This window comes from Nicotiana sylvestris, chromosome 5 (assembly GCF_000393655.2).
Source record: "Nicotiana sylvestris chromosome 5, ASM39365v2, whole genome shotgun sequence".
Lineage (NCBI taxonomy): Eukaryota > Viridiplantae > Streptophyta > Magnoliopsida > Solanales > Solanaceae > Nicotiana > Nicotiana sylvestris.
In genome coordinates this window covers 90859450-90926090 of record NC_091061.1, presented here as the reverse complement: position 1 = coordinate 90926090, position 66641 = coordinate 90859450, and the positions used below count along the sequence as shown (strand labels likewise).

The 66641-nt window shown below is 39.5% G+C and overlaps 3 protein-coding genes across 3 annotated transcripts; all 3 read left to right on the top strand.

Moving 5' to 3' along the window:
- The first annotated feature begins 32864 nt into the window (after positions 1–32864).
- LOC138868964 (uncharacterized) lies at positions 32865–33629 on the top strand. The gene has a single exon (XM_070146545.1). The coding sequence runs from the start codon at positions 32865–32867 to the stop codon at positions 33627–33629; it is 765 nt and encodes a 254-aa protein (XP_070002646.1).
- A 122-nt stretch (positions 33630–33751) lies between these two features.
- Positions 33752–35381, top strand: LOC138868963 (uncharacterized). Its single transcript, XM_070146544.1, has 2 exons — positions 33752–34414; positions 34986–35381. Exons 1-2 carry the CDS (start codon positions 33752–33754, stop codon positions 35379–35381), a joined length of 1059 nt encoding a protein of 352 aa, XP_070002645.1.
- A 15636-nt stretch (positions 35382–51017) lies between these two features.
- Positions 51018–58706, top strand: LOC104227675 (protein mago nashi homolog). The gene is made up of 3 exons (XM_009779974.2): positions 51018–51444; positions 51542–51718; positions 58469–58706. The coding sequence occupies exons 1-3, from the start codon at positions 51226–51228 to the stop codon at positions 58526–58528; spliced, it is 456 nt and encodes a 151-aa protein (XP_009778276.1). The 5' UTR covers positions 51018–51225; the 3' UTR covers positions 58529–58706.
- The last annotated feature ends 7935 nt before the right edge of the window (positions 58707–66641 follow it).

Genomic DNA, 66641 nt, shown 5'->3' with positions numbered 1-66641 from the left:
CGGAAATCACGCTGGTGGAAGCTCACTAGTGAAAACGCTAATAAGAGCAGGGTGTTATTGGCCAAAGATGGAAGAAGAGGTGGAAACCTTCGTAAAAAGGTGTGATAAATATCAACGATACATTCGATTATCGCAGCGTGACCGTTTATAAAGTGGGAAATGGCTATCGTAGATCCTCTGCCATAAGCACCATGAAAGGTACGGTTTTTATTAATTTTAACTGATTATTTTTTTAAGTGGGTGGAGGCAGGTGTCTTCAAGCAGGTACAAGAAAAGGAAGTTATCAATTTCATTTGGAGGAATATAATATGTAGATTTGGGGTTCCAAGAAAAATTGTATGTAATAACGAGCCACAATTCCTGGGAGCAAAGGTCACTGACTTTTTCAAAGGATGAAAAATTAAATGAATTACTTCAACATCGTATTATTCCGTAGCTAATGGACAAGCAGAGTCGACAAATAAAATTATTGTCAACAATATAAAGAAACATTTGGAAGAATCAAAAGGTAGGTGGTCTGAAGTGCTATTTGGGATATTATGGGCCTACAGGACAACAGTAAAAATAAGCACGGGAAAAACTCTATTTTCATTTGTTTATGGTACTGAGGCACCAATTTCGGTGTAAATAGGAGAACCAAGACTAAGATTTGAACATACAAATGAAGTATCCAATGAGGAAGAACTTCGTGCAAAGTTGGATTTGACAGAAGAATGAAGGGAATCTACTTTGATAAGGATGGTAACGCAAAAGAAAATAATTGAGTGATATTACAATAGAAGCGCAAATCTTCGATATTTCAAGATTAGGGACTTTGTCCTTAAGAAGGTATTTCATTAAACACAAATGGTAAATTCAGGAAAATTAAGTTCGAATTGGGAAAGACCATATCGAGTTCGAGGAAATGCTGGAAAAGAAGCATATGAGTTGGAGACCATGAACGGAAAAGTGCTATCTTCCTATTGGAATATGGTACATTTGAAGAAATACTTCTTTTAAGCAGTATATACGGCAAGCTATCTCAAAATTCATTACTTATTTGTTCATTTAAATTTTACTAATAATTTTGAATGATAGGCAAAAAGCTAGCCCGAACCAGATGATGACATTAGACCTAAAAGACACGCGGAATATTTAATTATTCTCGATCTAAGATACAACAATTTTGATTGGGAAGGATTAAGTAGCATCATCCAAAAAAATTACCCTTGAGTCCCGTGTGTATTTCCTTTTTCAGAGAAAGGACCATAGAGTGAAGTTGATCTAGTATTCAAGTTTTCATACTTTCAATCTCAAAAACTGGGGAGACTATGAATTTGGAAGAATTTAAGCCCAAAAGCATAACTCAATGGCTAGAGACAAAAGAGTCCTCTTTTATAATTAAGACCGTATTTATTTAGTCGTGGCATATTAGAGAATTCATTCTACTTAAGATACTATAGAAAAAGCTTGAAATGAAAGATCAAAAAGCGTACATAAAATACGCTGAAAGTTAATATTGATGTTCATAAAAGTTTCCAAGAAATAAATCAAAAATATCCAAGAAATCCAAAACACATTGTCAAAAAAGAAAACTAAGGGGCATCTTGAGAAGGAGTGGAAGGATCAACTTGGGGACTTGAAGATGAAGGGTGGGGATCAACATGATTAGCCTCTGAACTGTCTTTGCTTAAATTACCCTTGGAACTTTAGAGAAACTTTAACGTTGCTGAGTAGTCTCAATTGCATCCTTAGCCCCTTGCAATCTCAACTTCAAGATAAAATACTTTTTGGATAGCCTCAGTCAAGTTTCAAGACGATTGTCTAGAAAGGCCCAACTCACATAGTTTATCCTCGAGAGCCTCGTAATTTTTCTCCAATTGTTCAACTTCAGCCCTCAATTCTTCTTTTTCACCCTCGGTGGCTTCATAAGAAACCTTCAAAGGTTCAAGAGTAGCTTCAAGGGACTTAATTTTGTTGGAAGAGGTGTAGAGATCTTCTTAGGATTGAGTCAATGTTTGGACCAAATCACCCGCGTACACCTATTTTTAATTCAGAAGTTCTTTCAAACTCTGAATCTCTTCAGTAGCCCTTGAATGTTTCTCAGCAAAAGTGGCCTTCATCCTAACTTTATCCTTCTCTACCTAATTGGTAGAAGTTTTTATTACAATTAACTCAATAGTAGTGATCCTAAGTTATTGCTCCAAAGCCTCCTTCTCACCAGCCAAAACATCCTTCTCTAGATGGAAGCTCTCAAATTTGCTCTTTCCAGTTATCAACTTCCGTGCTCAACTCTGTAACCTGCTTCTCAGTCCAAGCCACTCTCTTCATCAGCTCTGTGCCTGTTAAGTTAATCTACAAAAACATAAGGGAGAGATGTTATAAACTTAAAGAAAGAAGAAATCGAAGAGGTAAGAGAAAAAAACATACCTTAAGAGTGTTTACCCTAAAAATTGAGTAACAATCAAACTTATAACGCAATTTTAAGGATATGTGATTTCACCTAATATTAATTGATTAACTCAAAGATAAGTTGACGAGAATGTAAGACAAACCAATGTTTGGACAGTGCCCTCGAGCTTAATAAAGTAAGAACCATTAAAGAACAACAAGTTGATAAACCATAGAAAGAGAGAAATATTATATTGCCTTGATCTGTATGAATGTGAGATGGTTACAAAATAATTAGGGTCTTCTTTATATAGCAAAGGAGTCCTAGTTATGGTACAATTCTAATTACGGAAGTAAATTCCATGATTGGTATAAATAACCGTTCTTGATTTGATCTGTTCCGAGATTTCCGCCGTGATCTCCACCTAGTAACAGATATCTTGCCTTTCCGTTATTGCACTTCACTCGAAGTCGATCATACTTAGTCTCGATTACTGCTAGCCTCGGTTTAGACGGACACCTTGATTCTTGAACTCGATACCTCGTCTTCGTGCTATGGCCTAATCTATTATGAGGCTGACCCTCGATATGATCCCTTGGTCTCGATTAAATAGCAAAATCGAGAAAGCCCGATTTTGACCGTATATAGATAATCCCCTTATTTCTTGGAGTGTAATGAGAAAAAACAAACTAAGTCTTCGATTTTGTACCTCGACCAACTATGACGTCACCCTCATGACGTAAGTGACGGAGGCGACTGAAGCGTCGCATCTGCACAGTTCTCAAGATCATTAATTAGTGCCAGTTGATGGTCGGCCACTAGTTCCTTTGAACTGTCATTTCAAATATTATAAATAGATCATCTTCCTCAAACTTTACTTCCAAAATTTCTTCTAATCTTCAGAGCACTTCTTCTTCCTTCAAGTTTTTCAAATTTTCAAATCCCGTTTGCCAACCTTCTCTTCAAGAACCAAGTTTTACCTTCTTCTTTCTCTGAACTCATATAAAAATGGCGAAAACATCGAAAACCGTTCCTTAGAAGGAAAAAGCCTCTTCTTCGTGGCCGGCAAGCGATAAAATGCCGGTGGAGCTACACATCAAAGAGTGTGTTCTTGGGTCTACAATCTTACTTCCGAGTTTAAAGTTGAGAAACCCTCGTCGGTACTTAGCCATGTCAAGATACATATGCTCGATAACCGAGGGCGATCTTGAGCAGGTGAAAAACGATTACCATTGGGAAAACAAGGAGGTGGTGATTCCAACCCCTAAAGAGGACATCACCACTTACGTAGAAGGGTTCTTAAGTGTTTATACTTACCCTTTTATGCTGGGTCCCATCGATCCGGTTATCCTCAACTTCTGTCGCCAGTACCGAATAACACTAGGCCAGATTCATCCTTCTTTCTGGCGTATCATCATCTTGCTTTGATTCTTTGTGAGTAAGGTTGAATGGATGCCTTTTACCCTCGACCATCTCATCAGATTGTACAGTCTCTGTATTTATAGAGGCGAGTTAATAAGGCTTCAGCGTTGGGCAACAAAAGTGTTGTTCTCAAGCATTGACGAGGACAAGGACAGAGGATGGATGGATCAGTTTGTTCGAGAAGACTTCCGACATAATCCCGGCCGAGAAGATGCCATTCCCCAAAGAGTGGAACATAAAGCGTAAGCACAAATTCCACCCTTGACCTCCATTTACTGTTTTGTTTCTTTTGTTTTTTCTAATTGATGTTCCTTCAATGCAGTGGTTCCTTGGGTGTTTTGTGCAATTCCAAACCTTGAAAGTTGGGTTCGAAAATTGGCCTCGACTTCTTCGTATGCCAAGCGCTCGTGGCGTGATTTGGCAAAGGGTCTGTGGGAGGCCAAAAATCATGGTAAGTTTCTTTACTCATGTCCGATGCTCTTCTGTGAAATGTATCTTTTTTATCTTTACTCGATTTCTTTCAATACATGTCTCGGAGATAATGCTGTCATGAGGCCGGCCCTACCTAGGGAAGAGGAGGCCCCGAAGCCGGCTAAGGATAAGAAGAGAAAAATGGTCTCGCCTTTCGATACTCCAAAGACAAAGAAGAGCAAGGCTTGCAAGTCGAAGAAAGATACTGCCCTTTCGGAAAATGTAGTTCAGCAGCTGTGAGATGAAGAAGAGGAGAATAAAGATGCTGACTATGAGTTGGTGGCTCGAAAGAGGAGCGCAGAGGTCCCTAAGGCCGCTGAGCTGGTGACAATCAAAGATGTTCAGCTTCGGGCCGAAGGGATTTCGGAGGGTGGTCCGAGCAAAGTCCCCGAGTCATCGGAGGCCGAAGATATCCCCCGCCGTAATGGGCGATCAGTGGATGTACCTGAAGGGTCCAGTTCTGAGGCCCTTCGAAATAAAGAGAATGTTATGCCCCGCAGTATTACATCGATGTTATGCTCTACGGTAATATATTGCGATGATGCTACCCTCCGCATTAATACATTACAGTGATGCTACGCTTCGCAGTATTAAGTTACGACGATATTGCACCCTGAAGTATTGTAGGTTAAATTTGTCGTAAGGTAATTGACATCAGTCCAAGTAAATATTATTTGGAGATTATAAGGATTATGCTATTTCACAAGCGATTAGTAGATTCATGAAGATTTAAGGGGGAGTAAGTTAAAGAAAATGAATTTTTGTCCAAGTTTGGCATATTGGGATAAAATACGACCCGAGCTAAAATACCCGATATTTATGGACTAGTGACATGCAAGGTACTACGTGCCCATGTTAGTAAGGTGTATAAGGAATGTGAAAAGTGAGTAATTTAAATAAGTGGGAATAATTCTTAATTATACGGGTAATTGGTTAATTACCGAGTAGCGGAACATTACCTAGTTAATTAATCAAATAAGTGGATAAGATTAAATCCCTCCCCCCCAACAAAACGTGGCAGAAGGACACTATTTGAGAAAGTGAATCATATTGATTTATGAGTAGGTGGTTGCCAAAGATTTAATTGAAATATTAAAAAAAAACAAGACTTAGTAAATGTCTTGTTTCCATGTAATGTCTTGATTTATGAGTAGGTGGCTGCCAAAGATTTAATTGAAATATTAAAAAAAAACAAGACTTAGTAAATGTCTTGTTTCCATGTTCATTTGGAAGAGATCAGAATGTCCCTTAAATTCAAAATAGAAATCATATATCAAGTCTCCATTTCCATTTGGAAAGGAGTAACGTAGCCATTCCACGAAAAGCAAGAAAATTTTCTTTCTTGGTTCAAATACTGTAACGTCAAGACCATAGGCAATCGTTCAAACACTGTAACGCCAAGAACAGAAATCAATGAGAAGAAGCTTAATTCTGTCCAAATTTTGCAGTTCTAAAAGAGTACAGTGTAATCTTCGCCAAGAATATTATAAGGAGTTTTCCCTACTCTAGGTATGTTAAGGCTATCCCTTCTTTCTTTTGGCATGATCCATACGATACGAACGAAACGTGCAAGTGCACAAATTTCATAAATGACTCTATTCATAGAAGTATTAGAGATATCTATGTTCTTGAATTTCCATGTGTCATAATATTTTATCATATGTTCATGGGTCTCAGAAAAATACGAAAATTGAAACAAGTTTACTTTATGATATTACTTAGAGGCAAAATGGTCTTATAACATTTCGAAGGATTTTATTAACGTATTTTTCATGCATTGCATTCATGTACATTGACACGTGATCAGATGACGTTATATACGCGTATATATGTATGTATGTATATGTATATGGGATATGGGATATGGGAAAGGTTATGGCATTATATACGCATCACCACTTGATCAGCTGGTATAGGTTGATGATTTTGCCCACAGTGGCCGAGATGATCTGATGAGATGCCCTCAGAGGCTGATGATGTTATGAAACATGTACCTATGCACGACATGATATTCATACGCATATGCATGATACTATAATTATTTCATGCTTTACAAAGTTATTCAGACTTACAGGTTGAGTCATGTACTCCATATTTCTTCCATGTCTGTTATGTACTTATTTATGTACCTTACATACTTGGTACATTTTTGTACTGACATCCCTTTTGTCTTGGGACGCTGCGTTTCATGCCCACAGATCCTGATAGACAGGTCGAGATCCCTCCAAGTAGGCTATAAGCTCAGCGGAAGATATTGGTGCGCTCCATTTGCTTCGGAATTGCTTGTTTGGTTGGTATGATTTAGACGTGTATTGTTTGGTATAGCGGGACTCTGTCCCAACCTTTATGACATTTATGTACTCTTAGAGGCTTGTAGACATATGTCATGTACGTGAAAGATTGTACGGCCTTGTCGGCCTATGTTTTGAGTTTATAAATGATCATGTTGGCCTATTAGGCCCGTATGTCACGTGTATATGATAATGTAATAAGAAATATATGTTATGTTGGTACTCGGTTGAGTAAGGTACCGAGCGCCCATCGTGGCCCATCGGTTTGAATGGTGACAAAAGTGGTATCAGAGCAATTCTGTCCTAGGGAGTCTATAAGCCGTGTCTAGTAGAGTCTTGTTTATGGGTGTGTCGTACACCACACTTATAAGCAGGAGGCTACAGGGCATTTAGGATTATCGCTCTTTCTTCTTATTCTAGATTGTGTGGTAGAGCTCAGCTGTAAGAATTCAAATTCCTAAACTCTATCTTATTCGTAATACGACGATACCCACATCCAGAAAGACGATTGGAAAGAGAGAAAGCTGTGGAAGAGCTGAGTCAGAGGAATTCGATTTCTGTATGATGCCTACGATAAGTAAATGTGAGGCCTTTAGCAGGTCATAGGTATACTGAAGGGTGTAAGCTTCCTGATAAGAAGCCTTAAGGCAAGAATGCCTATCCACCTTTATGGTGAAAGACAATGAGAGATTAAGAAGATAAATACAAGTTTTAACAAGCAAAAGAAGCAAGATGAAAAAGGGTACGAGGCGCCCAATTAATGAAGATTAACAACGTTTATAATTGAGGTAGAGGAACATAAGCTTTTTGAGCTATATTCAATAGTAACAGAGGTATATACAATTGGTCACACCTATTCCAGATATGCCCTATAGGGGCTTAACAGAAGTAAAAGATATGATGGATGAATTGTTTGCGTCAATTGATATTTCCGAAAGATATTGCAAATGTACTAATAGATCTCTCTATGAGACACCCAGATGGTGCACTCTAAAATAGTACAACTAGATATGAGTACTACTAAGATAGGAACTAGAAGCCTTGAAGGGATAAATATTACCTTAGTATGGCTCCCGCCCTCAGTAAAGAAAGAATGCTAGGTAACTAGAAGAGCCAAGGGATGGAGCAAGGGGAGCTAAAAGTATAAGAATGTTTAGTTCGAATTTTCAGAGTAAAGCAGTAGACATAGATAATTAGCGGGAGATAAGAAGAGAGTTAATGAAGCATTATGAGTAAGATGTGATACATGGATGTCAACGGTAGGTCAAAACAATTATGACAATATTATAGAGTTTACAGGCAGATGAAAGAAAAGACAAAAGATGACAGGCCTTGAGACAATAAAAGAATATAGGCCATAAAGTCATATCCTCATTTTGAGAAATAAGTTCGTAACTCTAACGTGATTAACAGAAGGAAAAATTAGACACCAGATTAATAAAAATTAATATGGACTGGTGAACAAGATAAACTATATATGAGTTAGGGATTGAGTGATTTGATAATAGTCAGCATCATGAGAATTTCAGATCGCGTTCCGGCAATAATAGGATGGACAACAGAAGAAGGTTCATGAGAAATTCAGAAAATGGTCATTCAGGAAGACACTTCCCTAAAGTAAGCAATGTTAGCAAAGTTAAGCTTAAGGGACTGTATGTACCAGTTACATTAAGTGTCACCCTCGCGAGTAAGGGAATTTGTCATCCTTGGTACAGAAGGATTGCCGCAAGGCGAGTAAGGATCATTGGTGTTGTGAAACGATGCCAAATATGAAGAGGTAAAACATCTATAGGTAGATCCTCGTGGCTTCATCTCTTAGCACACCCCAAAAGGGGGAATATGGAGTGATGTGACATTAATTCAGAATTAAGAGGTTCTAGTAACTATGGAATGGTAAAGGAAGAATGCGATAAGTGAAATAGGAATGAGATGACACTTATCCAAATCTTACGGATACGCTACGATTCAAGAATATTGTGCAAGCACGATGTCAAGGAGAGGAAGTAAAGGTTCCTACCCGAGCTGTTATTAAATAAGGAGCCAGTAGGAGACATAAGTTAAGACAAAGGAAATAACCCAAGAAAGATTACGAAGAATATTGATATGAGAATGGGTCAATGAGTAGTTAGTAATTGGTCAGGAAGATCCCAATTATAGCTAAACAGGAGGTTACAGATGAGTCATCAGATCGTGTAAGATAAGTATAGTAGAACCTAACATGGAGAATTCAGCCTCGAAAAATATCATTATAATACTTGAGAAATATTCAAACAAGAGTCGGGGCAGTTAAAGGTACCGTATGAGTATTACGGGGATAAAAGAAAGTATCACTGGGAAGGTAGTCAAAATATCAGTTCAGAAGCAACCATACATGCACAAGGGTATGGAAGTAAGCAACTACGGATGATTATAGTCAAGTAAGGACATCAAAAAGGTCCGTAATAAGCTCACAACTTTACGAAAGTCAATGTTCTTCCTAAGTACTACAACGAAAGACTAGCTGAGGAGATAAGAAAGAAGGTTTCAACCTAAGCACAATGACCTAAAGAGGAAATAGTCATGTAACAATAATTTCACAACAACATTGTAAGCATTCCAAAGGAAAGTGGCACCTACCGTGGCTAGTGAACGGAAAGTAAAAATTAAAAGTAATATTCGAGATCATAGGAGTTGTATGAAAACTCTGGAAAGTGTGGGCACTAAGATAAGCTAAGTATAGACGTAACAAGGGGTCAGAAAGACTAGGAAAAGTAATAAATTACGTTGAAAGAAAGCTAAGATGGAACAAAATAATTATTCGATCAATGATCCAGAGTTAGTACGTTATGGATACACTCAAGATTTTGGAGCATTATCCAGGCAGCATATTTGTTAACAATTATACAACCATAGAAGACTCCGATATAAGTTAAAAGAAAGAATTGAGTCCAGGACATAGACAAAGGATTGAATTGTTAGAAGATTGTATCATGGATATTCCATAACGCCCATGAAAAGCTAAGGTAATAACTGATACCATGAGCCACAGATCGGAAGATAACTTAAGCCTACGTAAAGGCTGATTAGAAGGAAGAGAAAACTAAAGAGTTACATCAACTAAGTAAATCAAGAGTTTGATTATTGAACCCAAAAAATTATGGACATAGTGATTGAGAGCATAGCAGAATCACTCTTAATATTGAGGTGCAAAAGAGATAGCACAACAACCATAATCTATAATGGCTCTACAAGGAAGCCAGTTAGAAGAAGTACCAGCCTCATAAGAAGTCAGTACGAAGCTTCCACCAGATTGTGTATATACCAGAGGTGCGAGTATTATAATAGAGCTTCAGGTTATGGACGTGAATTACACCTAGGTAGATAGGAGGTTATGAAAGAGAAAAAAGATATGATGCGAGATTTTAAGTAATCAAGGTAAAAATGAACAACGTACGAGATACTCAAATACAGAAGGTTGTGAATAGTCCATACTTCGGATAGAAGGCTAGAAGCGCGGGGATCCAATAACCGGGAATGATAGCAGCATCGTCGACGGCATGTCTTCCAGCCTATAGTTTCTAAGTACTGAGAGATCTAGTTAAGAGAGTAGAGAAAGTTGGAGACAATGTGATGTCTTGCTTGACGTTCCAGAATAACATAAGGAAATCTATAGTGCAAGCAAGTTAAAGGAAAGTTGCGAGTAGTATAAATGGATATATATAGGTCGCAAGTTAAAGTAAGGTAGAGCGACAAAGTTTTAATGAAACATGAGTAAGGATGAGGAAAGGCAAGTGAAAAGGTGATGAGAATGGATAAGTCCTCAGGATTAAGTCCATAGAAACAAGAGAGATAATGGTTTCTCTAAGTTATTGAAAGTTCAGTATAGCCTGAATAAACTCAGAGGAGTCTAAGATTAATAGCATTTAGAAGGAATAAAATGCTGACATAGTAATAAAATGAGGGTATAATTGTGACAGATAAAGGATGACATTTGGGCCTTCGTTTGAATAATGATTTGAGAAAAAAAAAGAGAAGGAGAAAAGATTTCGCTGGCGGCACGAAATTAAGATACCCCCATAAGGTGAATCACATTGAGACACTATGAAATATGATTAAGGGAATCACTTCGAATATTCCTTGATGTGACATAAGCCCTAGGGGCAAAAGTATTACGTAAGGAGTTTCGAGTTATCAGTGGTATATCGTAGATCAATATTAAGGTGAATCAACAATGGATGGATAAAAGTCACAAAGTATGAGATGAGGTTAGGTTATCATTCTAAAGATGAGCAGTAATGAGGGAGCGTTAAAGGACTTAAATTTATACATATCAAATAAGCAACGAGAGCAAGCTGGGATTTGGTAGCAGACCTCCGCAACGATAAATTAAAATAAGAGTTATGGTAGTAAATTCATACGGATGGCTAAACGGACCTACGCGATGAGATAAATATTCGTGAATTCAACAAAGTACCGAGCGAAGAACTTCAATATACTCATAGATGACCAAAGGGACATCTTATCAAGCTCTAATTATGAAGCCTAGAGATTGGGCACATTTACAAGGTCAAAATTGTACATGCTGCATAATGAAAGGTAGCAACAGTTACGAGATTAGAAGGATTCCGACTACAAGTTGTGGTGTGAGAAGGAGGCCTAAAGGGGAAATACCCTAGACTTTGGACTCATTCACAGAATAGTCGCCTAAATGGAAAGGGAAGTTCTAAAGTATTCGGAAGATATAAGTTATAAAAATGATAAGTGCACCAGTCAATATTCGAGGACGAATGTTCCAAAGGGGAAATAATGTTATGCCCCGTCGTATTACGTCGATGTTATGCTCTATAGTAATATATTATGATGATGTTACCCTCTACAGTAATACATTACAGTGATGTTACACTTCACAGTATTAATCTACGACGATGTTGCACCCTGAAGTATTGTACGTTAAATTTGTCGTAAGGACATTGACATCAGCCCAAGTAAAAGATTATTTGGAGATTATAAGGATTATGCTATTTCACAAGTGATTAGTAGATTCATGACGGTGAAAGAGGGAAGCAAGTCAAAGAAAATGAATTTTTATCCAAGTTTGGCATATTGGGATAAAATACGACCCGAACTAAAATACCCGGTATTTATGGACTAGTAACATGCAAGGTACTACGTGCCCATGCTAGTAAGGTGTATAAGGAATATGAAAAGTGAGTAATATTTTAAGTAAGTGATAATAATTCTTAATTATACGGGTAATTGGTTAATTATCAGGTAGCGGGACATTACCTAATTAATTAATAAAATAAGTGGATAAGATTAAATCCCTCCCCCCTAACAAAACGTGGCAGAAGGCCACTATTTGAGAAAGTGAATCATATTGATTTATGAGTAGGTGGCTGCCAAAGATTTAATTGAAATATTAAAAAAAAGCAAGACTTAGTAAATGTCTTGTTTCTATGTTCATTTGGAAGAGATCAGAATGTCCCTTAAATTCAAAATAGAAATCATATATCAAGTCTCCATTTTCATTTGGAAAAGAGTAATCTAGCCATTCCACAAGAAGTAAGAAAATTTTCTTTCTTGGTTCAAATACTGTAACGTCAAAAGCATAGGCAATCATTCAAATACTGTAACGCCAAGAACAGAAATCAACGAGCAGAAGGTTAATTCGGTCCAAATTTTGTGGCTCTAAAAGAGTACGGTGTAATCTTTGCCAAGAATATTATACAGAGTTTTTCCTACTCTAGGTATGTTAAGGCTATCCCTTCTTTCTTTTGGCATGATCCATACGATACGAACGAAACGTGCAAGTGCACAAATTCTATAAATGACTCTATTCATAGAAGTATTAAAGATATCTATGTTCTTGAATTTCTATGTGTCATAGTATTTTATCATCTATTCATGGGTCTCAGAAAAATACAAAAATTGAAACGAGTTTACTTTATGATATTACTTAGAGGCAAAATGGCCTTATGACATTTTGAAGGATTTTATTAACGTACTTTTCATGCATTGCGTTCATGTACATTGACCTATGACCAAATGACATTATATACGTGTATATATGTATATATATATATATATATATATATATATATATATGGGATATGGGAAAGGTTATGGCGTTATATATGCATCACCACCTGATCAGCTGGTATACGTTAATGATTTTGCCCACAGTGGCCGAGATGATATGATGGGATGCCCTTAGAGGCTGATGATGTTATAAAACATGTACCCATGCACGACATGACATTCATACGCATATGCATGATACTATAATTATTCATGATTTACAAAGTTATTCAGACTTACAAGTTGAATCATGTACTCCATATTTCTTCCATGTTTGTTATGTACATATTTATATACCTTACATACTTGGTACATTTTTCATACTGACATCCTTTTTGCCTGGGGATGCTGTGTTTCATGTCTGTAGGTCCCGATAGACAGGTTGAGAGCCCTCTTTGTAGTCTATCAGCTCAGCGGAAGATGCTGGTGCGCTCCATTTGCTTCGGAATTGCTTGTTTGGTTAGTATGATTTAGACGTGTATTGTTTGGTATGGCGGGACTCTGTCTCGACCTTTTTGACATTTATGTACTCTTAGAGGCTTGTAGACATATGTCGTGTACATTAAAGATTGTACAGCCTTGTCGGCCTATGTTTTAAGTTTATAAATGATCATGTTGGCCTATTAGGCCCGTATGTCACGTGTATATGATAATGTAATAAGAAAGATATGTTACGTTGGCACTCGGTTGAGTAAGGTACCGGGCGCCCATCGCGGCCCATCGGTTTGGGTCATGACAGAAAACGTCCTAAGTAATCCACTTGGGGCAATAAATGTTGACGATTCACCATCTCTCCCTTCATTTTCTGAGGGACAAATTCATGACACCCATGCTATGGAGACCCCCGATGTGGGAACGACCCATGAAGGGGAAGACCTTTTCCGTGGTTGTTTCACGGGGATCGAAGATACTTCCGATCTAGGTGATGCATCAAGTATCTTCGATGACGCCCATTGACTTCTGAGTCAGGTAAGCCTTAGCTCCCTTTATTAATATTATTTCTCTATTTATTTCTTCTTGTCTAATTTCCTTTCTTTCTCCATAGGCTTGGACGCTTTACCGGGAAACGTTCTCTAAATCCCGGGCAGAGCTGGACCGGTGTAAGGCCAATCTCAAAACGCTTACAGAGGAGAGGGATGCCCTAAAACTCCTCATTGAGAAAATGGAAGAGGAGGGCAAGAGCCTTAGAGTTGAATTGGCAACAACTCATAGAGGGCAAACCAACTTGATCGAGCAGGTAATGTGATTTTTTGGAAGCTCGTTTTATTAATCTGAAGACGACGACTAACACTTCAATCTTGTAGGTCCAGTAGAAGGCCGAAAAGATTGATCAACTTATCAAGGAGGCCAAGATGAAGGAGGCAGAGACCTTGGGGTGGAAACAAAACATGGACCACCGCCTTGCCTCAGAGAAAGACACTACTCGGGCCCAGCTATCTTCGGCTGAATGTCAACTCCAAAACATGAAAGAGGAGAGTTTGGCTCGAGCCAAGAAAATCAAGGAGCTCGAGGCTCGGTTAGCTACTGAGCTTGTGAGGGTCGCATCTGAAGCAGAAAGAATAAAGGCCAATGTAGAGGAGGTCATGGCCGTCTATCGAGCTGATGCTGAAGCTGCTCATGCTCGAGCAAAGGAAATTTCTGATTTTGCTCAGGTTCAATCATTCTGCATTGCCGAGCATGCCATGTCCCAGTCTCGGAGAGAGACTCTCGAAGAAATTCATGCTTGTGGTTTTGACCTTACTATCGATATCGAGAACGTGAAAGTGCTCAAGGCCGAAGCCAAATCTTTGCTCTCTGATGATGATGATTCTGGGAGCGCAAGTGGATTAGAGAGCGGAGAAGATGAAGATGAAGCTCCCGGGAAAGATTAGGTACTTAGGATTTTTTCTTCTTTTTCGGATTTTTCGTGTAAGACCCTGAGTAGTCTTTGTAAATACTTTTGTATATATGAAAGATCGTTTTTCTTTCCGATTTGTCTCTGATTTCTGTTTCGTGAAAACTCTGTTTTGCTTTTGCCTTATGATAATTCTGATATACTTTAGGTCTTGTGAGAAATTTGACTCACTTAGTTGCTTTGTGAAAATTTTGTTGAAATCGGATTGATATAGTCTCTCTAATCGAGTGAGTACTTGCTCGAACTCGAAGTAGAAAAAACCCTTAGGTTTTGATTAAACGAGGGTGGGTCCTCGAGCTTAACAATGTAATGGCCCTTAGGCTCTTGAATCGCACCGATATGGACTCAAAAGAGTGGATTTTTCCTTTTTTGGCTTAAAAGTTTAATCATAGGAAAATTTGTTGCCTTAGCATGAGATAGATCTGTACCCATTACGATTCAGTGTTGTCGAAAAACTTTGTTATGCCTTAGCATAAGTTTGTTCAATTTGGTACCTCTTAAGTTTTTTGAGGGTTGATGTTATCGAAACCCTATGTAAATTTGCCGAGGCTAACCTTTTTTTTACCGGTTTTATGAAAATATTTGAAAGCCTATTTGATTACTAAATTCGGACGTCTCTGAACTGTGTTAGTTTTGTTGTAGCCTTTAACTTGATATTTGCCCATTGGGGTTGTTTCTCGACTATACTTCAAACTTGTTTGAAGTATCAGTCCCCAAGTGAGGTGGCCATGGCCTATAACATTGAGGATTACCTTTTTAAGGTCTTAAGATTTCGAAGTTTAATAATTCGAGCATGCCGATTTTCGGATGGTAGTCCCCGAGTACGAGGTTAATTGCTCGAGCTTTAGTTGTGATTTGCTCTTGAGCCGGTTTCTGTAATATATCGTAAGTACGAAATTGTAAAGTAGAAATCTCTCTAAGGCATGGAATATATGATAAGGAAAAAGTACTTCTTTCAATAGATTATTCATGCGTACATGTTTTGTCATTAGGACTCGGGCAATCTACATGGGCACGGTTCATTTGACCGTTTGGCCCTTTAAAAATTCTCCTATCGATGACACGAAGCATCTTCTTTGAAAACATAACATCCGAGGGTGATGCCCCCCAGTATTCGAGGTTGATTGTAAAGAAGCCTCGGATACTGTTGAATTGTCCCCAGGTAGCACAGATAATTATTGCCTCGTTAAAAATCTCGCCAGAAAAACCCATTTGGGACAAAAATCGATCTAAAGGAAAAAGAGTGCAACGCGTGCTTTAAAACCTGAGGTCCTTGTGTTGAAGAATTTCCTGATGCCTTTGATCGAACACCTGTAATAAGTTAGTATCGAATATAAATGAAAAATGGAGAGATTCATACCTTAGCAATAATATCATTTGAGGAGTGATATGTTCTAATTATTTGGTAGTTGTTCGCCGTTCATCGTGCAAAGCTTATAAGATCCCTTTCCAATGACACCGAGGACCTGATATAGTCCTTCCCAATTTGGATCGAGTTTCCCCTCTGTTGGATCTCGAGTGTTGAGGGTGACTTTTCTCATAACTAAGTCCCCTATTTTGAAGTGTCGAAGATTAGTTCTTCAATTATAGTATCTCTAGATTCGATGTTTCTGGCCATTTGAACAAGGGCGACTTCCCATTTTTCGTCTAGTAATTTGAGGCTTGTGTTCATAGCCTCATGATTTGATTCTTTCATTGTGTATTGAAACATGATGCTTGGTTCCCCGACTTTGACCGGGATCAGAGCTTCGGCACCATATACTAAGGAGAATGACGTTGCCCCATACTAGATTTTATCATTGTCCGATATGCCCAAAGGACTTCGGCAAAATTTCTCTCCATTACCCCTTAGCAACGTTCAACCTTTTCTTTAGGTTTTGAATGATGGCCTTATTTGTTGATTCGGCCTGTCCGTTCCTACTAAGATGATAATATATCGATAGTATCCTTTTTATTTTGTGATCTTCGAGGAACTTTGTTATTTTGCTGCCGATAAATTATTTTCCATTGTCGCATACTATTTCGGCGGGTATCCCGAATCGGCATACGATGTGATCCCAGATGAAGCCTATAACTTCTTTCTCTCTAACTTTCTCGAAAGTTTGTTCTTCAACCCATTTAGAGAAATAGTCAATCATAAATAAAATGAACTTAACTTTACCTGGGGCCAATGGCAGATGACTGATGATATCAATTTCCCATTTCATAAACGGCCATGGGGATAAGACTAAATGAAGCTGCTCCCCGGGCTGATGAATCATCGGTGCATGTCTTTGGCTTTTGTTGCATTTTCGAATGAACTCCTTAGTATCATTTTCCATATTGTCCCAATAATACCCTGCTCTGATGACTTTGTGAACCAGTGATTCGACACCAAAATGGTTCCCACAAGTGCCCTCGTGAATTTCTCGTAGGACGTAGTCAGTGTCTCTCGGACCCAAGCATATTGCCAATGGCCCATCGAACATCCTTCTATACAATGTTCCATTTTTGGCCAATGTGAATCGTGCGGGTTTTGTTCGTAGAGTCCTCGATTCCTTAGGGTCCGACGGAAGTTTCCATTTTTTAGATAATCGATATATTTGTTCCTCCAATCCCAAGTTAGGCTGGTAGAGTTTATTTTGGTGTGGCCTTCTTCGACTACCGACTTTGAAAGTTGTACGACAGTCCCCGAGCTAATTTTGTCATCTTCGACTAATGACCCCAAGTTTGCAAGGGCATCACCTCACCATTATGTTCTCGAGGTACATGTTGTAGGGTCCATTCTTTGAACCGATGTAAGGTTACCTGCAATTTGTCCAAGTACCTCTGCATTCGATCTTCTCGAACCTCGAAGGTTTTGTTGACCTGGTTAACCACGAGCTGGGTATCACACTTTGCCTCAATGATCTCTACTCCCAAACTTTTAGCCAGCTCGAGACCTCCAATCATGGCCTCATACTCGGCCTCACTGTTAGTCAACTTAGGGGTTTTAATAGATTGTCTAATCGTGTTGCATGTGGGTGGCTTCAAAATGATGCTTATCTCGGACCCCTTCACATTCGAAGCCCCATTTGTGAAAAGGGTCCACACCCCTAAGAATGTACTTGATTTTAGCAATAGTTCCTTTTCGACCTCGGGCACGAGGGATGGTGTAAAGTCGGCCATGAAGTCTGCTAAGATTTGATACTTGATAGTCATTCGGGGTTGATACTCGATATCGTACCCACTGATTTAGATGGCCTATTTGGCCAGTCGGCCCGAAAGCTTGGGCTTGTGCAAAATGTTGCGAAGGTGATAAGTGGTTACAACACAAATTAGGTGACATTGCAAATACGAGTTTAATTTCCTAGAGACGTTTATTAGAGCAAGCGCTAATTTTTCTAAATGTGGGTATCGGGTCTCTACTTCACCTAAAGTTCGGCTAATGTTGTAAACAAAAAATTACGTACCTTGCTCTTCTCGAACTAGGACACCACTTATCACAAACTCCAAGACTGCCAAAATATAAGTAGAGTTGCTTGTCCTCTTTCGGAATATGAAGCAACAACGAGCTCGAAAGATATAGCTTTAATTCTTTCAATGCTTGTTGGCATTCCGGGGTCCAAATGAAATTGTTTTTCTTTTTAAGCAGTGAGAATAACCTATGACTTCGATCCGAAGACCTCGAGATGAATTGGCCTAAAGAAGTTATCTGTCCTGTTAGCCTTTGTACGGCTTTAACGCTTTCCACAACTGTGATGTCTTCGATTGCCTTGATTTTATCGGGGTTGATCTCAATTTCCCAATTTGATACCATAAAACCGAGGAACTTTCCTAAACCGACCCCGAATGCGCATTTCTCGGGGTTGAGCTTCATATTGTATTTTCTCAATATGTCGAAGGTTTCCTGTAAATGTGTCAAATGGTCCTCTGCGCACAGGGAATTAACTAGTATGTCATCAATATAAACCTCCATTGATTTACCTGTTTGTTCTTTGAACATTCGTTTTACTAGGCGTTGATAAGTAGCACCAGCATTTTTTAGCCCAAACAACATTACATTATACCATTAAGTACCGTACTTAGTGATAAATTAAGTCTTTTCCTGATCCTCCGGGTTTATTTGTATTTAGTTGTACCCAGAGTAGGCATCGAGAAAGCTGAGGATCTCGTGGACGGCCATGGAATCGATCATGCAATCGATATTCGGCAGGGGAAAACAATCCTTAGGGCAGGCTTTGTTTAAGTCTTTGTAGTCCACACACATTCTAAGTTTATTTCCTTTCTTGGGGACTACAACTACGTTTGCTAACCACTCAAGATATTTTACTTCCCGAATGGATCCTATCTTGAGAAGTTTGGTTACCTTGTCCTTGATGAATGTATGCTTTACCTCGAACTATGGCCCTCTCTTTTTCTTCATCGGTCTAAACTTCGAGTCCAAACTCAATCGATGAGTGGTGATCTCCAATGAGATCCTTGTCATGTCAAGGTGGGACTAAAAAAAACAATCCATATTTTTAATAAGGAATTTAATGAGTTTTTCCCTGAGCTCGGGAGTTAACCCCATGCCCAGGTATACCTTTCGATCGGGCAGATGCTCGATCAGTATGACTTGTTCCAACTCTTCAACCGTTGACTTCGTGGCATAGAAATCATCGGGGATTATGAAGGTTCGAGGTATCATGCAATCATCATCCTCGATAATTTCCTGTTGTTCCGATCTGGTCGAAGCCGGCGACTGTGGTTGTTATTTGACCTTCTGTTTTTCCTTCTACTCTGGTCCCTTTGTTGATGTTAGAGTCGATACTGGTATCACCGCATTGATTACAAACATCTCTTTAGCCTCTGGTTGTTCGCCGTACACCATTTTGACTCCTTCTAGTGTTGGGAATTTCAAGACTTGATGAAGTGTTGAAGGTACCGCCCTCATATGATAGATCAAAGGTCTCCCGACCATAGCGTTGTATCTCATATCACCTTCGGTTATATGGAACTTTGTTTCCTGGATAGTTCTAGCCACGTTCACTAGAAACATGATTTCTCCTTTGGTGGTTTCACTTGCCATGTTGAAACCGTTGAGCACTCGAGCTGTAGGCACGATTTGATCTTGAAGGCTTAGCTGCTCCACGACCCTCGATCGAATAAGATTTGCCAAGCTACCTAGATCAACCAACACACGTTTAACCTGAATTTTATTCGTAAGGATAGATATTACCAGTGCATCATTGTGAGGTTGTTCGTTCCCTTCTACATCCTCATCGTTGAAAGATAAGGTATCTTCTAGTAAGTAGTCCCGGGTACGCTTCTCCCTTGTGATTGTGACTTTGGTGTGTTTAAATGTCAGACCTTGAGGGATATCGACCCCATCGATGATCATATGAATCACGTGTTGTGGCTCCTCCTATTCATTTTTCCTGTTTGCATCCCTATCTCTGAAGTGATTTTTTGCTCGGTCACTCGAGAACTCTCGAAGATGAACTTCATTGAATAAGCAAGCTACCTCCTCCCTTAATTGTCTGCAGTCTTCGGTTCTGTGACCGTGGTTCCATGGTACTTGCACATTTGATTTTGATTCCTTTGAGATGGATTGGTCTGTAGGGGTCTAGGCCACCTAGTATCCTTGATTCGTCCAATGGCTGATACAATACCTGAAGCATCAACGCTGAAGTTGTATTCTGATAACCGTGGTGCTTCCTTAGGATCGACGTGTTTATCGAAGACACTCTTACTCATGAGCACTCGAGAATTTTGACCTCAATTATTCCTACGATTATTTCGAACGGGATTACGTCCCAGCCCGTTATTTCTACGATCTGCGCTATATGGTTGGTACCGATCTTTGTTCGATTGATGCTCTTTATCGATGTCTCTTTGAATCCTGCCTTCGGATCTATTTAGGTAAACGGAACTGGACGGAGCTCCCAACTGATCATCCTCAACTCCGATCTTTGATTGGTATCGATTACACATCGGCCCAGGTCACCGCTGGATATTCAATCAAATTCTGCTTTAGTTGGTGTGATGCTATCGAACTTCGCTCATTCAAACCCTGAGTAAAGGATTTGACGGCTCAATCATCGGTAATCGGGGGTAGGCCCATACGCTCCATCTGAAACCAAGATACAAATTCCCTTAGCATTTCATTATACTTTTGTCTCACTTTGAAGAGGTCTAACTTCCTAGTCGCAACCTTTATTGCTCCGGTATGTGCCTTTATGAACGAATCAGCAAGCATGGCGAAAGAATCGATGGAATTGGGCGGCAAATTATGGTAACATATCATTGCCCCTTCGATAAAGTTTCTCCAAATTTTTTCAACAAGAACAGATTCGATTTCATCATCTTCTAAGTCATTTCCCTTTATTGTGCATGTATAAGAAGTGACATGCTCATTAGGATCAGTGGTTCCATTGTACTTGGGAATTTCTGGCATGCAGAATTTATTCGGAATGGGCTTCGGAGCCGCACTTGGTAGGAAAGGCTTCTGTACGAAAATTTTCAAATCCAAACCCTTCAGAATTGGGGGTGCCCCCGGTATTTGATCAACCCGGGAGTTGTACGTTTCTACCTTTTTATCATTAGCCTCGATCTTCTTTTCTTCCGATTCGATCAGTTTAGTGAGCTCCTTGAGCATCTTCATGATGGCGGGATCAGTTCCCGATCCATTATTGTTCAATTTCTCTTGTACGGGTTCGACCCTATGAGCAACTTCTTATGATGTATCGAGTTCGATTTTGCTAGGGGCTCGATTCTAATTTTGGATTTGTGCTATTGCGGCCTGTTGAGTTTGTAGCATGTCGAATATCATTCAAAGGCTAATTCCGCCCTCTTCACCATTTTGTGCGTTCGGCTGCCCAGGCGTCTCTATGGATGCTGTTTTTAGGGTCGGCGCCTAAATCTCCACGAATAACGACATGAGAATTTACATCAACCAGATCTACGACATGTGGTTCTTTAAGATTGATTGGAGTCACTCCATTTCCCGGGGCGACTACATGTTCGTTTTTGCCATGAAGACCAAGGCCGGTATCAGTGTGAGTAGGTATTGCTTGAGAGTTTGACATGTTGGTTCCTGAAACTAAAAACACTTACGAGAACAAGTGTAAAAGCAGTGTGTATTATAAAGGTTAATATTAAGCAATTACTATTATCCTTAGCCCCATGGTGGGCGCCACACTGTTTACCCTAAAAATTGAGTAACAATCAAACTTATAACGCAGTTTTAAGGATATATGATTTCACCCAATATTAATTGATTAACTTAAAGATAAGTGATGGGAATTGACAAGAATGTAAAACAAACCAATGCTTGAACAGTGCCCTCGAGCTGATGAATCCTCGAGCTTACTAAAGTAAGAACAATTAAAGAACAACAAGTTGATAAACCAGAGAAAGAGAGAAATATTATATTGCCTTGATCTATATGAATGTGAAATGGTTACAAAATGATTAGGGCCCTCTTTATATAGCAGAGGAGTCCTAGTTATGGTAAAATTCTAATTACGGAAGTAAATCCCATGATTGGTACAAATAACCGTTCTTGATTTGATCTGTTTCGAGATTTTCGTTGTGATCTCCGAGCGATTACAGATATCTCGCCTTTCCACTATTGCACTTCATTCGAAGTCGGTCATACTTAGTCTCGATTATTGTTGGCCTCGATTTCGACGGACACCTCGATTCTTGAACTCGACACATCTTCTTCGTGCTATGGCATGATCCATTACGAGGCTGACCCTCGATATGATCCCTTAGTCTCGATTAAATAGCAAAATTTGATAAGCCCGATTTTAAATGTATACAAAGAGCAGAATGAATAACATCATTTATCAGAGTGATAGAGGATTGAGATTCAAGTTTTTTCCTCTTATGAGGGCCAATTAAAGGTTTCAACCAAACCACAACTCGGTTGGATTTCTTTAGTAAGTTCATACCCTCAGGGACTTCAATCATAATCTGATTCATCACTCTTCCAATGGAAGGACCAACTTTATCATGAGGGATACCAAAAGGAGCAACGAGACTCACAAAAAGGGTCGTTAGAGGTGGCTTTTCATAAACGAAGACAAACTCTTCTTATTCACCCTCAAATCCTTGAGCAAAAAGTCTCTCAAAAGGATTTGAAGGGGGATTTAAGGTAGGATTAGTATCTTCATCCTTTGAAATTTCCAAAGGGACATCTTCAGGCTCGTCAACCAAGTAGAAAGGCACGAAGTTTGAAGGTTGACTTTGAGGAGCGTTGGATTCATCATCCAAGATGACATGCCTCCTGGATCGAGGCTTCTTCTCTACGGGTGTTTTCATCTTCTTTCTCTTTATCAGAGGTACGTGATTATTTATTTTTCCTCTTCAAAGATGACACATTCAAAATCTGCTCTTGAGCATTATTGACATCGAGTCTAATTGCAGGAGCGGAAGTAGGACGGACTCCGCAGATTGCAACTTGAAAAGTACAAAGGATGTCAACATAAGAAGGAAAAAGTGAAAAAAATCACGGTAAAGTAAAGTAACATACTGTAGGTTTTAACTTTCCACCCAAATTTTTGGGATAGAAATTTCCATGATCTCTGCTCCATAGGAGTGGTAGATAACATTCTTTCTACCCAATCATGAAATTCAGAAGTTCACCGAAAACTTTCATGATTACTGAAAATAAGAAAATATGAGCTAGAAAGTTAGTATTTTAAAGGGAAAATAGCATAGTGAAGAAGCAACGGGAAATACTCACGTGCAAAGTTTCACTTCTCAGAGAAAGACATATTCTCTCTCCCACTAAGGCATGAGTGGGGACATCCACGAACCGAGCATACCAACCTCATCACGATCATCTTCATGACTGACCAAGAATCTTTTGCTTCTTGCTGCGAGTATAAAACACAACAAAATGATGCGAAAAAGCTTTGGGAAATACAAATAAAGGAGATGAAAAGAGAAAGGGGCAGAAACTAAACCCGATAAGTAACGAAGGCAAGCCACTGCCCTCCATATTATCTGTCCTATTTTCCCGAGAAAAACGTTGAAATAACAACAGAACTCTATAAGCACTAGGTCAATAAGAGGCTTGAATCCTAAAGTGAAAGGATATGTGTAGCGAATGAATAACCCTCACTGTAAGTGGTTATTCGATCATCGGTACTAGGGGTTGTGATTTGGAAGTCCATTCTCGGTCTACTAGAGGGAGTGGACCAGAGTTGATAAGAGAAGGATAGTGATTAGCAAGGTTAAGTGATGCTATGGAAGAAGCTTCTTTATTCCATGCTTCACAGTCACATTTGAAAGAAAATTCTTGAGGAACGATCTCTGAAACTAATGATTCAGGTAAAGGTTTGTTTTGATCCCTGGCTTTGGAAGAAGATCTAGGGGTAGATACGGATTTAGCTTTCGAGGAAGAAACTTTGGAGGAAGAAGATGATTTAGAAGGATTTTTTGAGAAGAGGTTGTGCTCCGTCTCGATATGGAACCTAGGCTATGAAGCCTACCACCTCTATTCCTACTTCTGAACGGAGTTGCAGAAGGAGGAAGTTCATCCACTATAATAGCACGCCGAGGATTAGACGATGAAGAAGGGTTTGAAGATAGTGAAGCCATTGTTCAGTACAACAGAAACGCGAAGAGGAATGTTGCAGAGAAAGCTTAGAAAGAAATGAAAGAGAGTAGGAGAAATTCTAGAAGATGCATGATGCAGTATTTATAAGGAAAAAAACGTCATCATGAACCGTCATGTCGAACTAACACATCCACAGAAACCCTAAAAAGTCGTTGCAAACTATAGAGCCAATCACGACAAGACACGTGCCTTGAGCATTAAAGGGAAGAGACATATATCTCTTCGTTTATGAAGTAAATCATAGTGATATCAGAAAGAGGTGGCAAAACATTCCCGCCATATATAAACTTACCACTTTAAACCCCCAATTTTCAAATCAAATTTGTGTGTCTAAATTTAATACTGAAGTGATTAAAGTTTAAGGGGTCATTTGGTAAGAGGTATAAGAACAGTATTGAATATGATGTATTAGTAATGTTGATATTAGTAATGTTGAGATTAGTTATGTTGAGATAGTTATGCTAAGATTATCTCTTAACCACTATTTTTTTTGGTGTATTAAAAAATATAATTGTTTATAGTAATACCTTCCACATTCTTTAACATTGTATACCATTTTTATTGCAACAGTTTTATTGCCCTCCACACTTTTTATTCTCTCTAAAGTCAACTTTGTTTTACAGGGGAGCAAATAGTGAGTTCTTTTACACTATTCCATATGTTATTGTTATTGATATGGTTATTATTATTGTTTTTGTTGTTGTTGTTGTTGTTGTGAGCACGTGATTTTTTTCCTATATGAATTACTCCCACAAACTCAAAATAAAATAATTTTTTCCATTGTTTGCAATTTCGTGAATTTTCGTAGAATTTTTGTTATTGTTTGCATCTGTCTGCGCGTGTTAAATTTTGTTTGAATTATAACAAATACAAAAATATGTTGCATTTACATTTAGGATTTAATCTTACATTTTTTAGATTAATTAATAATTTAGTTGTGTTACAAAAATAGACAAATCACGAAAATGACTCATTTTGCATTTTTAACCTTTTTAACTTTAAATTTGGTAATTAATTAGTTGTTTGTAAATATTATTTGGAGCAATTAATCTAATTAGTTTTGATAATTTGTATTAGGATTTAATTTTTAATTTTGGAAAAAGAAAAGATTTAAAAGAAATTGGGAAAAGAAGAGAAATTGAATGAAAAGCCTGGTTTTGGGCCATTTTGGTTTAAAATTCCTCAGGCCCAAACATTCTTGCCCTGAAACTCGTTCAAATTGAGCCCAAACCCGCCCTTAACCCGGTCCTTCCCCCCAACAGTCCAAATGACACCGTTTTAATTATGTTGATCTGGACTGTTGAACTCAGTTGATCATATGATCTAGAACTGACTCGATTTTGGTATTTAAATGTCGGAAAACCTCCCCCCTAGCTCACTCGTCTCTCACGAAACTCACCTCTCAGAGACTCACCATGAACCCTAACAATGCCACCATTCCCCACTGCCTCGAGCCCGGCGGCGCCACCTCCAATCACTCCCCAATTAACACCTCATGACCACCAAGACCCCCTCATGCCAAATCCCCACTCTGTTTGCCTCGAATCTTGCCCGAACTTCTCGAATACTAGAACAAAAGATGAACCCTAAATACCAAATTTCCAACTCAGGTTCTCATTGAAGATTTTAGGTCCATTTTGTCTTTATTTGTGTGTTTTTGATAAAGAACACACGATTAATCTCGGATTGGGCTGAAAGTTGAAGATTTCGAAGCATCAGTCCATATTTCTTATTTGTCCGAGATTCTTAGGTATTTTTCTTTACCTCTTGGTATTTTGTGTTCTTGTCTCATCTTCTTCTACTGTTTCTTTTATTTTGTAATTTTTCATTTCTTCATTTTTCACCATCTGTATCCGCATGTTAGATTTAGGTTGTGTTTGATTACTATTTGGGTTCTGTTTCCAAGTCTGGATAGGTTGATTTTTCGTTCTTGTTTTGGGCCCATTTTTATTTCGAGTCTTTAAGGTTCTGACTTTGAACACTTGGGTGTTTTGGGTTTTTCTTTATATTGATTTGGTTCCTGGAAATCAAAGATCCCAATAGAGAGTTGAATTGGGTTTTCCACATACCCATCAACATTTCGAATCGGGTCAATTTGACCCATATTTCTGCCTGGCCCAGGGGTAATTTTCAGGGGTTTGAGGGTTAATTCGGGAAATTTGGCCTAAGGAATCTTTGGTTACTGCTGTGAGAAGCTTCTAGGAAGCTGGGGGTGGGGACTAATGTGGAAAACTATTTTTTAAACTAAGGTCTCCTAAGCTAAAATGAAAATATCAAAAGGATTATGGTGAAAAACTAGTGCATTTTGGTAGCCCTAGTACCTTGCCTATAAAGGCACCATTTCTTCTGGCTCAAGTCAAGGAGGAAGTGATGAAAATTATCCAAAAAACTGAAATGGCTACCTTTCTTTAAGAAATTCTGAAATAACCTTGAATTCCTTGCATTTTCTGGAAAACTACTGAAAATTCTGCTCGGATTTTGGTTCTTCTGGTCCTAATAGTCTGGTTCAAATCACTGAAAATTCACAGTTTTGTATTCTGGTTTAAAATGGATTAAATTCCGAGTTTTTAGAGTCTGGTTTGGATTTTGTTGTGGTTTCTATTGTCCTATGGCTGAGTTTAAAGCTGGTTTCTACTGCTTTTCTTCTTTTGAATCCTTACTTCTTTGTTCCTTTTATTTCCAAGTATTATTCATCTCCTTGACGTGTGAAATAGAGAAGCACACGTTTGTTTGCTTGAAGTTTGAAATATAGAGAGCATCGGTTTTATTAAATGTCTATTTTTACATTTCTGAAAAACCCTTCAAATTTCATAATTAGTTTTGGTTCTCATTGTACTTTGCTCATTTTTGTTTCAGTTTTAAATTCATTTGCAATGTTAGACAAGTCGCGTGCTCTAGTTATTAGTGGTTTGCATGAATCTGAGTTAAGAGTTTTGTATAAAAGGACTTCAATGGCTATTACAGCAGAATATTTGATTAGATTATTTGGGTTTTAGATGTTTTGCTTATTCTCTGTTGAAATCAACATTGTTTAGTATAGATTTCCTTTCGAAGTTGTCAAAAATGCCAAGCACTAGTTGAATAATGTTCAGAATTGCATGTTACGTCTTATAATCATGTTAGGTTTTAGGTTAATGTTTAACTTCATATTTGTTAAGTTGAATAATTTCATTGGATCTCTTTTGTCAATTGCATGTTCTGAACATAGGGCTGAGTTAACTCGAATCTGGGTAAGCATGATGGCTGAATAATTGTTTGGTTTGGGAGTCCTTTAAACTTCAGAATTGTAAGTTTGGTCACTTTGAGCTTAAACGACCAAATTCAGAAGCTGTCTTAATTGCATTTTCCTATAGCTTTTGATCGATTTGCTTTTAATTGAGTTAGCACAATTGTTGGTTCTGAAAACTTGGGCCTGAAGTTGGCCCCAAATAACAGACGTCTGGTCTCTGATTCAATGTTACATGTTGTGTATTTGAACGCCTCTCCCTCATTAAGAACTGGGCTCACTTGGGCCCAAGCTTGAAGGTAATTGGAATGGATTCGATTCACGGCAATTCGCCGATACAATTTGGTTTTGAGTTGATTGGCCTTTTTAATTTGATGCTCGCTAGTTAATTAGTATGATCAAGATTTTAATTAAATAATTAGAAGTTCCACAAGCCTCCTTTAATTAATTAATTGGACTTTTAAAAGTAGATTGGAGGTGCACTATATTAGGCAAGACATAGTCTATGGCCCTCAGAAATTTAATTTGAATTTCCTTTTAAAATTAGAATCGAGGTGTGCCGTGGTAAATAAAATCCCAAAATGCACGACCCTCGCTTAATTACTATTTTAATCCTTAGAAATCGAGGCGCGTCATTTAGCGAAATTTTCATGGCCCTCGCAAATTTAAAAATGCGTAGTTGCCTTAGGCGTGCTATTTAATAATTTACCTTCCCAAACTCGGGTGCGCATTTATGTGACCCAAATCTAAATCTCAACAATGTTAGATAAAATGTGTTGTGGATTGCGGGTGAATTTATGTGACGTGGTTCAAGACGTATTTTAAATGACGTTGCAATCTTCCTTAATTAAATAAAAGCGGTTGTAAAGTTGAAATTGAACCATATGCTAAAACATGTATTAAAATAAGAGAATAGGCCAATTATAACAGTTGAGCGACCGTGCTAGAACCAAGGAACCCGGGAATGCCTAACACCTTCTCCCGGGTTAACAGAATTCCTTACCCGGATTTCTGTGTTCGCGGACTGTAAAATAGAGTCAATCTTTCCTCGATTCGGGATTTGAAACCGGTGACTTGGGACACCATAAATTATCCCAAGTGGCGACTCTGAATTTTTTTAAATAAAATAATCCCGATTTGATTGTCACTTAAATTGGAAAAACTCCCTTATACCCTTCCGGGTGTAGGAAAAAGGAGGTGTGACAGCTCTGGCGACTCTGCTGGGGACCGAACCCAGAATCTCTGGTTCAGGGTTTAGAAATCAAGCTTAGATGAATTGTTATATTTGGCTTTATCTGTTATCTGATTTTAATATACGTTTGGGCCTAATGTGCTAAATGTTGCTTTTACCGCTTTGATATTATCTGAATTGTATATAAACTGTTACGAAACCCTTCTCTTCTCATATTCATGGATGTGCACGCTGGCGTGACTCCCTATTCTGTTAATGTCATACCTTGAAATAAGAAAGAGGCTCGGACAAGTTACTAAGCCGGATGGCCTTTTGGTTCCCGGTATGTAGCCCCCTCCTCGGCTCGAGTTGTCCGCTCGGGTACACAAGTCTAGAATAAATACCCAGGTTTTGAACCTTGAATAATTCAGCCTCATGCCGGATCCCTAGTAGGAACGTTTGTTTGCATCATGTGCATTTGACTTTGGAAACTCAACACAGGGGTTGGGTCTGTCTAGGACAGGTGTACCCGAAATGAAAAGACTATCCTAATACATCTTACTTGCTACTTGTGCATTCATTTGCTTTGGATTTGCATGTTGACTGACTTATTGGGGAAAGTTGAGAGAATGAAAGTCAATGTGAGGGCTGAGAGAGATAGCTGTCTGTTTTTGAAAAACCAATGTCCAAAATATACCGAAACTCTGCAGAAATTTCAAAAAAAAAGGGTTTTTTTTTAAAATAGTTGGTTTTTGTTTTGTCAAAATTGTCCGAACTATGCCAGTTTGATTTTTACCAGATGTGAGATACGTAGGCAACTCCCATCGGGTCCAACTTCCCTTTTGCAAAAATAGCCCAAAAAGAACAAAAAATTTATTTTATTTTAAATAAGCAGGGTGATGCCATTTTTGTCTAAAATAGCCGAATGTCCCCAAAAGGATGCTGGAAGGCTGTTTTAGCAAGAACAACCACCTTTGGTCTCTTTTTCGAATTTTTGGCCGGTAAGCAAGTACAACCTTAAAATCTTCTCCCCGGAAATGCTGAAATTTGCAAAGCCGAGTTTTATTTTTGAAATGACAATTTGAAAAAATATTAACTTTTCTTGAGTCAAATGAGTCATGATTTTGCTTAATCACCCTAATAAATGTACAGAATGAGTACGAGTCAAAATTTTCCAATAACAGTCATGAACAAGATCCCTTTGGAGCTGTGTATGTGGTGGGAAGATCTGGGTAAATCAGGGCAAGATAAGGTCAATCTATACTTAGGAGGTCTCACCGGGTTGTTGAAGATCAGGCCTAGAGGAGACATCATAAAGGCGTTGGTTACATTCTGGGACCCGGCCCACAACGTGTTTCATTTCTCAGATTTTGAATTCACCCCAACTTTGAAAGAAATAACCGGATATATTGGGAGCACTGAGGTTCCTATGAGACACAAATATCTGATTGCTCCAAGAGTCGTCGATATGCACAGGTTCCTAGATTCCTTAAAGATAAGTAGGGGGTCCACAACCCAGATTTGACAGCTGGTTTTTCCACTCCGCAGTTTGTATACCAGCGATACAGACATATAGGAGGGTTTAATAATCCAGAAAGCAAAATTTGTAGCAAAGGGAATCGCCTCAAATGGGAAAAACACAGGTGCTTTGCTTTTATGGTGGTATTCTTGGGTCTTCTGGTGTTTCCTAGGAAAGATGGAAATATCGATATACGGATAGCTGGGGTCGTCAGCACTTTGCTTACTCTGGCCAAAAGCACCCTCGCACCCATGATAGTGTCCGAAATCTTCCGCGCTCTCACAGCCTGCAAAGCCGGAGGAGACGTTTTTGAAGGGTGCAACTTGTTGCTATAGATGTGGATGATTGAACATCTATGTCATCGTCCTCAATACATGATCTATGGGTCAATAGAGAAAAACTGCATAGAGGAATTTTATACAAGGGTCGACAGGTTTATCCTGTCAGAAGGGGTCGCAGAATGGATATCACATCTCTGTTCCATCACTACAGACCAAATAGAATGGACGTTCGGGTGGCTTCCTATAGATGAAATCGTATACATGCCAGCTACCAGACCTCACTTCCTCCAGATGGGTCTCAGAAGTATCCAGCCTTATGCCCCATACCGGGTTTTGAGACAGTTGGGGAGATGTCAAATAGTTCCAAAAGATGAAGACCTTAGTGCTCAGGTAGTCGAGATTGGTCCTGATGGTCAGTTTTATGAAGCAGCAGTCCGCCAGATTTGGAGCGAGTGTTAGTACCTGACGGCAAATACTTGTGTGCGCGATCTATTAAAAGGTGAAGTTTCACCAGGGTACCTTGCTTGGTATAAAAGGGAAATTGAGTTTGGAAGGCCGACCAAAAGACCTCATCTTCAAGAATTTGTCGAGGCGTCACAAGCGCAATGGGATTAGTTGGCCAAATAAAATGAATATAGGGATACCATAAGCAAGCTGGAGAAGCAAGTCAAGGACCTTCAATTCGAGAATGGTTTGCAAGCCGCCACAGATGAGGGTGAGAAGAAAAAGCTAGCCAAGGAACATGAAGCCCTTCAAGCCCAGATTCGGGAAATGAAAATAGCAACTGGAAATCCCGCCAGAAGTGCAAAAGATGAAAAGCTTATAAACAACCTTAGGTAGAAGGTAAGTGAGTATGGTTTATACTAGAACAAGGTGGAGGGTGAATTAACAAGGGCTCGAACAAAATTGACTAAGAATGCGGAAGAACGAGAGCGCTTGGTTAAATAGTTAAAAGAAAAATATGACAATGAGGTTGTGGGGTTGAAGAAAAGGGTCACCATCTTTGAGAACAAAATGATCAAGCAAGCAAAAGACTTTAAGGCAGAAAGAGAACACTGTTATGCAGCGATGGCACAGTTAGAAAGAGATCTGCAACAACTTCAAGAACAGAATCATATAGCTGAACAAACTTTGGAAGCTAGGGCCCAACAGATCGGGCGTTTGTTGCAAGAAAAGGGCGTCATAAGAGAAAGGGTCAGAAGGATTGCCGACTACATCACAATGAAATGCAGTAAGTGTGATGACATGACTAGATCCATGTTATTCGCCACTGTGATGACCTTTGTCCGCCAGATAATGGAAGATATCTACCATCTCCAAGGAGATTTGGCGCGTAGGCCTGTGGCGAGACCGAATGATGTCCCGCGGGCTCCAGGAGCAGTTGAGGCATTGATGTACTCATGATTTTCATTGGAGTCTGTTAGTCTGTATTTTCATCTTGGAGTCTGTTAGTCTATTATCGAGTCTGTATTTTCATCTTTCCATTGGAGTCTGTTAGTTTCTTCTTCGAGTCTGGAAGTTTTTGAGTCGTGGTAATCAAAACGTTCATTTTATGAAAAAAATTTGAAAATCCCAAAATATTTTTATTATTTATTTTCACACTTATCCCCCAGAACTACGCAAAGATCTGATTGATGCGGGGTCATATACGTAGGCAATCTCCATAGAATTCGATCATAACTAAGAAGAAAAAGAGAGAGAAAAGAAAAAAAAAAGGAAAGAGAGAGGAAAAACAAGAGAAAGAAAATAAGAAACTGTGAGAAGGAAACAATGGCAAAACAAGAAAGAGAAATGAGAGAATAAAGAACAACGAGAAATCAAGCAAAGAAAGGCAAGAGTGGAAAAAGAAAAGTTGCCAAATGGAAATTAAGGAAAGCCGGGATGACGCAAGCAGCCGATCAAATGCATAATAGAAAGGGTTAACTATTTAGGTGCATTACATCCCTCAAATGTGCGGTTGCCTATCTGTTAAACCCTTATCGCTAACAAGTTTGTTGTTGTCATCAAGTACAGGCAGGTGATTAGTTTGTTTGACATTCTGGCAACTCACCCATATAACACCCGGTCCAAAAACAAGTCGATCATGGCTAACCAAGAACTTGATGCAAGTGTTATCGATCCTTCGAGGGAGGGGGAAGAGTCAGATGTCAATTTGAAAGAAGAGATGTATAAGTTGAAACAATAGATGGCCGAGATATATCAAGCATGGGTAAAAGGCACCCACCACCACTTTATCCCGTCAACCCTGCCTTCGTCCCTCCATTGGCTCAGTCTTAGGAACCTCCTGCTACCGTTTCATCCCCGAGCTTTCCCATTTACCACCACTACGAGAGCACCACCTCCCAAACACCCCAAGCTCCACCATCCAAACCAGTTCCATACCCTCCTCCACCAGCCACTCCTGTCTTCGTGGCACCCCCACCCGCTACACTCTACAGATTCTTCAGCGAGCCCTTATTCCAAGCCCATGATAACCAATATTACCCCCCGGAGCCCACTTTCAAAGCTCCAGAACCCTATTCCTACACTCCTCCTTTTGATCTCCCTGTGGAAACTAAGAAACCATCTAAAAATCCCCAAACAGGAGGAGATGTTCAGGAAAGTTAAAAGCCTGGAACAGTTATTCAGAGACATGCAGGGGTTGGGAGGTCAGGTAAGCGTGGCTTACAAAGATCTATGTCTATTTCCAGATGTTCAATTGTTGGCAGGGTTTAAGATGCCCAAGTTTGATTTGTATGATGGGCATGGTAATCCAGTGGCGCACTTGAGAGGTTTTTATAGTAAAATGAGGGGAGCTGGCAGGAAAGACGAGTTACTAATGGCATATTTCAGTGAGAGTCTAAGTGGTTCGGCGCTGGAGTGGTACACTCGGCAGGATCACGGAAGATGGTATGCATGGGATGATCTAGCCCAAGCATTCGCTTGTCACTTCCAGTACAATCTCGAGATAATTCTGGATCGTCTATCCTTGACAAAGATTGACAAAAAGCACAATGAGAATTTCAGGAAGTATGATTTTCGGTGGAGAGAACAAGCAGCAAGGGTTGACCCTCCAATGAAAGAAAGTGAATTGGTGGATTATTTTCTGCAGGCCTTAGAACCTGCTTATTACGGTCATCTAGTATCAACTATAGGCAAGTTCTTCAATGAAGTAGTAAAGATGGGCGGTATGGTAGAAGAAGGGCTCAAGTTAAACAAAATCATGAGCTATTCGGCTATTAAGGCAACCACCCAGGTCATTCAAAGTGGAACCGGGGGAGTAATTGGAAAGAAGAAGAAAGAGGGTGTAGCAACGATTGATTCAGGAGCTTGGTTCGGACCCAAGGGCTCACCTCACCACTATAATCAGCTTTGACCCCACCATCAAACCTACCGCCACACCCCGTATAATCCACCCCAACACTACTACCCACCACCAGACCCTCATTTTTCTGTCCACCATACCCAAACATACAGCCAACCCCCTGCCCACACATAATGGCATGCGTCGGCCTCACAAATATCTACCCAGCTCCACAAAATGCCTACCCACCCCCACGAGCCTACCAAAACCCTACTAGACCAGCTTTCTGGCCCAATCAAGCATTTAAGAATGAGAGGTTGCAGAAGAAGAAAACCTTCACTCCATTGGGAGAGTCCTATACTAGTTTGTTCCACAGGCTGAGACAATTGGATATGCTGAGGCTGATCGAGTCAAAATTGCCAAATCCTCTCTCGAGAAATCTTGATTATTCTGTAAGTTGTGAATATTGTTCTAGTGCTCCGGGGAACGATACGGAGAAATGCTGGCAATTGAAAAATGCTATCCAAGAGCTCATTGATACAAATCGGATCAAAGTCCAAGCTCTGGAGGCGGCCAACATCAACGAGAACCCGTTGCCAGCCTATCAGGAGACAAATATGATTGAGATAGTGCATAAGGGAGGGGAGCCCAAGAAACCTTCACAGACCGTCATGATGATTCGGTCCAGCGAGGTCAAGCCGGTTGAAAAATCAACAAGTGAGAGATCAGTGATCAAATTGAGCTGGACGAACAGTGAACCATCCGCGGTAGTCAAGAAGGGGTGGTTCTCAAGTGATGTTGTAGCGAAACAGGAAAGGGCAAAAGTGGTTGTGCCAGGAGTGGCGAACAAGCATGTCGTAATTGTGGAGGGTGCCCGCACATATCTGGTCATTATCAAGCATGTAACCTAGTTACCAATAGTCAACAACAAGGCTATCCCGTGGAATTATGAATGGGTGACAGTGATTTACAAAGGAAAAGAATTTAAAGAAGAAGTCTACGAGACCCATGGATTGACTCGGTCGGGGAGATGTTTTTCCCCTGAGGAGTTAAGAAAAGCTAAAACCTCCGAAGATAACCCAGTGCTAGTGAAGAAAGTTGTGACCGAAGAAGAGGCAGAAGAGTTTTTGAGAAAGATGAAGGTGCAAGACTATTCCATTGTGGAGCAGTTGAGGAAGACACCTACTCAGATTTCACTGTTGTCATTGTTAATCCATTCAGACGAGCATTAATGGGCCTTGATGAAAATCCTGAACAAGGCCCACGTTCCTGACAAAATCTCATTAAACCATTTGGAAAAGATAGCCAACAAGATATTTGAGGTAAACAAAGTCATTTTTTGCTGATGATGAGTTGCCCGTGGAGGGTACTGAGCACAATAGAGCCCTCTATCTTACAGTGAAATGCAAAGATTCCATGGTTACCCAGGTATTAGTCGACAATGCTTGCAGTGCAAATATTTGCCCTCTCTCCACTCTGAACAAGTTGAAAGTGGATGATGAAAGGATTTACAAGAACAATATCTGCGTGCAGGGATTTGACGGTGGAGGGAAAGATTCAGTCGGTGATATAGTCCTTGAGCTGACAATAGGACCAGTTGAATTCACCATGGAATTCCAGGTGCTGGATGTGGCTGTCTCTTACAATCTGCTGTTAGGTCGACCCTGGATTCATGTTGCCAAAGCAGTCCCGTCTACTCTGCATCAAATGGTCAAGTTTGAATGGGATAGACAGGAAATTATTGTGCAGGGCGAAGATAATTTGTGTGTTCCCAGTGATGCCATTGTTCTGTTCATTGAGGTTGAAGACGACAAGGCACCTTAGGTCTATCAGGTTTTTGACATAGTATCAATCGAGAAAATTCCATAAGGGAAATGCGTTCCAATGCCAAGGGTAACCGTCGCATCAATCATGGTGGCTTTTGAAATGTTGAAAAATGGTTTTGTACCTGGTAAGGGTTTGGGTGCATCTCTGCAAGGTATAGTACAGCCGGTGTCTCTCCCCAAAAACTTGGATACATTTGGTTTGGGATTAAAGCCCACAGCCGCAGACGTGAAAAGAGCCAGAAAATTGAAACAGAGGGCATGGGTCCTCCCAAAGCCGGTCCCACGTCTCTCCAGATCGTTTGTCAAACCTGGCACCAAGAAGCGCCTATTAACAACAGTTCCCAGTTCTGTGGTTGGTCTTAATAAAGAGTTGATTGAAAGGTTCGAAAGGTTGTTCGACGATGTAAACATGGTGGAAGTTGGAGAAGGTTCCAGTAAGGAGGATCTTCAATTTGTCGGGCCTAGTGCAAAGATCAACAATTGGGAAGCTACTCCACTCCCTACCCGGAAGGAGTTTTGGTAGTTTGCTTTGATTATCTTTCAGTTTATCTGGATTATTCCAGGGTTGTAATTCAGATTCTATGTTTCGTCTGTTTGGGTGTATAAACCTTGTTATCTTTTGATTTCAATGAAATGCAATTTCCCTTTTTTTCATCATTCCTGATAGTTTTATTTTTGTTTTTCTTTTCTTCCTTGTACAGTTCTTTCATGCTGGTTTCAATGACATGACATGCATGAGGAATATTCGCCCCAGTCTTAAAAGCCAATCTAATTCTGAAATGATAATTCAAGAAATAGAGTGTAATGATGAATCAGAATACGATGAGGATGAGGCCTTTGAAGAGATTAATAAAGAATTAAGCCATTTTGAAGAAAAACCCAAGCCCAACCTGAGTGATACCGAAGCAATCAATTTAGGGTACCCAGATAACATCAGAAAAACTAAGATAAGTGTCCATCTTGAACCACAACTCAGGAAAGAGATGATTAAAGCATTGTTTGAGTACAGAGATATTTTTGCATGGTCATATGACGACATGCGGGGTCTAAGCACTAACTTGGTGGTTCACAAATTGCCCACTGACCAGGTATTTCCTCCTGTCAAATAGAAGTTAAGGAAGTTTAAAACCGACATGAGTGTGAAGATCAAAGAAGAGGTCACAAAGCAATTCGATGCAAAAGTCATTCGAGTCACGCGGTATCCCACTTGGTTAGCCAATGTTGTGCTTGTGCCAAAGAAGGATGGTAAGACTAGAGTGTGTATTGATTACCGTGATCTCAACAAGGCAAGTCCAAAAGACAACTTCCCACTGCCAAACATCCACATTCTGATTGATAATTGTGCCAAACATGAGATTGGGTCTTTTGTGAATTGCTATGCGGGCTATCATCAGATCCTAATGGATGAGGAGGATGCAGAAAAATTGGCATTCATCACGCCATGGGGAACATACTACTACCGAGTCATGCCTTTTGGTTTGAAAAATGTTGGGGGAACTTACATGAGGGCAATGACGACCATATTCCATGACATGATACACAAGTAGATCAAGGTTTATGTGGATGATGTAATCATAAAGTCTAGAAAGCAGTCTGACCATGTCAGAGATTTGAGAAAGTTCTTCCAAAGGCTTCGCAGGTACAATCTTAAGCTCAATCCTGCCAAGTGCGCATTTGGGGTACCGTCTGGAAAACTGTTGGGATTCATAGTCAGTCGTCGAGGTATTGAATTGGACCCGTCAAATATCAAAGATATCCAAGAATTGCCACCCCCAAGGAACAAGACTGAGGTGATGAGTTTATTAGGGAGGTTGAACTACATCAACAGGTTTATTGCTCAGCTTACGACAACTTGTGAGCCTATCTTCAAACTGCTGATGAAGGATGTTGCGGTCAAGTGAACAAATGAGTGTCAAGAAGCATTTGATAAGATAAATGGGTACTTGTCAAACCCACATGTGTTGGTGCCACCAGAACCGGGGAGACCTTTGATTTTGTATTTGGCGGTCCTAGACAATTCATTTGGTTGTGTGTTGGGTCAGCATGACATCACCGGCAGGAAGGAGCATGCCATCTATTATCTCAGCAAGAAGTTCACATCTTATGAGGTTAAGTACACTCACCTGGAAAGGACATGTTGCGCCCTAACTTGGGTAGCACAGAAGTTGAAGCATTATTTGTCATCTTACACTACTTGCCTCATCTCTCATTTAGATCCGCTAAAGTATATCTTTCAGAAGCCTATGCCTACAGGGAGGCTCGCAAAGTGGCAGATCTTGCTAACAGAATTTGACATCGTCTATGTGACTCAGACTGCGATGAAAGCCCAGGCATTGGCCGACCATTTGGCCGAGAATCTAGTGGATGAAGAATATGAGCCTTTGAAGACTTACTTCCCTAATGAAGAGGTAATGCACATTGATGAGTTGGAACAAGTTGAAGAGCCAGTTTGGAAACTTTTCTTTGATGGAGCTGCTAACATGAAAGGCATTGGGATATGAGCTGTACTTATTTCTGAAACAAGGCATCACTACCCTGTTACGGCTCAGCTTCGTTTCTATTGTACTAACAGCATGGCTGAGTACGAGGCATGCATTTTGGGTTTGAGGTTAGCTGCCAACATGGAAGTCTTGGTCTTGGGAGACTCGGACCTTCTGGTGCACCAAATTCAGGGAGAATGGGAAACACGGGATTTGAAACTCATACCATATCGACAATGTTTGCATGATCTTTGTCAGCGGTTTCGATTAGTAAAGTTCAGGAATATTCCAAGGATCCATAATGAGGTTGCCAATGCTTTGGCTACTCTGGCGTCAGTGTTACATCACCCAGATAAGGCTTATGTTGACCCTTTGCATATTCAGGTCCATGATCAGCATGCTTACTGTAACATGGTGGAAGAAGAACTTGATGGTGAGCCGTGGTTCCACGACATCAGGGAATATATCAGAATGAGAGTATATCCGGTACAAGCCACAGGTGATCAAAAGAGAACAATTTGTCGTTTGGCAAGTGGATTTTTCTTCAATGGAGGAGTTTTGTACAAAAGAACTCTAGGTCTTGGATTGTTAAGATGCATAGATGCTAGACATGCCACAACTATCATGACCGAAATACATTTTGGAGTCTGTGGACCGCACATGAGTGGGTACGTTCTGGCAAAGAAGATTCTCCGAGCAGGTTATTATTGGCTCACCATGGAGCGAGATTGTATTAGTTTTGTGCGTAAATGTCAGCAATGCCAAGTACACGGAGATTTGATTCATTCTCCGCCATTTGAATTGCACACAATGTCTGCACCATGGCCTTTTGTTGCTTGGGGCATGGATGTCATTGGATCGATTGAGCCAGTAGCATCCAATGGGCACAGGTTTATTCTAGTAGCCATTGATTATTTTACCAAGTGGGTTGAAGCTAAAACTTTCAAGTCTGTGACCAAGAAAGTGGTGGTCGATTTTGTGTACTCAAATATCATTTGCCGATTCAGGATCCCGAAGGTAATCATCACAGATAATGGTGCTAATCTCAACAGTCATTTGATGAAAGAGGTATGTCAACAGTTTAAGATTACGCATCGCAATTCCACCCCATATTGCCCCAAGGCGAATGGAGCAGTCGAGGTAGCCAACAAGAACATAAAGAAGATACTCTGGAAAATGGTGGAAGGTTCCAAGCAATGGCATGAAAAGTTGCCTTTTGCGTTGTTGGGTTATCGCATTACTGTTCGCACTTCAGTAGGCGCAACTCCTTATTTGTTGGTATATGGCGTTGAGGCAGTGATACCCGCGGAAGTTGAAATCCTTCCCTTCGAATTGTCACTGAGGCCGAAATTGATAATGTTGAGTGGGTCAAAACCCGCCTAGAGCAATTGAGCTTGATCGATGAGAAAAGATTGGCAACAGTATGTCATGGCCAGTTGTATCAATAGAGAATGGCAAGAGCATATAACAAGAAGCTGCGCCCATGGAAGTTTGAAGTGGGTCAGCAAGTATTGAAACGTATCCTTCCACATCAGGCTGAAGCAAAAGGCAAGTTCGCCCCAAATTGGCAGGGGCCGTTCATCGTAACAAGAGTGTTGTCTAATGATGCTTTGTATTTAACAGATATAGAAGGTAAGTGTGTAGAAATGGCCATCAATTCTGATGCAGTCAAGAGATATTATGTATGATTTCTTTGGTTTAAATTGTGTTTGTTTGTACTTGGCATGTTTTGAAGATTGGAATGACGAAGGCATTTTGTTCTGCTATCTAAACACTTTACCCTTTGTTACCCCTTTTTGGGCCTTATTTAGTTCCTTTCATACCCCTCTTTTGGAATCAGTAGCAAAGTTTAGAAACATGAGCGCAAAAGATAAGTGAAAGAAAAAAGAGAAAAAGAGAAAGAAAAGAATGAAAAGAGTAGGAAAAAAGAAAGAAAGAAAGAAGAAGAAATTTCTATAACATGAACTACGTTCGACCTGATTCCTTTTAAGGATACGTAGGCAGCCTCATAGTTCGGTCCCATCAAAATAAAAATCCCAAAAGTCCCCAAAGCAAAGAAACTGTGGCAGAAGTTGCGGTTGTTGTAAGAAATTTGATTCCAAAAGTTATAATTTTGAACCCAGTTGAGTTGTTTTGAGCCTTTTGATACCCCTTCTCTCTCTAACCCTATCCAAGAGCCCACATTACGGTCCAAAGAAAGACCTTCTGATCAGTCTTCGAGAGATGCCAAGTCAAGCAAATAGAGGTGATTCATATCATGGGCAACATTCCGGTCCAAACAAGGAAAATGAAAAATGAGAGAGTCTTATTGGTGAAAACCCTCACGAGCACCGTAAGGCAATGAAAGCTGAGGGAAATAAAAATGAGAGAGTCTTATGGGTGAAAACCTTCACGGACACCTTAAGGCGAAAGTGAGTTGAGAGATGAACAAATGAGAGAGGTTTGTTGGTGAAAACCCTTCAAGGCACCGCAGGCCGAACAAGGTCAATGTTTTGGTGAAGAAATTGGGTTTTGAAGATATTGGGGCGTAAAGTACGACAACTGAAAGTTGATTGGTTGGACAGACTGGGCCGATTAATCTGAAATGTATGTCATGATCATTGGTGCCGGCTGCTCCACTCAGATAAGTTTCTTTTCTTTTTCCTTTCAGACAGTCTTCTAGTTTTGGATTTTTCTCATCCCTAACTCTCAAAGTCATTGCATTTCATTTTTTCTGGGTTTATTTCTCTAAGATGTTTCCAATGTCAGTTCTGTTTAAGCGAATAAGAAAGGATTTCAAAGCTCTCTACCAACTTCCAAAATTGCACAAAAGCACAGCGCGGCCAAAGCATTGTTAGAGATAGTATAATGTGAAATGGGATATAAAGGGTCAGCAAAAGTTCCATCGGTGAAATAGTTTAATAATTTCGTGGGAGATGCGGAGGTGCAGATAGATGGGTCAGAGATGTAACACAACAGTTGGGTATAGAACAATGGGGTTATCCAAGGTCATGTAGGTGAAAGCCAGTCAGAAAGTCAAACGGGTTTTGGCCAGTCCGAAGAAGCCAATCAAAACAAAGCACGGCAGCGGAGAGGTCACCTTCAGCAAGAATGCCACAAACTAACCACCACATTTTAAACTGACAAGATTTTTCTTTGATTGAAATAGGGGCAGGAAATTTCGTTTGTTTTGGAAAAACCCTCCGTAAGGGAAAACAAGCACCAGACATGTTTGATTATAAATTCTTAGGACCCTCCTGGAAAATGGGACCCAGTTTAAAATTCAAAACAATTATGAGTAGCAAAATCTAGCATAAATTTACCCCAAAGGAATATAAGTGGGCTTCAAAGTTTTCATGCTTGATGTAGGATTCAATTAAGAGCTTTCAGGACCCTCCTGAGTAATGAGACTTAGCTTTAAGATTTCCATTAGATAACAAGATTTAGCGTAAGTTCTGATGTAGGGTAGTATAATTCAGCCGTAAAAGTTGTCACTCTTAATATAAGACTTGATTTTTTATTTTCAGGACCCTCCTAGATAATGAGATGTAGTTTTAAGACCCTCTTAGATAACAAGGTTTAGTGGGAGTCATACCTTTAGAAGATATAATTGAGATGTAAAGCTGTCATTTAACTAGGAGTTTTCAGGACCCTCCTGGATAATAGGATTTAGCTTTCAAATTCATAGAGATATTTGGTGACATGATTCAATTAACACTCACAGATGTGCCCAACACCAAACTGTGACAGGAAAATTACTTTTGTTTTGTTTGTTTCGTTGTAATCAAGTTCAAAGGCAGAAGTTTCAGATGAGCAATTCGAGTTTTGGCAATCAGGCGCCCAGCTGGATAGCAAGGGAATACAGTTGAAGTTTCGGCAATCAGGCGCCCACCTGGAGGGCAAGGGAATACAGTTCAAGTTTGGGCAATCAGACGCCCACCTGGAGAGAAAGGGAATATAGTTGAAGTTTCGGCAATCAGGCGCCCACCTGGAGAGCAAGGGAATACAATTCAAGTTTTGGCAATCAAGCGCCCACCTGGAGAGCAAGGGAATACAGTTCAAGTTTTGGCAATCAAGAACCCACCTGGGTGCCCACCTGGAGAGCAAGGGAATACAGTTCAAGTTTTGGCAATCAGGCGCCCACCTGGAGAGCAAGGGAATACAGTTGAAGTTTCGGCAATCAGGCGCCCACCTGGAGAGAAAGGGAATACAGTTCAAGTTTCGGCAATCAGGCGTCCATCTGGAGAGCAAGGGAATACAGTTTAAGTTTCGGCAATCAGGCGCCTACCTAAAGAGTAAGGGAATACAATTAAAGTTTTGGCAATCAGGCGCCCACCTGGAGAGCAAGAGAATACAGTTCAAGTTTTGGCAATCAGGCACCCACCTGGAGAGCAAGAGAATACAACTAAAGTTTTGTTAATCAGGCGCCCATCTGGAAAGCAAGGGAATACAGTTAAAGTTTTGGAAATAAGGAGCCCACCTGAAGAGCAAGGGAGGACAACACCAGTTTTAAGGAAGGGAAACAAGTTAAGTGTCGGTAATCAGGAGCCCACCTGTTGATTAAAGTAAATCAAAGTAGTGGTAATCAGGAGCCCACCTGAAGAATGAAGGGAAAGCAGTAATATTCGAAGGAAGAGGGTTCAAGTTCAGCAATCAGGCACCCACCTGGAGAAAAGGGAAATCATCTAAAATTACAATTCGAGTCGGCAACAAAGGGGCTTCACCTGGAGAACACAAGTCAACAAGGCAACAGGAATTGCAAGATGAAGTTTGAAGATATAGATAGGATTCTTGTAATTCATAGATCATAGTTTAGTCTAGCTTCTTCTATTTTGTCACGGTGTAATAAGGAGTTCAATAAGTAGTAGTAGCAGCAGCAGCAACAGTGAAATCACAGCTTCATGGTAGTCCCAGCTACCGAAACTTCCCGAACTACACTGACATGATTCCTTTATACCCAAGGATATGTAGGCAACCTCGAAAGCAGGGTGCGGTCAAATCTTTTCAAAAATGTTTCCCACGAAGTACTCAAACGGGAAAAAATCGCTCGTATCCGCTCACTTTATCTTTGCACGAAAACTCTTCGTGTTTTCGAGAAAAGAGGGGCAGCTGTGAGCACGTGATTTTTGCCCTATATGAATTACTCCCATAAACTCAAAACAAAATAATTTTTTCCATTGTTTGCAATTTCGTGGATTTTCGTAGCATTTTTGTTATTGTTTGCTTCTGTCTGCGCGTGTTTAATTTTGTTTTAATTAAAATACAAAATATGTTGCATCTGCATTTAGGATTTAATCTTACATTTTTTTATATTAATTAATAATTTAGTTGTGTTACAAAAATAGAAAAATTACGAAAATGACTCATTTTGCATTTTTAACTTTTTAAACTTTAAATGGTAATTAATTAGTTGTTTGTAAATATTATATGGAGCAATTAATCTAATTAGTTTTGATAATTTGTATTAGGATTTAATTTTTAATTTTGGAAAAAGAAAAGAATTTAAAAGAAATTGGGAAAAGAAGAGAAATTGAATGAGAAGCCTGGTTTTGGGCCATTTTGGTTTAAAATTCCATAGGCCCAAACATTCTTGCCCTGAAACCCGTTCAAATTGAGCCCAAACCCGCCCTTAACCCGGTCCTTCCCCCCAACAGTCCAAACAACACCGTTTTAATTATGTTGATCTGGAGCGTTGATCTCAGTTGATCAAACGGTCCAGAACTGACTCGATTTTGGTATTTAAATGTCGGAAAACCTTCCCCCCTAGCTCACTCGTCTCTCTCGAACCTTACCTCTCAGAGACTTACCATGAACTCTAACGCCGCCACCATTCCCCACCGCTTCGAGCCCGGCGGCGCCACCTCCAATCACTCCCAAAATAACATCCCATGACCACCAAGACCCCCTCATGCCAAATACCCACTCCTTTTGCCTCGAATCTTGCCCGAACTTCTCAAATACTAGATCAAAAGATGAACCCTAAAATACCAAATTTCCAACTCAGGTTCTCATTGAAGATTTTAGGTCCATTTTGACTTTATTCGTGTGTTTTTGATAAAGAACACACGATTAATCTTGGATTGGGCCGAAAGTTGAAGATTTCGAAGCATCAGTCCATATTTCTTATTTGTCCGAGATACCTAGGTATTTTTCTTTACCTCTTGGTATTTTGTGTTCTTGTCTCATCTTCTTCTACTCTTTCTTTTATTTTCTGATTTTTCATTTTTTCATTTTTCACCATCTGTATTCGCATGTTAGATTTAGGTTGTGTTTGATTATTATTTGGGTTCTGTTTCCAAGTCCGGATAGGTTGATTTTTCTTTCTTGTTTTGGGCCCATTTTTATTTCGAGTCTTTAAGGTTCTGACTTCGAACACTTGGGTGTTTTGGGTTTTTCTTCATATTGATTTGGTTCCTGGAAATCAAAGAGCCCAATAGAGAGTTGAATTGGGTTTTTCACATACCCATCAACATTTCGAATTGGGTCAATTTGACCCATATTTCTGCCTGGCCCAGGGGTAATTTTTAGGGGTTTGAGGGTTAATTCGGGAAATTTGGCCTAAGGAATCTTTGGTAACTGCTGTGAGAAGCTTCTAGGAAACTGGGGGTGGGGACTAATGTGGAAAACTATTTTTTAAACTAAGGTCTCCTAAGCTAAAATGAAAATATCAAAAGGATTAGGGTGAAAAACTAGTGCATTTCGGTAGCCTTAGTACCTTGCCTATAAAGGCACCATTTATTCTGGCTCAAGTCAAGGAGGAAGAGATGAAAATTATCCAAAAAAACTGAAATGGCTGCCTTTCTTTAAGAAATTCTGAAATAACCTTGAATTCCTTGCATTTTCTGGAAAACTACTGAGAATTCTGCTCGGATTTTGGTTCTTCTGGTCCTAATAGTCTGGTTCAAATCACTGAAAATTCACAGTTTTGTATTCTGGTTTAAAATGGATTGAATTCCGAGTTTTTAGAGTCTGGTTTGGATTTTGTTGTGGTTTCTATTGTCCTATGGCTGGGTTTAAAGCTGGTTTCTACTGCTTTTCTTCTATTGAATCCTTACTTCTTTGTTCCCTTTATTTCCAGGTATTATTCATCTCTTTGACGTGTGAAATGGAGAAGCACAAGTTTGTTTGCTTGAAGTTTGAAATATAGAGAGCATTGGTTTTATTAAATGTCTATTTTTACATTTCTGAAAACCTTCAAATTTCATAGTTAGTTTTGGTTCTCATTGTAGTTTGCTCATTTCTGTTTCAGTTTTAAGTTCATTTGCAATGTTAGACGAGTCGCGTGCTCTAGTTATTAGTGGTTTGCATGAATCTGAGTTAAGAGTTTTGTATAAAAGGACTTCAAAGGCTATTACAGCAGAATATTTGATTAGATTGCTTGGGTTTTAGATGTTTTGCTTATTCTCTGTTGAAATCAACATTGTTTAGTATAGATTTCCTTTCGAAGTTGTCAAAAATGCCAAGCACTAGTTGAATAATGTTCAGAATTGCATGTTATGTCTTATAATCATGTTAGGTTTTAGGTCAATGTTTAACTTCATATTTGTTAAGTTGAATAATTTCATTGGATCTCTTTTGTCAATTGCAAGTTCTGAACATAGGGCTGAGTAAACTCGAATCTGGGTCAGCATGATGGCTAAATAATTGTTTGGTTTGGGAGTCCTTTAAACTTCAGAATTGTGAGCTTGGTCACTTTGAGCTTAAACGACCAAATTCAGAAGCTGTCTCAATTGCATGTTCCTATAGCTTTTGATCGATTTGTTTTTAATTGAGTTAGCACAATTGTTAGTTCTGAAAACTTGGGCCTGAAGTTGGCCCCAAATAACAGACGTCCGGTATTTGATTCAATGTCACATGTTGTGTATTTGAACGCCTCTCCCTCATTAAGATCTGGGCTCACTTGGGCCCAAGCTTGAAGGTAATTGGAATTGATTCGATTCATGGCAATTCGCCGATACAATTTGGTTTTGAGTTGATTGGCCTTTTTAATTTGATGCCCGCTAGTTAATTAGTAGGATCGAGATTTTAATTAAATAATTAGAAGTTCCACAAGCCTCCTTTAATTAATTAATTGGACTTTTAAAAGTAGATTGGAGGTGCACTATATTAGGCAAGACATAGTCTATGGCCCTCCGAAATTTAGTTTGAATTTCCTTTTAAAATTAGAATCGAGTTGTGTCGTGCCAAATAAAATTCCAAAATGCACGACCCTCGCTTAATTACTATTTTAATCCTTAGAAATCGAGGCGCGTCATTTAGTGAAATTTCCATGGCCCTCGCAAATTTAAAAATGCATAGTTGCCTTAGGCGCGCTATTTAATAATTTACCTTCCTAAACTCGGGTGCGCATTTATGTGACCTAAATCCAAATCTCAACAACGTTAGACAAAATGTGTTGTGGACTGCGGGTGCATTTATGTGACGTGGTTCAAGATGTATTTTAAAAGACGTTGCAATCTTCCTTAATTAAATAAAAGCAGTTGTAAAGTTGAAATTGAACCATAGGCTAAAACATGTACTAAAATCAGAGAATAGTCCAATTATAACAGTTGAGCGACCGTGCTAGAACCACGGAACCCGAGAATGCCTAACACCTTCTCCCGGGTTAACAGAATTCCTTACCCGGATTTCTGTGTTTGCGTACTGTAAAACAGAGTCAATCTTTACTCGATTCGGGATTCAAAACCGGTGACTTGGGACATCATAAATTATCCCAAGTGGCGACTCTGAATTTTTTTAAATAAAATAATTCCAATTCGATTGTCACTTAAATTGAAAAAACTCCCTTATACCCTTCCGGGTGTAGGAAAAAGGAGGTATGACAGTTGTTGTTGTTGTAATTATTATTATTATTATTATTATTATTATTATTATTATTATTATTATTATTATTATTATTAATAATAATAATAATAATAATAATAATAATAATAATAATAATAATCTTTAGTATATAATTTTTTGAGAATGTTTTTCATTTACTAAACAAACACCGGATATTTTTAAATAGTTTTCATTAGTATTAAAATAGTAAACTGAAATAACGATCTTGTGTAGTCAAAATGTCATTTACAAAATGGCGGAAAGTATTTGGAATAGGTTTTGAGGGATTTGAAGGACAATTATATCTTTAACTAAGTTTATGCAAGTGTTAAAAATCCTTGCATTGCTAATACCATGGTTTGCTATGTATCGTTATACATAGGATAATACCAAATAGGATAAATTAGTTATAGCTTGTCACGACCCAGAATTTTCACCTTCGGGACTGCGATGGTGCCTAACATTTCACTTGCTAGGCAAGCCAACATTAGAGGATCTTTAATCAAATTTTAACCAATTCCAATAAACAAAATCAACTAAGCCGAAATAAAACTAAAATTGAGTGCGAAATAATATAAAACCCAATAATATCTAGTACAATCCGGATCTGGAGTCATAATTTACGAGCTTCTAGAATCTCTACAAATAGGGTCTGAAATAAATACATCTGTCTTGAACGAAAAGAACAGTAAAATAGGGGAAATAGAAGGGGACTTCAAGGTCTGCGGATGCCAGCAGATCTACCTCGAGTCTCCAAAAGCAGTTCCGAGCTGATACGCCTCACGGACAGCTGAGACCCATACCAAAATCTGCACAAGAAGTGCAAAGTGTAGTATGAGTACAACCGACCTCATGTACTCTATAAGTATCGAGCCTAACCTCGACGAGGTAGTGAAGAGAGTATGACAAGATACTCACGTAATAAACCCGTACAGATAACAATATACCTACAAGATAACAACAAACAAAGACCAAACATGTACTATTGGAAGAGGACATGCAAAAGAGGTACAAGATACAATAAAATACAACAAGAAAAGATAGCCAGAATAGTCAATATGCCTTTAACCAGTAAAACGGATAAGCACAATGAATAAAAACTACACGACATCACCCTTCGTGCTTTTACTCTCAACCTCACGATGGAACAATAATACTGCATGGCATCACCCTTCGTGATTTTACTTTCACTTTCATCATAAATCAATAGATACGGCACGACATCATCCTTCGTACATTAACTCTCAAAATATGGCACGACATTACCCTTCGTGCATTAACTCTCACAATATGGCACGACATCACCCTTCGTGCATTAATACTCAAATATGACATGACATCACCCTTCGTGCATTAACACTCTCCTTTACCATATAACAATCAACATATAACAACAAGGAGATAAAATGAACAAGAACAAACCTTACATCAAAATGGTTCCACAATGCCAACCTCAACTTTAGAAACAATACTCAATTATCATAAAAAGCCTATAAATGCGGAAAGAATGATTAATTTGATAAATAACTAGTCTAAGCATGTATAACATGATCAAAGTAAGCAATAAATTACAAGGAACAAGTCCCACCCGCATGTTTTAACCTAACAACAATGCATAAGTACTCGTCACCTCACATATATATTATACCCAACAACTAAACATGCAGCAAATAGGCAAACAAATCCTAATCCCTCAAGTCAAGGTTAACCACGACACTTAACTCGCTCCAAGGATCAACTCAAAGCTCAACCACATGTTTGCCTTTCAAACAAGTATCCAAACCAATAGAGCAAATTACCAATCAACCAATTCACATTAAGCCTTAGGAACTACCCACGATTGCAAAAGATTCAATTTAGTTCATTATTGAAAAAATCAACAAAAGTCAACTCCTAGGCCCGCTTGGTCCAAACCCGAAATTCGGATCAAAATTCGATTACCCATTCACCCCGAGCCTGGTTATGTGATTTGTTTTGAAATTCGACCTCAATTTGAGGTCTAAATCCAAATTTTATAAAAATTCCTAATTCTACCCAAACCCCCAATTTCCACCATGAAAACACTAGATTTTAGGCTAAAATCTTATGAAATGTAATGAAAGATTAAAAGGAGATAGGTTAGAATCACTTACCAATAGATTGGGGAAGAAGGGTTCTTGGAAAAATCGCCTCTAGAGTTTTCCTGTTTTGAAAATTTGAAGAATGACAGAAAATTCCGTCTAACTTGAATTTGACCAGTTGCAGTCTTGCAGATGTCGCAATTGCGACCTGGGGTTCGCAATTGTGAACCCCGCAAATGCAAAGTCTCACATTTTCTACTATCATCGCAATTGTGAACATGGCCACTCTGCAAATGCGACCGTTTGATTGCAAATGCGATCACTATCCTCCCAGCCCCGCTTCGCAATTGCGAAGGATTGGTCGCAAATGCGAACCATGTGGTGCCTAGCTACTCTTCGCAATTGCGAGGAATAGCTTGCAAGTTCGAACCTGACAGAGGTCGTAAATGCGAAGCCTGACCTCACAATTGCGAGGTCTGAGGCCTGCACCAGAACTGAAGCACACCAGCACATTTCTAAGTCCAAAATTCACTCCGTAGCCTATCCGAAACTCACCCGAGCCCTTGCGACTCCAAACCAAACATACACACAAGTCCAAAAATATCATACGAACTTGCTCGCACGATCAAATCGCCAAAATAACATCTAGAACTACGAATTGAGCACCAAATCAAAGGAAATTTTCAAGAAAACTCAAGAACTTCTATTTTAACAACCGGACGTCCGAATCACGTCAAACCAACTCCGTTTCTCACCAAATTTGACAGAGAAGTCATAAATATAGTAATGGACCTATAACGGATTTTAGTACCAAAATACGAACCCGATATAAATAAAGTCAAACATTGGTCAAACTTTTAGATTTATTAAGCCTTTAAACTTTCAAATTTGAACGAAAAACGATAACTCGAGTTAGGGACCTCCGAATTAAATTCCAGACATATGCCCAAGTCCCAAATTACGATACAGACCCATCGAGACCGTTAAAATACAGATCCGGATTCGTTTTCTCAAAACGTTGACCGAAGTCAACTCAAATAGATTTTTAAGGCAAAATTTCATATTTTGTTAGTTTTTAACATAAAAGATTTTCGGAAAATACTCTGACTGCGCATGCAAATAGAAGAAGGCTAAAATGTGTTATTTGAGGCTTCGAATCACATAATTAGGTTCTAAACTCTAGATGACCTATCGGGTCATCATATAACTAATATAAATATTAGTCATACATAAGTTAAAATAATATACCAAATAACAAATTAGTAATTTACAAAACTAATATATGCATTGTTATTTTTTCTACGGAAAAGGGCCAAAAATGTCCTTAAACTATTCGAAATAGCTCAAAAATATCTTCCGTTTGTTTTTGGTGCCAAAAATATCCCTGCCGTCTATGTTTTGGACCACAAATGCCCCTAAACTGTTAGTCTTGCCATTGAAGCTGACATGACAGTCCAACTAGGTTAGATTTACTTACATGGCCATCCACCTAAGCAATCTAGCATGGCAAAACTAATTTTTCGGAAAAACTATTTTTCTGAATTTTTTTATTAAAATACAAAATCAACATTTATTTTGAAAAAAGTAAAAAATATTCAGAAAAACTATTTATTTCATATTTTTTTTATTAAAATACAAAATTAACACTTATTCCGAAAATAGTAAAAAAATTCCAAAAAAATTATTCTTGATTGGGCTTTATGATTTGATTAAAAAAACTCCATTGTTCTCTTTTGTGAATTTATGATTAGCTTGATCTAAATTTTTAGATACTTATCAGTTATAGATTCACAAAAGCCACACCTCTACTGTAAGTATCAATTGGTTCATCCAAAGTTCTTATAATTTTTGGAGTTTTCAAATTTTCAAAAATTCTGAAATTTAACTTTACGTGAAATTTAAAATTTTCACGGTCGAACACTTATTCCGAAAAAAGTAAAAAATTTCCGGAACAATATATTAAAGCATGCTCCAAAATAATTTATTTTGTATATTATATATAATATTTTAATAAATAAATAATTTTTCTGAATTTTTTTTTCTATTTTCGGAATAAGTATTTATTTTGTATTTTAATAAAAAAATTCCAAAATAAATAATTTTTCCGAATATTTGTTTACTTTTTTTGGGAATAAATGTTGATTTTGTATTTTAACAAAAAATTCGGAAAAGTAATTTTTTCGAAAAAACAATTTTGTCATGCTGGATTGCTTAGATGGATGACTATGTAAGCAAATGTAACCTAGTTGGACTATCATGTGAGCTTAAATGGCAATGCAGTATTTTTGAACTATTTCGAATAGTTCCCTTCTCTGTTTTTTCTAATACTTCCTAACAAAGGACCTAGAATTTTGTAAATTTGGATATTGTTTAAATAGTCCTACAAAAGGGGCAAGTTGTGCACCTCGCCCTGGCATTAGGGCCAAAAAGGGACGACGCTCCATTGTGGCATTCGGGTACAGTTTAGTCATAGTGGTTTGAGGGCGGAAGAATCAGAGAAATGGCGGAGTTGGAAGACAATGGCGAGTTCTACCTGAGGTATTATGTCGGTCACAAAGGGAAATTCGGGCATGAGTTCTTAGAATTCGAGTTTCGTCCGGACGGCAAACTCCGTTATGCCAACAACTCCAATTACAAGAACGATACCATGATTCGTAAAGAGGTTTTCCTTACCCCTTCCGTACTCAAAGAGTGCCGCCGCATTGTCGCCGATAGCGAGGTTTTCACCTTTCCCCTCCAGTATTTATATGTTTTTCCAATCTCTTTGCCTACTAGGTTTTGTTATCTGGTAATTTGGGTGTTTATTTTGTTTGTAGATTATGAAGGAAGATGATAACAACTGGCCTGAGCCGGATAGAGTTGGGAGGCAGGAGCTTGAGATAGTGATGGGGAATGAGCACATATCATTCACTACATCTAAGATTGGTTCACTGATGGATGTGCAAACCAGTAAAGATCCCGAGGGACTTCGTATCTTCTATTATCTTGTTCAGGTAGTTATTGCAAGCTTCATTTGTCCCTATTTCATGTTTTGGATGGAGTTTTTTAAGTTAATTCGCAGCATAGTTATTTTGCACCCAGTGGGTGCAAAAATTATGCAGAGTAATTTGTAGATATGGTAATGGGAGATGCTCGATAAAAGAGATAAAATGCAAATTTTTTGCAGGCTATCAACAAACTAGTGCACGTACATATTCTCACACACACACATAAAGGAAAAAAAGAAGAAGAGAAAAGATGCAGCTCACCGACTCACTTAATCTAGTATGGCAACTCTGTTAAAAAACTTCACTTGTTTCTCCTTTCGAAATGCAGTCATATACGCTACGGGAATTGATAGTTTCAGATTGACATTTAGTGTTTACTTCGCTTTAAACCTTCATTAGAGCTATATAGGGCAGGATGTTGTGAGAGTTCGAACTAGATTCATATAGGGAGTTACTGAAAGCATACCACAAAATCCCGTTTCTACTCTGTTGAAATGGTCCTCTCAATTATGAACGTATTTTCCAATTGCTGAATTGCCTATGAAATTAATTCCAGTAACTTCCATCTTCAGATAAGACTAGATATACCAGTGTTTTGGAAAGCGTTAAGTGCAAAAAAGCGACGAGGCCTCGCTTCACCGAAGCGCGAAGCGCACACTTTTTTCATGTGAAGCGCAATTTAACACATAAATAAAAAAAATAAAATAGGCATAGATAAATGGCTAAGAACTCATTAAAAATAACATATTAAGCAAATGTTTCAATTCTTGAATCAAGAAGCAAATAATAGATACGAAAACTAGATAGTGAATAATCCTCAAAAGTCATAACATATTAAGCAAATGCAAAACAAAATAACAAAAACATAAAACAGAGCATAGTTTTAGGGCACAAAAACAGAGCAATAAACCAGAAAATAGAGCATAATTTTAGGGCAGAAAATCAGCGCTTAAAAAAGTGAAAAAAATTGAAAGAAGAAGAGACAAATAGGGTAGAAGAACAGACATAAATTAGATGTGTAGAACAGAGCAATAGAAAGTGAAAAAAATAGAAAGAAAAAGAGAAAAAAGGAGTCGAACAGAAGAAGAAGAATAGAAGAAAAAGAGAAAAAAGGAGTCGAACAGAAGAAGAAGAGAAAAGAGAGAAGAAGAAACTTACAGAGAACTGGAGAAGAAGCAGTCGTTGGAGCAAGAGAAGAAGCAGTCGTTGGAGCAGCAGAAGAGCGTATGTTTATTTGTTAACAGATGGTTTATTTGCCAAATTTAAAAAAAAAAACCCTAGCAGATGCCTTCACGTCGCTTAAGCACGCTTTTTTGCGCTTTTTCCATCGAGGCGCTTCTCGCTTAAGCGGTTAAAGCGTGCGCTTTTTAAATGTGAGTCGCTTTTGGGGCAGAAAAGCGATAGCCCAGCGCCTCGCGTCGCTTCAGTGCTTAAAGCGAGAAGCGAGCGCTTTTAATAACACTGAGATATACCCTCCTATCAAACTCCAAAGTCAGTATGTTTGGAAATACTCTTTGCATTTGCAGTTGGATTTGGCTTCTAAGGTTGCTGGCTTATGCTACAATTGGGTTGACTAGTTGTATCATTTAATTCTTATTCTCTTGTCACCACTTTGACCACCACTTCCCTTCCCGATTTGGTCATGATGTAAGAGAGAGTCTAATTGTTCTTGGAGAAAGAGATCAATTGACTAGGAGTAACAAGCAGAGTACTTATCCCAGGAAATAGGAAACAAGATGAAGAAAATTTCTCTTTCTGGATTACCATTTGACAACATTTTCGTCGTTAATATCTCTTGGTAGAGCCAATGATTAAAAAAGCGCTCGCTTCCTCGCTTTAAGCGAGAAGCGAAGCGAGGCGTGAAGGGCAGCGCTTCAGGTAATTGAAGCGACTTTGGTACGAAAAAGCGACCGCTTCTCTGTAAAAAGCGAGAAGAAGCGTTAGAAGTGTCCGCTTCTATGTTTAAAATTAACCCAAGCCCTATTTTATTAAAAAATGAGGTTTCTAAACCGTAAACATTGTCTGGACTTCTTCAACAGCAGCGAGACTAAGGTTTTTCTTCAACAACAGCGATTTCTTTTTCTCTTCTTCATCAACTTCTGATTTCTGAAATAATCTCAAAGCATCAACTAAGATTGTTCTTCTTCTTTTTCTTTTTCTTTCTAAACGTCCAAAAAACGACGAATTTTTTTTTTTTTTACCTTCGGTTCTTTCTCAGAAATTTTCTGCCCAAAATTTCTGCCCAATTTTTCCAGTGACTAGCAATATAATAATGATAGTGGAATATAAGAATTTGACAATCTTGTAAAAGAATAAGATGCTCATTTTGTGCTTTAATTGATGCCACTTTAATTAAAGTATTGAACATTTGCTTATAATTACATGTGTTGTCTATGCAGTATTTATTTTAATTTTTTAAAATTCCGCTTCACTTAAAAAAAGCGAACGCTTCGCTTCTCATTTCTCGTGAAATGGGGGGTTGTCGCTTTTCCTCGCTTCACGCTCTTCACAACACTGGGTAAAGCATTAGTCTTCCATATTATACTAGTTTGGCACAAAAATAGACCAGAACTAAGTTGATGTTAAGACTGAAAAAAGAAGAAGAAAACTACCCATTTTCTTATATAGCTGTCATTCTTCTCCTCCATTTCCTTCTATCGCCCCCCTCACATTGCTGCTCCTAGTCATCCCATCCTTCATTGTTATGCCCCTTAAAGCCTATGATTTTGGTCTAGTGGTAAGAGCGCAACGTGTAATGTGAGGAGACGCATGTCAGGGGGGTTCAAACTGTATTGCAGACAAAAGCCTAGTATTTAGGTGGAGAAAGATAGGGGGATGGGCCCATTATCCATTGAGTTTTGAACGTGCACAGCCGATCCTCAAGGGTTTCTTGATTATAAAAGAGAAGTAGAGGAGTGGTAAGGGATGTGTTGGGGGTGTGGAAGGAGGTGAGTAGGAGAATGGCGAATGGGAAAGGCCAGTTTGATGTGCCAATGGGAAGTAGAACGGGCTGTAGTAGTATGCTATGTCAAGGATAAAAAAAATTTAATAAAAGATAGGAGATAAAAGAACTTCCGTCAAAAGACAAATGAAAAAAAAAGAAGGATTGACAAAGAAGAAAAAAGGGGGTAAAAGGCAAATTGTGATACTTCCTACGCATTATGCAATTCTTTGGATCACGGAGTGGGAGGATGGTTCTGATTATGCTTGCAAATTGTGTTTGCTTGGTTTTCTCATTATCACTTCATATGGCTGATATTTGTCTCTTTCTTTCTTTCTTTCTTTCTTTATCTTTGAACTGTTTTCCTTTCTTATTTTCTCTTCCATTTTAAGCAGTTGACATTGTTTCTCTTTATTTTTCCTTTTCGATTTTCTCTTGCCATTTAATTTCTTTTATATTTACTCCATCTTTCTTATATGCTTTTTTTTTTCTTTTCCCTTCTTTCTTTCTTTACTTTTACTTTTTTAGTTTTTTTCTGTTTTAGCCCCCCCCCCCCCCCCAACCAAAAAAAAAAACAAAATAACAAAATAAAACTAATTATTTCCACAGAACAAATCGAACCTCCTTTTTTTTATTTTATCTCGGAGATAAATTTAGTGTAATCAACAATGCTATTATTCATCTCATGCTGAAGATGATTGTGAAAATAATAGTTTTTTAATGACAATATTAATTAAAACTTGTAAAATATCCTCATCCTTAAGTTTGGTAGCAGCAACTATACGCTAAAGACAGTGAAGCACCTAGGAGCTCATTTGAACTCCTAGATCTGCCACGGGCCAGTATCAGAATATGCAATATTGAAGAATATTAGAATGATGGAGGTTTTGAATGGAGGCCCTCGGTAAATGGGATGCTTGGCAGGGGATTTTAAAAATTTATTCTAACAAATAGGAGGCTTTGATGAAAGATAAAGATGTCGAATCTATGATGATTTTTATCGTAGGATGGAATTAAAGGATGCTGAATTCTATTATCTATAGAGTTGGACACTAGTCAGATTGAAAAATATAGTTTGGATTCATGTATAAGGAAAAACTGCTTATGTTGACTTCCACGATGTAGTTAGCTTTGATACCAGATATCTAGTGAATAGGTATTATATGCTGTTTGCATCATTTGTGAGGGTTAATACTTAAATCACATCGCCAGTCAATTCTGCTTGGGAGTGCATTGATACGACATGAAGATGTTAAAACATATAGGTAGCTGTTCCCTCTTTGGATTTATGCTATGGGAAGCATCCCTCCAAATAGTATATCAACTGATAAATGCGAGAGCATCAATGCATCCATACACTAGGTAGAGGGGTGCTTCCCGTACCATAAATCCAAGTATGGAACAACCAACTATACGTTTCAACATCTTCCTACAATATTATGCACACCTAAGGAGAATTGACCGACGATGGTGATTAATCCTACAAATAATGCAAGCAACATACTATACCTATTCACTAGATGTGGTATCAAAGCTAACTACATCGTAGAAGTCAGCATAAGCATCTTTTCCTTGTGGATGAATCCAAACTGCGTTTTTTAATCTACCTTCAGTGTCGAGCTCCATGGAATGGTAGAAGTCAACATCCTTTAATTCCATCTTACAAAAAAAAATTCATCTAAATTCAGCATCCCCTTCTTCCCTCTGAAGCCTTCTATTAGTTAGAATAAAGTTTTTACAATCCCCTGCCAAGCATCTCATTTGGCGAAGGGCGCTATTAAAAACCTCCACCACTCTAATGTTCTTGCATATTTTGTCACTGGCTAATATCATTTGCCTTGAGTGCTCTTTATTGGCTTTATTTCTTTTGTATGCCTAGCCATAAGCCAAGACATATCATGGTACAATTCATGGTTATGCTTATTTTACACCTTCCTTACACGACACACTCCTTCATTCGTTATCACTTTGTTAACTCTTCCCTTGCATTCAATTCTCTTACTGTGCTTGCTGCAACTAGTCTTGCCCTCTTTGTCACATGTGAACATAACATACTTACGGTAATCACCATCTTGGGTTTTAATTGTTTCTCACACCACTAAATCCTTTGACTTTGGCATGTTTCATGTCAGATCAAACACCTTACTTAGACTTGAATAAGTTGGTTGTATTATTGGGTATGCTAATATTTTTGACCTATTTTTTAGTATTATTACGTTCTTCATTATCATTGTTCGTCAAATCAGTGACTACACTAGAAGAATTAACTTTGGCTAAAATAGAAATATTACTTCCCTCGATGACCAGAGAGTAGGTTGCATATCTTGCAAAGTATCTCTAAGGATTATTGCGTGATAGTGCTGTAAGAATGTTAATCTTCTTCGTTGACTCTTTCCATGGTTGGTAGAAATGATAATAAAATGAGAACTCTCCCCCCTTAAGGCTAAGAATGTGTTTGGTGGGAATTAATGAGAACTAGCTTTTAACTTTTAACTCTTCTTCACTACAATGGAGAATAATGGCAAGGAAAAGGGAAAGAAAACTCCATACAAACAAGGGAAAGGAAAGCATGCATAACATGACTACCTATGCTAGGTAGGTACATAATTATTTGTCATTCTTTCTAGTAGTCAACTATTATATTGGAATGGATGTTCTCAAATTTGGCGGGAAAACAAAAACGTGTGAGGGAGAGGGAGGGGGTGTCTTCACGCAGCTATGGAGTTCAAGATGTCGTCAAGAATGCCCGTTTAGTCGAAGGGTATAATTGTCATATCACTATCATACTTGACATTTGGATATGTTGAAATCTATGTATTATTTTATGCGAAATTAAACGTGGAATAATAATATGTGTATTAACAGTAAGGGGAGTAAGTTATTGAAAGATAAAAGTGCCCGCAGTAATTCATGTATAACAATCTCCTCAATATTGATTTCTGCATAACAATCTCTTCATTATTGATTACTGCATTAATAATCCCTGAATAACTGGTATATAAATCGAAACCCCTAAAAAATGCAGTTGATTTAAATAGAAACATCAGGATGAGAGGTGCCAATATATTACAGGCTTTGACACGCATTCCTTGCGTATGCAAACACATTGTATCCCAGACCTACACTTGTGAAATTTTGTTATCCTCTTCCCGTCTTCCCTTGAATGGTAAAGCTCCAAATGAATTCCATGTTCTTTATCAGTAGCCATATTCTTTCTTTTCAAAAGACATTTGTTATCAGCAGCCATATTCTTTTAATTGAAGCAGTCAAATCGCATTAGAATCAAACATGAATTTAGCTCTAACTAGGGTACACGACTGGAAGTCAGCACGTAGCTTGCTTTTAAAAAATGCTGTAGCTCAGGCTTTTTTGACGCTACATTCTAGTCTGGTAATGAAAATCAAATTCATTTGTATTATAAGAGGATTATTAAATGTAATGCAAAGCCTGGTTGCCGCAGACATTCAATTACAATCTTCAAGCCTTCAAAGCAGATAATAAAAATACAAGGAGGTTAGAGGATCAGGAAAACGAATTTTGGGGGGGTCTCTTGCTTTAAAGGAAACTTTCTGCTTTGGCAGTTTCTGAAAGGAATTAAAGTTTGTTTCCTACCTCCCTCCCTCACCCAAAAAAGAGAAGAAATAATACACACGGTTTCCGCTGCTCTAAATGCACTTTTGAAAAGAGATGCTGTATTCTCTTGCTTGAGTCATTGGTAAAGCCAATTGATGTTGTTTGCGCCGTGGCGCTTCATTCTTGGAGTTCTTCTGCACCACTTGACTGACACCTGTTTTCTCATTATCTTGTCATTGCAGGACCTCAAGTGTTTTGTGTTCTCTCTCATCTCTCTCCATTTCAAGATCAAACCCATTTAAGTCCTGATTCTGGCGAGCTGACACTTTGGAAGTCTGGTTAGCTTCATGTTTCTTATGTGCTAATGGTGTATACTTGATTAGTAAAGTGAATCTTTATGGTGGTGTTTGATGAATTGTCGGAGGAACAATCTTCTTTAGACCTTATTTTGTGATGAAAGGTCCTGTTTCTCTCTTTTCAGTCCGTTGTTTGTGTGTTAAGTACAACAAGGGTTTATTTTATCATGTGATGTGTTGAGTTAAGCGTTAGGATTAACATCTTTTTGCCATGGTAGACATGAATTAACATGTCTCACAATCAATGTGGCATGGAAGCTAGTTTTCGTACAAGCAACCTATTGCCCTTTAAAATAAAGTTTTACATATTCGGCAGAGCTGTAACATCAGACATCATAATCTCACAATCAATTGTGGCATGGAAGGTAGTTAAGCGTAATTTAATACGACGTCCCTTAATGGTGTCATTAAACAGCTGGTCCTTTTATTATTGTTCCCTTCTAGATTCTTCTTGCCATTAGTAGTGTTTGAGTAAAAAGTATAAAACTCTTTTGTCGAACTAACTATTGATAATAAAGAAGGTAATTCTTAGCCAAATATAATTAATTTCACATCCAAGCATATAAAGTTCGAAATAAGAGAAGAGTAAGAACGTGTAAGATTATTAATGTGATAATCGTACATCAAACATGAGAGATAAGCTTACATCTAGAGCAGAGATGCATCATAGTCATGGGAGCCAAGAAAGGGAAAAGAGGTAACTGTTGATAAACTAGAGATTCCTCCATTGTGGTTGCTACATCCTTTTTCCGAGTCCCCCTTTCTCTGGGCTCCCTCCCTATATATATAGTTCATTTCTCTTTTATCCAACGGTCTTTGACCGGTGTACTTTCTTACGACCGTGCCTTTTGCCATCTACTCGAATACAACGCTTGTTATACGATGTACGCTTTCCGATGATTTGACCCCGACGATGGCCGAGGTGCTCTTTGCTATCTTGCCCCATGGGCATGACTACATCTTGGTCGACCCCTTATCATTCCTCTTAAGGGCGACCGCTCTGGTCAGTTTCGACCTATACAGTTAGTCCCTCCGTCCCTCGAGGTCGCCTTTAAGCGGGCTCAACGGGTGAACTCTGTCGATTCGAACGTTAGGAGAAATCTGAATGTTTATGCCTTGAGCAAGGTCCTTAGGTCGTAGTGGCGGCATGACGCTTCAATGGTACCATCAGACCGTTACGTCCGTTCGGAGTTGAATCGTTGTATTGATTCGATGCATCATGAATAGCCACTATCATTATGACACACGTTTCCCAGGCATCACATCGTTTCTTGTGCCCTATCAGTTTTGATTGGCGGCTCTTGGGTTTTCCGTTTAGGACATTTATGTTCTTATAAATAGGGGGAAAACACCATTCTATTGCTACACTTTTCGACTTATCTGAAGAGTTTTGCAAACCTTTACCTTCTTCAATATTTCAAACTTCTGAGTTCATTCTTCGTACAAACCGAGCACCTTGTGGCGGACTCAGCAGGGTTTCCCGAGACGTGAAGCTTCGCCCGTAAGTTTTCCTTTATTTAGTTTGTGACTCCTCTCGATGCGGTGGCCGACTACTTCTCTTTAGGTGGCATTGCTAATTTGTTTTCTGCGTTCGCAGCTGAGAGATTGCCTCCCCTGCCCGTTGACGACATCTGCGAGTGGGTTAATGCTATTCTTCCCCATACATCAGGGGTCCGTGAGTGGGCGTCATTCTATGATAGATATGGGCGTAAGCCTCTCAAGAAATCCAGACTTTGGAGCTCAGCTTAGGGATCAAATATCGATATCGGAAGATCAGGCTTCTTCTTGACTTCGATGATTTGCCTGTAGGAGGATCATCGAAGGTTGGAGAAAGAGATAGAAAGCTGACTAGAGTCTAGTAAGTTGGCTTGTTGCAGCTTCCTTGTTCTTTGCCTTGTAATTTGATCATGTTGTTTACATGATCGTGTTTTTGTTAACAGGGAGAGTACGAAGGGCGAGGGCTCCTCTACTCGTGTTCCGTCAACCGGGGCCTTCTGCCTGGCCCGTACCGAGGTCTGCTACCCGACCTACATTGAGAGCTACTCAATTTGCACCTACGGCCGGGATCGTGTGCATCAAAATTATTCCTTAACTCGAGAATTCGGCTCCTGTTGTCCGCTCAACGGGTGAGTCTTCCCGTGCTGATAGCGGAGAGGGTCCGTCGAAGAGACGACGAGTGGAGTCTGAAATGGCTCCTTCAGCCGAAGTGTCTTCGCGGGGCGACCTTCCCTTGGCGGTGTCTAAAATTGGCGATGATGCTAACCCGGCCGCTGAGGCAAACTAGGTGTAAGAGGCCAACCCGACGGTAGAAGCTTCGGCTGTTGAGAACGATCAACAGGCTATTGCGACGGGAAGTCGGGGTCCCGAGGCCGCTGTTGCTGTTTTAGGCGAGCCTTCGTCATCCGGATCGAATAGAGCTTCTTCTTCAGCCGCAAAGAGGGGAAAGGGTATCGTGGTCGATGACTACGAGTCTGACTCCGACCTTGATCCTGATGATGTCAGGATGTTTGAGGAGGGCATTACTCGTACTGTGGTAAGAGCGGGAGGTCCCTCCCGTATACTTGAGATTCCATCGGAGCTTAATCTTTTGCGGGACACGGAGGGTTTGGTGCCGCAATTTGACCTTTTATGCTCCACCGCAGAATGTGAGGCTCTTCGGGACGTCAGCGACGCCGAATTAATGCATGAAGTGGCCGCTATGGGCCTGAGGGTAAGTTTCTCCTCTTTGTTTGTTTTTTTGTTCCTTTTGTTTTTGGCGGCCTTGGCCTTTACCGACTCTATTTTTTTTTCTTTCAGTCTTACATGCTGGAGACCGAAAGTGCTCGTAGGGCCGACACTCGGGCCAAGATTTTTCTAATGATGCTGGAAAAGTATCGGCGCTACCGCAACAAGTGCCGTGAGATGCATGAGCGGCTCAGGGCGAGCGCCGACAATCAATCTCTCGGAGAGGAGCTGGAGAAAAAGGATCAGGAGCTAATGCAGTCCATTCGCAGGAATAGTGAGCTCGAAGAGCTACTTCGTGCAAAGGACGAAGAACTTGAGTGGGGAAAGGGGGTCGCTGCAGAGTGTGAGCATCTTCAGGCGAAGGTGTTGCAATCCGAGCTCGATCAAAACACCGTTAGAGTTGAGGCTTTGTGTGCAGAATGGATGGGGAAGTTAGCTGAGCTGGAGAGGAAGAGGAAAGTGTCCGAGTTGGTGAGCGCCGAGAGTGCTCGGGCGTCTGCCTCAGAAGGGCGGCGTTAGAGGACACTATCTGTGTCCTTCAATCCGAGCAAGAATCCGAGAGGGCAAATACCACGCTAAGGGAGGAGAGGCTTGAAGAGCGTATTTGCGAAATTGACCGGGAAGCTTCAAACTTGGGAGATCGAGTTGCTGCATTCGAGGGTGAAAAGGCGCAATTATTGGCCCAAGTTGAATCTACCTCTGCAGCCATTCCTCGCCACTTGTATGAGCTTAGGGTTCATGCCGAGGCCCAACGGGACATATACAAGAGCTTGTGGGAGGTAAGCAATATTTCTGAGGCTGCTTATGAAGGAGCCCGTACGAAGGCACGAGAGGCTCGTGTCAACTGCAGCTACGACCCTGCGATACCGGAGGCCGGCGAGGATGCTGGTGCTAGGGAGGAATTTCTTGGAGATAATGATGGGGAGAACAACGGTGATGACGTCGAGTGAAAAGTTGTTGCCTTAGTATATGTTTTTTATTTTATTTATTGTATTGGGACTGTTTTGGCCGTGTGTAAGGTGCAGCCATTGTGCACGTATATAAATAAAAGGGTTGTTTCGTCGTTGTACATCCTTTGAATTTCTCTCCCTTCCCTTTGCTTTACATTTTTTGTTTTGGCGTAGACCTTTGGACTTTTGTATGGCGAATCCCTGATTTCTCATTTTGGGAATCCGATTTTAACCGGACCGAGTAGTGTCTCATCGTGTGAGTCCGAATGGAGTTTCTTCGGGTTTGTATATTTGGGCGAGATTGACTTTCGATTTGTCGCTTTAGGCGGATTCATCTTTGATTCAAACGAGGTTGAATTCAGATTCATCGTTTCAGACGAAGTCAGTTTCGACTTGAATCATTCGAGGGGGATTGAACTCACTTGCCGATTTAGGCGGAGTCGACTTTTTCATATGTATTCGAGCGAGGTCAAACTTGGAACTTGGAGTGAAGTCAATTTCTGACTTATTTGGACAAGTTCGTAAAAACAAATTTTTGTTTGATGATGACCGGTGGCCGTAAAGGCGTTATTTCGAGTAAGACCGAAATGTCAATCCGTGTAATTCGAGCGAGGTCGAATCTTTCTTTTAGCGATGGCCCTTGGCCGTAGAGGTGTTATTTCGATCCAAGGTCGGAATGTTAACCCATTGTGATTCGAGCGAGGTTGAATTCTTCTTTTGGCGATGGCCCTTGGCTGTAGGGGTGTTATTTCGAGCTAAGGTCGAAATATTAATTCGTTGTAATTCGTGCGAAGTCGAATCCTTCTTTTGGCGATGGCCCTTGGCCGTGGAGGTGTTATTTCGAATTGGTCGAAATATTAACCCGTTGTGATTCGAGCGAGGTCGAATTCTTCTTTTGGCGATGGCCCTTGGCCGTAGGGGTGTTATTTCTAGCTAAGGTCGAAATATTAACCCATTGTGATTCGAGCGAGGTCGAATCCTTCTTTTGGCGATGGCCCTTGCCGTGGGAGTGTTATTTCGAGCTAAGGTCGAAATATTAACCCATTGTGATTCGAGCGAGATCGAATTCTTCTTTTGGCGATAGCCCTTGGCCGTAGGGGTGTTATTTCGAGCTAAGGTCAAAATATTAACCCATTTTGATTTGAGCGAAGTCAAATTCTTCTTTTGGCAATGGCCCTTGGCTGTAGGGGTGTTATTTCGAGCTAAGGCCGAAATATTAACCCGTTGTGATTCGAGCGAGGTCGAATTCTTCCTCGCTCGAATTCTTCTTTTAGCGATGGCCCTTGGTCGTAGGGGTGTTATTTCGAGCTAAGGTTGAAATATTAACCCGTTGTGATTCGAGCGAAGTCAAATCCTTCTTTTGGTGATGGCCCTTGGCCATGGGGGTGTTATTTCGAGCTAAAGTCGAGATATTAACTGGTTGTGATTCGAGCAAAGTCGAATCCTTCTTTTGGCGATGCCCCTTGGCTGGGGGGGTATTATTTCGAGCTAAGGTCGAAAGATTAACCCGTTGTGATTCGAGCGAGGCCGAATTCTTTTTTTGGCGATGGCTATTGGCCGTGGAGGAGTTATTTCGAACTAAGGTCGAAATATTAACCATTGTAATTCGAGCGAGGTCGAATTCTTCTTTTGGCCATCCCTTGGCCGTAGGGGTGTTATTTTGAGCTAAGGTTGAAATATTAACCCATTGTGATTCGTGCGAAGTCGAATCCTTCTTTTGGCGATGGCCCTTGACCGTGGAGGTGTTATTTCGAACTGGTGGAAATATTAACCCGTTGTGATTCGAGCGAGGTCGAATTCTTCTTTTGGCGATGGCCCTTGGCCGTAGAGGTGTTATTTCGAACTGAGGTCAAAATATTAACCCGTTGTGTCATTGTTAGGTTTTGGAGAATCATAGGTCACCGTATTGTTTGTGTATACATCGGGGAGGATCCTGGCATACTCGGTTTTGTTTTTTCTGGAGAATATTGGGCGCTCCCTGGAGGAGTCCTAGTTTTGCTTAACTTCTGCGTTTCCTAGGCGAGTCCTAGTTTGTTTAATTTTGTTTGCATTGGAGAATGCGATGCATTTCCTGGGTGAGTCCTAGTTTGCTTAATGTTGCTTGCATTGGAGAATACGATACGTTTCCTGGGTGAGTCCCAGTTTGCTTAATTTTGCTTGCATTGGAGAATACCTTGATGGGGAGTACAAAATCTTGTTGTTTCACTCACTGAAGAATGCTACATGTTCGTTTCATATATATATTGGAGAAGTTTCCATGTATCTAGTCCCTTCGTCGTTTGGCCTGGAGAGGTTATTGGTAGACGGGTCGATAAATTATACTTTGAACTTCGAGCCGTCCCCCTCGTTGCCCCATTAGAAACTTCCCCGAGAACCCAACTGGTTTGAAACCCGGGTGAGGGAAAAAGAGTACGACTTGAGGGGTGTCCTTTTTCAGGAGTTGAAGTATTTGAGGTGTGCGACATTTCAATTATTTTGTAGTAATTTTCCTTCTATTGTTTCTAGTTGGAATGCTCCTTTGCTCACTTGTCCGTGCGGGCGCTCGAGTTCCTGTTTAAATCAACAACAGAGGGTAAACCAAAATGAAATTTTCCGTACCTCGATCCAACGGGTCGGCGAAAGGGGGCAGCATTGTAGCGTTGCTCGTTTTGCCTGGTGTTCGAATGGTTGATGGAATGGTGGTTTTAGATTTGGCGGCCGTGTTCAGCTTCGTCTTTAACAACGTCTAAGCTTTGCGCGGGTTGGCCCCACCTCATTTGCTGCAGTGTTGAAATCGGGTCCCGGTCCGATCTCGTTCTATTTGTACCCATACCAAGGGAGACATGTCATACTTCGTTTATGGGCCATCCGGTGTGGGGGAATGTGAAAATAGGGCAGGATGTGCCCATTCTTTCAAAGGACCGCGCAACAAGCTGTCGTCCTCTCATAAAAGGTGGGAACACGGGTTAATATACAAGGTGATTGTGTCAAATGGGGATGTGGTCATGCCAGATGACCATGATCCTATTTTGAACGTGCATACGTCATGCTAAACCGATCGCTAGTGGCGAGATGTGGGTTTTGCGTAGATGTTGGTTATAACTTCTACTTTTGTGTAGCAACCTGACCTAAATCAGCATGTAAGGTTTATTTACCGCTCTTTCGAGTGGGCGGATACATTTCGCCGGTTCTAGATCTGAAAGAAACTAAGAAATTTGGCTAAGAAATCCCCACAGACGGCGCCAAATTATTTGAGAAAAAAGTATAAAACTCTTTTGTCGAACTAATTATTGATAATAAAGAAGGTAAATCTTAGCCAAACATAATTAATTTCAGATCCAAGCATATAAAGTGCGAAATAAGAGAAGAGTAAGAACGTGTAAGATTTATTAATGTGATATATAAAGTGCGAAATAAGAGAAGAGTAAGAACGTGTAAGATTTATTAATGTGATAATCATACATCAAACATGAGAGATGAACTTACATCTAGAGCAGAGATGCATCATAGTCATGGGAGCCAAGAAAGGGAAAAGAGGTAACTGTTGATAAATTAGAGATCCTCTTGTTTCCTCTATTGTGGTTGCTACATCCTTTTTCCGAATCCCCTTTCTCTGGGCTCCCTCCCCATATATATAGTTCCTTTCCCTTTTATCCAACGGTCTTTGACCGGCATACTTTCTTACGACTGTGCCTTTTGTCATCTGCTCGAACACAACGCTTGTTCTACGATGTACGCTTTCCAACGATTTGACCCTGACGATGGCCGATGTACTCTTTGCTATTTTGCCCCATGGGCATGACTACAGCTTGGTCGACCCCTTGTCATTCCTCTTAAGGGCGACCATTCTGGTCAGATTTCGACTCATACAAGTAGCATTTACTAAGAATAAAGTGGAAGGCTGATCAATGAATTGGGATGAAAATGGAGATTAGGATTTAAATTTTAGTACAGAAAAAATATTCTTCACTTTTGTCTAGATTTTGGTAGATAGAATTATTTTGATGCTTGTTGAGTCATGTCTCTCATGAGGTGCGCACATATTGGTCCCAGGTTTAGCTGGTCTTCCTCCGTTGGTCACGTGGTTGAAGAGTGAGTTCACGCCAACCTGGTTGTTACTTCTTTCTTCATAATCCATGGTATTCGCTAATGAACTAAAAATTTCTCTACAGAGGACTGGGGTTTTGTAACGAATGGTAGAAAGTAAGTAAAGTTTTTGTTATTATAGTTTAGTCCACCTTTTGTATTTTAACTGAGTCATGTACTTATTTTACTTTCAGTCCCTACAAATGGCCATATGATTAGTTGCCACGTGTCCCATTTGTTAGGAGCCTTATCTTATTTATTTCGGTGTATTTCTTTTTCATAGCTATGTTGAATGAAAAATCAAATTTTATCTTCTTGTT

Bases quoted from the DNA above. Each gene is read 5' to 3' on its own strand.
- LOC138868963 (XM_070146544.1), top strand. From the start codon at position 33,752: ATGGCATGCGTCGGCCTCACAAATATCTACCCAGCTCCACAAAATGCC. The intron at 34,415-34,985 runs GTAATTGTGGAG...ATGGTTACCCAG, and splicing joins GAGTGGCGAACAAGCATGTC to GTATTAGTCGACAATGCTTG.
- LOC104227675 (XM_009779974.2), top strand. From the start codon at position 51,226: ATGGCGGAGTTGGAAGACAATGGCGAGTTCTACCTGAGGTATTATGTC. The intron at 51,445-51,541 runs GTTTTCACCTTT...TTTTGTTTGTAG, and splicing joins GCATTGTCGCCGATAGCGAG to ATTATGAAGGAAGATGATAA. The intron at 51,719-58,468 runs GTAGTTATTGCA...TTGTCATTGCAG, and splicing joins TCTTCTATTATCTTGTTCAG to GACCTCAAGTGTTTTGTGTT.
- LOC138868964 (XM_070146545.1), top strand. From the start codon at position 32,865: ATGTTCAGGAAAGTTAAAAGCCTGGAACAGTTATTCAGAGACATGCAG.